The sequence below is a fragment of the Phalacrocorax aristotelis genome, chromosome 7 (genome assembly GCF_949628215.1).
Source record: "Phalacrocorax aristotelis chromosome 7, bGulAri2.1, whole genome shotgun sequence".
In the NCBI taxonomy this organism is placed as follows: domain Eukaryota; kingdom Metazoa; phylum Chordata; class Aves; order Suliformes; family Phalacrocoracidae; genus Phalacrocorax; species Phalacrocorax aristotelis.
In genome coordinates, this window is record NC_134282.1 from 19,763,337 (window position 1) to 19,835,425 (window position 72,089).

Genomic DNA, 72,089 nt, shown 5'->3' on the forward strand with positions numbered 1-72,089 from the left:
TGGTGCGGGGCGCCGGGAAACTCCGTGAAGAAGCCGGCGGAGAGGGAGTCGCCGCGGCGGTGCCCGCTCCCCCGCCGGCCTGGGGCACGGGAGGGGGCCGCGCCGCCGGCCGCTGAGGCGCTGCCGAGTGGAATGAAGAGGAGGAGGAAGAGAGGATGTTCCTTCGGCACCCGGGCTGCCTCCCCTCCCGCCGCTGCCGGGCTGCGCCCTGCGTGGAAATGGCACTTTCTCTGCCTAACGAGATGGGACTGAATGGGGTCGCCAGCCTCCTCCACACGCACGAGCGGGAGAAGCAGCAGCAACCTCAGCGCTGATATTTGGGGAAACGGGGGGGGTTGTGTTGTGGGCGGCTTTTTTTTGTTTGTTTGTTTTCTCTTTTTTTTGGGGGGGGAGGGGGGGAGAGGGGGGAAAGCAGCGTGTATTTTTGGGTGCAAACCCCGGACTTTGCAAAACAGTCTCCGCCCCCAAGAGGATATTTAATCTGCAACAGAAATCGCTACTCGCGGAGGCAAACTTGAGACGGGGAAGGGGTGCGGGGAGCGGAGGAAGGGGACCCCCCCTCGCTCCCGGCCCCACGGAGCCCGACCCCTGCGAGGGAAGATGCGTTTCTCTTTCCCGGCGGCTGCTCTTGGGACGAGACTTTCGTCTGGACCGATCGGGACTGGACTTCTTAAGGACGCGCTTACCCATCTAAGAGCGATTTGGGCATAAACAGCAACGCAAACTCTGATTTGGTGCTGGAAGCTGCCTCTGCCACTGAACAGCTGCTCTCGCCCTGCTTCTGTCCCTCCCCCGTCCCGTTCTCAAAAGAGGATCCTGAGCTATTTTGCTTCTTTTTTATTTTTCAATTGTTTTTGCATGAATTTTATTTTAGGTGGTTGTCTTTTCTGGCTGGCTTGGCTGTTTTGGGGTCTTGCAGACTGCTAGCTGCAGTAACAGCTCCACCGCCTCTCATCATGGCTAGCCCCACAGATAATAATGAGGGCTTCTTCTCAGATGTCAGAAAGGTGGGTTACTTGCGCAAACCCAAGAGCATGCATAAACGCTTTTTCGTGCTGAGGGCAGCCAGCGAGTCTGGACCCGCCCGGCTGGAGTATTATGAGAATGAGAAGAAATGGAGACACAAGTCAGGGGCCCCCAAGCGCTCCATCCCACTAGAAAGCTGCTTCAACATCAACAAACGGGCTGACTCCAAGAACAAGCACCTGGTGGCCCTCTACACCAAGGACGAGCACTTTGCCATTGCAGCTGACAGCGAGCCTGAACAGGAGAGCTGGTACCAAGCCCTGCTGCAGTTGCACAACAGGGTCAAGGGCCACCACCACCTCCATCACCATCACCACCACCACCACAGCGACGTCACCTTTGGTGGCAGCAATGCAGGACTGGGGGAAGCAGGTGAGGACAGCTATGGTGAGGTAGCCCCTGGCCCGGCTTTTAAGGAAGTTTGGCAAGTAATTCTAAAGCCTAAGGGCCTAGGCCAGACAAAGAACCTGATTGGCATCTACCGCCTGTGCCTGACTAACAAGACCATCAGCTTTGTGAAGCTGAATTCAGATGCTGCTGCTGTGGTGCTGCAGCTGCTCAATATCCGCCGCTGCGGTCACTCCGAGAACTTCTTCTTCATTGAGGTGGGGCGCTCGGCTGTCACTGGGCCTGGTGAGTTCTGGATGCAGGTGGATGACTCTGTGGTGGCACAGAACATGCATGAAACCATCCTGGAGGCCATGCGAGCCATGAGTGAGGAATTCCGGCCCCGCAGCAAGAGCCAGTCCTCTTCAAACTGTTCCAACCCCATCTCTGTGCCCCTTCGCAGCAGGCACCACGTCAACAACCCTCCACCTAGCCAAGTGGGGCTCAGTCGCCGGTCCAGGACTGAGAGCGTCACAGCCACCTCTCCTGCTGGTGGCGGGGGTGGAGGTACAGGTGGCAAACCCAGCTCTTTCCGGGTTCGAGCATCGAGCGACGGGGAAGGCACGATGTCAAGGCCTGCCTCTGTGGATGGTAGCCCAGTTAGTCCCAGTGCCAACCGGACCCATTCGCATAGGCACCGTGGCAACTCCAGGCTCCATCCTCCACTCAACCACAGCCGGTCCATCCCAATGCCTTCCTCACGCTGCTCTCCTTCAGCCACCAGTCCAGTCAGCCTGTCATCCAGCAGCACCAGCGGCCACGGCTCCACCTCAGACTGCCTGTTTCCACGAAGGTCTAGTGCTTCGGTTTCCGGCTCTCCTAGCGATGGTGGATTTATTTCTTCTGATGAATATGGTTCCAGCCCGTGTGACTTCCGTAGCTCTTTTCGCAGTGTGACCCCAGATTCGTTGGGACACACCCCACCGGCTCGGGGCGATGAAGAGCTCAACTACATCTGCATGGGGGGGAAGGCCACCTCCTCTTGCTGCAGCCTGGCAGCCCCTAATGGCCACTTTATCACACGCAGCTGCCACCCGCAGCACCAGCCCCGCTACCCTAGTACACCGTGCTGTCCTCGAGGTGGTAGCGAGGAGGTTGCCGACTTGGAGAAGGCGTTCAGGAAGCGGACTCACTCTGCAGGCACCTCGCCCACCATCTCCCACCAGAAGACACCCTCACAGTCTTCGGTGGCCTCCATTGAGGAGTACACAGAGATGCTGCCTTCTTACCCCTGTGGTGGCAGCCGGCTGCCCTCCTACCGGCACTCAGCCTTTGTGCCCACTCACTCCTACCCAGAGGAGTGTCTGGAGATGCACCACCTGGACAGTGGCCATCATCGGACCAACTCTGCCCCGCACACGGATGATGGCTACATGCCCATGTCACCCGGCGTAGCCCCTGTGCCCAGCGGCGGGGGGCCCCCCAAGGGTGGTGACTACATGCCCATGAGTCCTAAGAGTGTGTCGGCCCCACAGCAGATCGTCAACCCTGGCAGGGGGGGCCGCCACCCTCCAGCCACGGTGGACTCCAACGGCTACATGATGATGTCCCCCAGCGGCAGCTACTCCCCTGACAGCGGCTCTGCGGGCTATGGCAAGATCTGGACGAATGGTGCCAGCCACCACCCGAAACTCTCGGTGGAGAGCAACGAAGGGAAGCTCCCCTGCGGCGGCAGCGACTACATCAACATGTCCCCAGCCAGTGGCTCCACCACCAGCACCCCGCCTGACTGCTACTTCGGGGGCGCGGGGCAGCCGGGCGTTGAGGATGCCGCCACGGCGGCCCACCACAAACCCATCTACTCCTACTTCTCGCTGCCGCGCTCATTCAAGCACGTGCACCGGCGGGGTGGCGGCGGGCCGGCGGCGGCGGGCGAGGAGGGCAGCCCCCAGCCCCGCATCGCTCTCGGCTCCGGCCGCCTCCTGTACGCCGCCGAGGACTCCTCCTCCTCCACCAGCAGCGACAGCCTGGGCGGCGGCGGCGGCGGCACCGAGGGCGTCCCCCCGCCGCAAGCGCAGCCCCCGCGCAAGGTGGACACGGCCGTGCAGACCAAGGGCCGCCTGGCGCGACCGACGCGCCTGTCGCTGGGCGGCCCCAAGGCCAGCACCCTGCCGCGGGCCCGGGAGCAGCCGCCGCTCCTCCTGCCCCCGGAGCCCAAGAGCCCCGGCGAGTACGTCAACATCGAGTTCATCGCCGGCGAGAAGCCGGCCTTCCCCTTGGCCGCCCTCGGGCTGAGCTTGCCGCCGCCGCCGGGCAACGAGGGCGCCGAGGAGTACATGAACATGGAGCTGGGGCCGCCGCGGGGCCCCGGCTTCGCCGCCGGGCGGGCTGCCCCCGCGGCCCGTCCCGTCCGAGGCGCGGCCCCCGGCGGCCGGGACTACGTGACGATGCAGGTGGGGAGCGCCGTCGCCGGGGGCTCCTGCTCGGACTGCGCCGACAGCCCTTCCCCCTGCTCGCCCGCCCTCCTGCTCAGCTACGCCGACGTGCGGGCGGGCCGCTCCGCCGCCGAGAAGCCCCCGCCGGCGGCGGCGGCGACAGCGGCGGCGGCTTCCCCGGAGCTGCCGCGGCCGGCGGCTGAGCTGTCGGCGGCGCCGCCGCGCTCCTCCTCCCTGCTCGGGGGCCCCGGCGCGGGCAGCGCCTTCACCCGCGTCAGCCTCAGCCCCGGCCGCAACCAGAGCGCCAAGGTGATCCGAGCCGACCCGCAGGGCGGCCGGCGGCGACACAGCTCCGAGACCTTCTCGTCCACGCCAAGCGCCGCCCGCGGAGCGGCGGCGTGCGGCGGCGGGGGCCTCGGGGCGCCCTTCCCCTGCGGCGGCGCGGGGGGCGCCGAGGACGTGAAGCGCCACAGCTCGGCCTCTTTCGAGAACGTCTGGCTGCGGCCCGCCGCGGGGGAGGCGGCCGGCGCCCCCGCCGCCCGCCGGGAGCCAGGGGCCGCCCCCGCCCTGGAGAACGGGCTCAACTACATCGACCTGGACTTGGTGAAGGACTTCAGCCACCGCCGCCACCACCACCTCCACCCCGCCGCCGAGGGCGCCGCTCTGCCGGGGGGGAAGCCGCCGCCGCCGCAGCCCTCGGGCCAGCCTCGCGGGAGCGGCCACGCCAGCGACGACTTAAGCGCGTACGCCAGCATCAGCTTCCAGAAGCGGGAGGAGATGTAGGAGCCGGGCGGCCGCCGAGGAAGGTGAGCCGGGGGAGGGGCGGGGCGGGACGGGACGGGGGGTTGAACGGCCCCGGGCCCCTCTGTGAGGGCAGAGGGCCGAGGCTGCTTCTTGTGATTTCTTCGGGGGACCGGCAGCTCGCAGAGCCCGGTGCAGCAGGGCCTGGGGCATCCTCCTCCGGGAGGCTTTGGGAGATGCCGCAGCCCGAGCAGCCGCGGCTGTGACGCTTGGGGTTAGTTTCTTTGCCTGTTTTGGCTTTAATATCTGCAGCCGGTTTTGGTGGCAAAAGCACCCGGGAGGACAGCATCCCTTGCGGGTGTCCCCGCCGCTGGCTCCCACCTGCACGGGCCGGTGGGTTGTCGCCGAAGCACGCTGGGAGCTCCTGCTGAGGCCCCGGTGCAGTGCAGTGCTTGCTGTGTTGCCATATCTCTTTACTTTTCAGAATCGGGTGTGTTTCAGCAGTATGTATGGGGGGGGGGGGAGGGGAGGAGTGAATTAGCTGTAGCATAGGGCCAGAGACAGGAAACTCCCGTTGTAACGCCAGGTTGTTCAGTGATCACTCTTGTGGCCAAGGGTGAAGCCAGGTGCGTGGCTGCTTTCCCGTGTCCAAAACACAGCTAACGGCATCTACCCCACAGGGCTGTGATGAGTGTTAATTCAGCTTTGTTTGGAAGGTATTCTGAACTTGAAAAAGGCTTCAGAGCGCTCTGTCACTGGTGTTTCAAGTGATACTCAGCTCGGTTGTTCCACGCTTACAGCATGCTTACAGCAGCGTTACAAACTGCATAAGAAACGGGCCATGTGAACTGTGTGTCTTTGGCATCAACTGATGCGTTCTCTATTTCCTTGAAACTTTTCATTTTTAATACCGGAAGAACTTCCACCAGGCTGTTGCACGTTGATTACAGGCGTGTAAGATGAGTAGGAGCATTGTTGCAAGCAACGTGAAGCGACATGGGAACTTCTTGTAGCACTTAACAAATGTATCTTGTCTAGAGCTCAGGTCCTACAGTGCACCTGTGTGAGTCCTCTCATGAAAGGGGAAGGCCGTTTTGGTGCAGACAAGCACTAGTAGGTAGCTGTCCAGTTAATGTTGTTGAGACACTTGATTTTAGCAGTTCTCTACATCCTTGAGCTGCAGCAATCACAGTAGTTTAAGTAGTTGTTACGAATGTGTGCAATGACATTAGGGTATGAATCTCATACCACTGTTTACATTTTAAGTGTAATAAGCTTACTATTTGTATTGCTTGTTTGCTCAGCTCAAGGGGACACTGAGGGCTGGTCTTGGATATGATGCCTGGGATCTTATGTTCACCATTTTTGTATGTTTTCCATCCTTATAACCTCAACAAAAGCAAAACAATGTCTTTGCATTTGCTACGTAGCACTTGCTGCTGTTGCCTGTTCGAGCAATGCAGTATTAGGTGTTAGTCTTACGTGACCTTTGAATACCAGGTTAATTTCAAAGTTTGAGGTAAGGTTTAAGATCAGTGCAGATATTGCTGGTCTGGTTCAGATGGTAACTGGTAGAAAACGGTTAGTTTTGTGGACATCTGAAAGGAGCATGCTGGCTGTCACAACGCGCTGTCTGTGACCAGACTTACACTGCCACGCCCTTTCTCTCTTCGGGGATGTGCTTGCAAGAGCCTTTCTAGACTGTCTTCGAGATGCCTCCCCTTACCCTGGGAATCTGTATCTGCCTAGGGCAGCGTTGGTGTTACAAGCTCTTCAGGAGGGGACTTTTACCAGAGGATGCAGCAACTTGTGCTATAAGTCACATTGCTAGGAGCATCACCTTTTTTTCCCCTCTGTTGCGCGCTAAGATTGGGGGAGCAAGTGTGAGAGAAAATCCTCTGTCGGCATGTGGATAAATAATAAACATGTGCAGGAGTATGAGAATGCAGGTCTGGGGGGGAAGCAGTGTCATAACTGCTTACTTACACAGTTTTTTTCCAAATGCACTCTTCAGTTTTGCTGTAGACAACTTATTTAATTGCTCCTGTCTGTCATCTTTAACATAAAAGCTGTGGCAATGTTCTCCATCATGGTTTAGGTAGTTACCTGCTGTGATGATGCTGTTCAGTGGAGGATCAGGATGTGGAAGGCCTGATATAATAGCATGCTGAAAAATATTATACAGATGTTTTTCAGAGCAGCGTTGTGAAAGGTAGTGTTTAATAAAGTAATTGCTGTTTGAAGTTGGTTCTTATTTCCCCAAATTAGGATTGGACTGAGCAAGCACAGCTTCTTCTGGCAGGCAGGGCAAGAGTCAGGCTATAATTATACGGGGAGTCTGTAGCCATGGCTGTTCCCTTTCCCTTCCCACTATAAAGCTGTGTTAGTTGCTTGTAGCTGTCTCAGACATTAACCCTTCGGACTCTTATTTCCCAGGATAGATTTTTTGCCATCAGCTGAAACTTGCCTCGCAAAATTCAGCCTGACTAGCTCATCTGTTGTCGAGTGTGTTAAGAAAAAAACCCCAGCAATGTTTTGTCCATGTTAAACCATTCTTACAGCTGTTTTTTTGACAAGTCCTCATACCTTTTTTGCTTTGGAAGTGGAACTTAGGTTTGGCAGGGGAATCGGCCCACGTAGGTTATACCTTATGCCGTTCCTGAGAAAACCTGCTTGGAGGTGAGTGATTTACAGGCCTGTAAACAGTGTGTTTGCACATGCCTGAAAAAGTTGTTGAGCACCTTCAGCTAAACTGTTCTCCTGAAAACTCTATGTGCAGTGAGGGTGTTCCAGTCCCTGGAAGCTTTGCATGCCCTTTCCAACGAGCAGCCAAGTGGGCTGTGGTGCCTCAGCCTTGGCCAGCTTCCCCCTGTGCTCCTCCTGGCAGGTGAAGCTGCTCAGGCTGAGAGCGGGGAGGCTGTGGTTGTTGTTTCTCCCATTGGTGTCTGAGCAATACAAAAGCGGAAGGGAAAGCTACTGGGTATCTTTGCAGGTATGGCAGAGAGATCATCTGGACCTGGGAAGGGAGAGGTGAAACTGCAGGTATCAGAACAAGAGATGGGGAAGGCTGCATTAAGTAATCTTTCTTTGCTCTCCATGTCTTTCATGGGTTGTTGTTTACACTTTTAATCTCAGAAGTGGCAAAGGGACTGCACGTGCTTCCCCTCCCCCCCCGCCTCCCTGAGCAGCCTTCCACCCCAAAGGCAAAAACTATCTGGATAACTTTTGTTTTATCCATTCTGGAATTTTGTGTTTTTCCAGACTGCAAGACAAGGACTCCAAATGTTGGCCATTCACCTCCTAATGGGTAAAATGATTGTTGCGGCTTTGCTGCAAGCTAGCTAACTCCTCTCTTCTTCCCTGCTCCCCTCTCCGCCCTCCAGCCACCCCCAAGTTGCTCAGGCATTACATTCTGAAGTATTTTTAACGTCTTTCAAGTGTATTTATTTCTCCTAACATTAAAGATACTGGCTGAAATAATCACATTGTTTTCCAAATGTAATTAAAAAACATTTCTCTCGCACCCACAGCATTCCTCTGCACTCTCCCATCCCATTGCCTTCCCTGTCATATATTCTTGGCTGTTCCCTAACAGCTGACCCTGCCCTAGCCTTCCTAGCTCTCTTCTCTCATCCTGTTAAAAAGTGCAGCAATTTCAACGCAGCCCCACATGCTTCCCTGCCCAAACGCTTCCCTCTGCTTCAGAGAATTGGGTAGTGGTGCGTGTGCCTAGCCTAGCCTGTGACTCTTTGGTGCTTGGGTCCTCTGATAAGTGGACTGTTGTACTGTAGCTGGAAGGCCACATTGCTGCAGCAGCCAAATCATGCTGGGAAACACCAGCCTATGACATGGAGAAAGTGAGGGGAGAGCGGTGTTGCTGTAAGGCAAAGTTTTCTTCCTGCTTACGGTTTTGCATGCGTAGATGAGCAGATATTGTGGATATGCTGTGGATCCTGCTTTTGGGATTTCTGTGAGAAGAGAAGGCTCCTAGCATGAGGAGGGGTTTTGAAGATGAACCGCTGATAGCTTGTGTTCTGAGTATATAGTAAAAAAAATATTCCAAAAAGGAAACCATTAGATGTTGGCTCCGGAGAAACAGGAAAGGCTGTAGTAGGATAGTAGCATGCATCCAGGTATGTGGCTTTGATCTCTGGAGCTTCAAAGCAAAGCTATTATTCCCCTCATTTCCATTTTGCTGATGAGTCTGAGAACTAGGGAAAGCGAGTGCTAATAACACCAAATAGAGTGTGTAGTGTGAGCAAGTGGTAACTTGGCTCACTCGCCGCTTTACTGACGCCTGTTTTACCCAGTGCATGGGTGGTTTGGGGTTTTTTGGTGATGTAAGGAAATGGAATACAGTAAAATGGGGATACAGTACAATGACATCTATACGGTTGTCATGCCTTTTTTCTGGGTCCAGTTAAAGCAGAGCCCTGCTGAGGAGAAGAGCTAAACATTTGTTTGGGTCTCATGAGGATACACATGATGGTAAACAGAAAATTACCCATACTCGGATTTTTTTGTTGGGACACTGCTTGCTTTTTAATTTTATTTCTTTAATAGTTCTCAATAGCTGGTTTTGTTTCCTCAAGTTAAAAACTTACGGTGGAAGGACTGAAACACAGCAAATGCCAAAACGAGATGTGTACAATTAAAATAAGATTTTTTTAGGGGAAGTTGTTTCCAGAACTGAAAGAACAGACATTTTTGTAGTTTTGGGTCAGCACCAAGGTAAATACCAGTAAGTTATGAAAGTTTTCCATGCTTTATGGGTGTTACTGTAGACAAAACAGTGTGTTTCTTACTGTATGCACACACCGGTTTTTCCCCATACCTAATTATTTGCCAAAATTGAACCTGTGTCTCCACATACTTGCATATTTGCAGTTCTCTTGTTTAACAAGACCACAAGCTTATAATTAATGTTTGAGGGTTTCGGCTTTTTTGGGGGTTTGGTTTTGTGTTGGGTTTTTTTTTTTTTGTAATTTAGACAGTAGATCGGTTCCTTTAATCTAGCTACATTAAATTGTAGCACTGATAATTTCCCCGCCTCCACCTTCATTTTAATGACAAGTTTCTTGGGGCTTTTTTGATTTCCTGGATTAAAAATTGGAAATGTCTTATTTATAAACCAATTCAGTCGATTATGAAGTACTATCTGGACTTCTTTAGCTCATAGGTTTCATATTTAGTCAATGTTTAAACTGGTTTCTGAATGTGGTTTAAATTTGAAAATGAAACAGGACATTGCAGGGCAAGGATGATGCTCATTTTTAACTAGCAACTGTGGAGAGAGATGTTTCCTTAGATAACACTTGTAAATGGAGATTTACAACTCTTAAATAAAATGCGGCAAGCAGCTGTGGAGTAGGAATGTTACTTGACCAATATCTTCAGTAGGTTGCGTTGTTTCAGGAGTGCTTTATAATACATGAAATTTTGATAGTCATTGGGACTGTACAGTTTTCATAACTTCATAAATACATAAATGCAAGCACTGAAAGTAAAATGTACTTGAATATTCTTTTGAACAAGTTGCAGTAACTGTATAATAGCTTGCTTGTGAAGAAAGTGGGGTGGGTTTTTTGCAGTTTATTGAAGATCCGAAAGTGGATCTGTTTTGAACTGATTATCGTGCAAATAAAGTCACTAGTGAACATAAACTTTGAAAAAAAAATCATGGTGTCAAGTGATACAGAAGAGAAATAGATATTATTTTCCAAAACTAATTTGAGACTAGATTTAATTGCTGTGCCAAGTCTCATTGAAAACTAATTATTACGTTTCATTGACAGAGTTATGAAACACAGTACTCTTAAGGGATAGGAGGGAAAAGGGGGGAAATGCTGTTGATGGGACCCTTGCTGTGGCTAAAAGAGAGACTATGGGATGCTGACAGAAGCTAATGGGGAGTTAGAGGTACAGGCTGGGGCATAGTCAGAGAAACTGGTATGGGAGGGAGATGGAACTGAGACATAGAAATTACTTAGGGGACACAGGAGCTGTGATATGATGACATGGGTGGAGGGAATTGCAGGGCGTTCATGATCTGAAGGCAGTTGGGATGGTGGTACGTGAAAGTGTGAGGATGAGTACAGAGCAGTGCAGAGAGCCTGGATATGTACAGAGAGCTTATTCTAGAGGTGCTCATTTTGCATGGTACTACAGTTTTCTGAAGTTATTTTTACTTCTGTATTTTTCTTTTGATCTTTATTACTGGGATAGATACTGTTTAGAAAGCACGTGTGTTCCTTATTTGTGATCAGATTTATTTTTTTTATTAATATTACTTGGATATTCTGCTGACCTTAACAGGATGATGTGCATGGTAAGGTAAGCAGAATTTGACTCCAGCTCTTCTTTCCTGAATTGTTTTTCTTCTAGCATCCCTGTCACAACCATAGCTGTAAAAGGTAGGAATTTGAGTTAAGTACAATATAAGTAAGAATGCCTGAATTTTAACATTACGAAACCTTGTTTTTATAAAAAACATATAATGAAAGGAGAACTATATTCACACAGGTTTTTTTAACTGCAGTATTTTGTTCTTTACACTCTACTACTTGGACAGTTACACATTTGATTAAAAATGAGGTTCATTAGTTTCATAATTTGACTTATGGTTAGTAAGTATAGATTCCCATAAAATAGTTTAAAGATTATCTTGTATAAGAAAATCTGAAATGGCAAAATTATTGTGGCTTGTTACAGCAGATCTTGTGTTTTTCATTTTGTTGTAAGAGCTGCAACACAAATATATTTACATTAACAAATGCATCTGAATTCCCTATTTGTCAGAATGCTAAAAGCTGGCTTTTGGTCATGTGTACGTAATCTTGTGTGTTAGAGGATCTATTAATAAAAGTGAATAGCATTATTCTATTTTTACATCATTCTGGGTTTTTGATAAACTATAATCGTGATGATTATTAGTCTGAATACATGAGACAGAGGTAGTAAAGGAGAGGTGGCAGTAACTTAAAAGATTTCCAAGTTTAACAGCTTTACTCTCTGCTTACAGAAATGATGGGAAATACAACAAAAGCCAAGGTGTGAACAGATAAAGGAGATTTAAATAAGCCTGGCACTCTTAACTAACTAAAAGATGTCTTGATATATATCTCTCTGATCATGTTTGACATATCTAGGTCATGTTCTCTGAAGACTATTATTAGAGATTTAACCTTGGGTAATTGCAAAGTGTATTTTCTTCAGAGTAGTTTTTGATCAGGTAGGTGAGACAGTGAAAGTTTGTGTGTGTTCAACTGCTTGTAATAATTTGGGAGTCTAGTTAAAAGAACTGGTGTCAGCCCCTGAGCTGTAAGGTGAAATGTACCATTTTCGTGGCGTATCACAGAGGATTTGCCTGTGTACATTTTGTCAAGTGTTGTAAAATTCCTTTTTTTTTGAAATCAGAGGATGTGGAAGAAATGACCTGTTAAATTTTCAAATAAGATACGCCTCAGGAAGAATGGAGTCACGTTGTACACTTTACAGCTAGTAGAGCTGTGGAAGTTTTCGTGCACGTTTGAATTGTCTGATGATACATGTTATAAAACGCAGGAAGGTAGTAGCCTGAGAGAATCCACAACCTTAATTTACTGTGTTTCTTCTTCCCTACCCAGCCCTCAGCTCCCTGCCGCCCCAGTCTGTGTAGGTTGGGTATTTGTAACCCACTAGGGCACCTAGGCATTGGCCAAGCTTTCTTTGAAATACAGAATCTGTGTGAATAGAAAAAAATATGAATTATCTGTAAGCCTTGGTTCTGGTCCAGTTTCAGCTGTCTGGATTTCAGTGTGGTGCACAAATATTTGTTAAGACATAACTATGGGGCAGTAACTCTATAAGCTGGCTTTGCCAGTCAATAAAGTACATAACTAGCCTGTGAACAGGAGCTTTCCTTCAGTGGAACCAGTTCCCTGAGGGAGTAAAAAGCTCAAACATGTGGAGTGGGGGAGACTAAGCCAGTGGTTGCATGGGTTCCTTCTGCCCTTACTTCACTGAATTGTAGACTTTAAAAAATCCCAAACCCAACTGAAAGCTGCTCTTCATTCTCCTTGCAAGATCCTGGATGTCTTTACCTCACTAGTAACATCTACGTCTAAGCGCTGTGCCCAGAGTTGTGGAGAAGACATGTGTCTTGGTTGAAAGAATCAAAGAACCCCAGGAAGTGTCGGGTGGATGCAGAAGACTCAGTTCGTTGCTCCTCTTATGGCATCTCTCAGCTGGGGTCTTGCTGTTTATCAGTTTTTTAAGTGACCGTAGAGGAGTGGAAGGGAGGTGGGAAGCTTGAAAGGCTGTGGCTGAAGCTGTGATTTGCTTGTTTCAGTTCTGACTTGAGCTTCCCGTGCCCTGTGCTGCGTACGAGAGATGCAAAAAGACATCTAGACTGACAGCTGATGTGTATCGGTGAGGGAACCTTTTAGATTAAAACAGCGGATGGTAATTAATCTTCACCATACCTGGCCCTCATTTTGAAGAAAAGATTGCTGTGTTAGAAAACAAAATTTTAATCCCTAGAGAACAGGGAACAAGCAACAGGGGAGACATCTTGGCTTCACAGACCAGTTCAGAAGGCCTCTGTATGCACTGCACACCAGGCGAGTGCTGGTGCCCGAGCCTAAGTAACATTCAGTTATTTTGCTGAAATACCTTGAAAATTACTAGAGTGAGGAGACTATGGTCTTCCAGTAACTTCTCAGTGGAGTTTGGTGATTTCTATGTATGTGATTGACAAGGTGTTTGGGAGTCAGCGTCAACAGGGATGAATGTGGTATGCAAGAGCCTTCATACTGGTATTAAAAAAAGGGGAGGGAAAAAAAAGTCTTCTCTTTCCGAGAGAAGATACAGGTGCAACAGAATGTCTTTTGCTGTGCCTGCGCCTCCCATGACATAGGGCTGGTAACATCTGCTGCCTTCCCTGGCAAGATACAGTGTGCTTTTTCATGGCACCCATGAAATGATACCCAGAGAAATAAAGTTTGGGCACTTCTGCAGAAATGATGGCTGTTGGTCCATTTCTGAGTCTTGCAGGCACTGTAGGTAAATGATGGAGAAAGATAGGATTAATTTTCATTTCCTCAGAAAAGTTTGTGCTGTAATAATTACTGATTTCTCTCCTGTAACTCCTGATCACAAATTCTGAATTACCTGTTACATCAAAATAGCAAAATGTAGCATTTATGGAATAGAATGTTCTGGAATAACAAGGAAATAAACAAGTTGTTTAGTCAGTTGAGGCTAAGACAACATTCTCTTGCTTTTTTTTTTTTTTCTTTCTACTGTGGTATATATCCATGAGGATTTTCCTTTCATAGTACCGTTGTATTTCATGGAAGTGACCAACAGCAGGTATCCCAGCTGCCACAGTCCTTGAAAGAGGTAGGGCAGCTTGGCTTGCCCAGAGGATTTGAAATGACTCGTAGATGTCAGTAAGGTAATGCATTACTTGTTTTGTTTGGAACAAAGATCCGTACGGTGGCTGCAGGAAGGGAAAAATGAGCAGTTCTCGCCTTTTTGCAGTGATCCAAACTGAACCATTTTCATCTGGTGAAAATGAAAGCAACTAATTGAAATCCTTAGGAGGACGACAATATACGTTGGACAGGTAGGCTTTGTTAAAAGCGAAAAAATTGCTTCTTTTTCACATGCAACGTTTACCCTATTTCTCTTTTTTACTTCTCTGCTTGCAAAGCACAGGCACGGTATACCATCCCTTCATGCTTTGCCGTGTTATGGTATTTTTAGCACTTGATCCACTTTTAAATTTCTGTATTGCAGAACAAAGCTGTGGGTTTTTTGGTTGTGGGGTTTTTTTGTTGTTGTTTTTTTTTTAACTGGTGGCAACTAAACTGCAGAATAACAAATATTTGTTGCCCTTGGAAAACAAAGGGAAGTGCACAAGTACTAAATGGTTAATTGCTTGATATGTAAAATGAAATACAGGTAAGGAAACCCTAGCATTTCTAAAGCTTAGGTGTACTGAATACGATTACAAACAAAGGGAACTTGCTGTCTACTGTGTGTCGTTCAGGAATCTCAAAAAGCAGGCTGGCTGGCACATCTAGGGTGTGGTCCTGCAAGATGTTTGGGCAGATTTAAGCAGCTTGCTTGGCTGAAAAGGGTGGCCTCACCTCAGCTACCTTTACTCTCATCTGTGCTCCCACTGTTTCTCTCTGCTGGTTCCATACAAGTAAATGGCAACTACAGTTAGGCTGACATATTATTTACTAACTGTTTATATTTCCTCATTTTGCACATAATGGCATTCAGATTTCTGAGGAACAGCAAAATAAAATGTATAAAGAGGAATTTAGTTTGTTTAGGAAGCTGTAGGTTGAAAACGGTAAATATTTTTCTCATTAAAAGTTAATATTTGTTCTAGTGTCAGTATTTTGGAAATAATCTTGTATTTTGTTGACTTTATCATCATCTGGTGAACATGATGCAGAATGTTCTTGAATTCCTTGGATATCTTGATATGGGTGGATAGCCATGTGTGATTTACATCTATCTTACCAGTTTGAGATGAAAACAGAGGCAGATGAAACTAAATAGAAGAGCAGTGATGGAAACCAAACAGCTCCAAATCATCTCTCTTCCTTTTACAACTGTTGTGCGCACTCCTTCCTCCCACGGCTGCTTCTTGGGAGCAGAAGTTAAAGAACTGGTATCTGCTAGCATCAGTGTGCTGTGTATGAATATTGTAGTTTAAACATGTTAATGGTGAAATGTTATTCTTACTTGGATTAACGTAGCTGATCAATTTATATGCAAGATACTCTTGAATACTTTAAACAGTTTAAGGGTTCTTAAAAATGAAACAAAACTCTCAAATACATTTAATTCTTTTCTGTATGAAACTTCTTTCCCTAGCAAACTGATACAAGGGAAAAGCCCTTCTGAAGGTGTGCAGGCATGTAGCTAGGGCATGTTTTTTCAAGCCTTTGAACTAGGTTAGGAATGTGTCTCAAGATGGAAGAATGAATAGTTACTTGGTGCTTTTAGCCTCCGGGCTTGAAACTCGCAAGAGGAATGTTATTGTGTCTTCAAAGCCTGTTTCACACAAGCCTTTGTTGAGCAGGAACTTGGAGAGTCTTTGTATTACCATGCACAAAACAAAAACAGCCAGCCACCCAATTTGATCTAATTGGGTGGTGGTGGTGAGATGCTTCCTCAGTAGGAAGGCTCTGGAAAATGGGGCGCATATTTTTAATTAGGAAATACCCTTTAGAGCAAAGGGATTACCTACACAGACATTTACCAGCTTGATAAAACTCTAATGATACTGATGCAATTCCCCATATGCACATCCTCTCTTTTCCCCTTTTCTCTATGTAGTGCTTTCCCAGGAAGAGAGCAAATATTTACATTTCTTCTAAATTCTGTTTTGACCCTGAGGTGGTGGTAGCACATCCCTGGAGAAGGCAAGCTGAGGTTGAGAAAGTGGGGTGGTTCAGGTTGAAGTAATTTTTCCAATGCTTTCTCAAAAATAAATCTGTATTCAGGACTAAATGTGCTGTAATACACTAATATTACCTAAATTAAGACAAACCTTTCAATCAACATAACTACCAAGTGTTTAGAGGAAATAAAACCATTGCTCTAGTGAACATGATTGGTGAAGTATCCAGAATCGGGGTTTGAAGTGATAAAAACTAATTTTTGAGAACAGCAGTTGCTTCAGTAGATATCCAGATAAATCTATTTTCGTTTTGGTGTATGACTAGCCTAATTACATGAGTAGTTTATTCAAAGTTGAGTAAGATCGACTGAGGCTGAAAAGACAGGAAAATTGATTTCCTTTCTCCAGTTTTTAGTTTTAAAAAAAGTAATGAACTCCACTAAATCTCGGAAATTTGAAGCCTGTAGTAGCCAAGCCTACTCAATTTCACCTACTAAATAAAGAGGAGGCTTAAAAAAACAAAAGGAATTGTCTCTAAATGCAAGGTTTATTTTGTTAAGCAACTTCCTTATGTGTTCAGGATATTTTGTTACTTTTTTGGTTAGCTGGTAACTAAATACAGAGCATACTATTGCACAGTTTCATCCTGATTTTCATTCAAACAGTGATTGAAAAGTCATAAATATAAAATTTAACCAAGTAGTAAATAGTGACCGGTATTGGTCATTAATTTCATGTGAAGAATCTGCAGAAATGCACAGTAACAGTTTTGTCTAACTAGGGACTATACCAAATGCTAAATTAAAAGGTTATATTGCAGATCAGCATGATTTAGTGGTTATCACTCTTTGAGAATGAGAATGACGATTAAGAACATAAAAAGATAAGTTTCCTCATTTGCTAATCTAAATTTGATTATTTTAATGACTTTAATTTGAATTAATTCACCGTGAAGCCAAGTGTCAGTATATACATGATAATTAAATATATTTGAACTGGTGTGATCGTGCAGAAATAAAATGTAGGCATGGAAAAGACCTGGTTACAGGACATCATTTGATACAGAGGAGGAGGAGCAGACAATACGTGAAATTGTAGGAGGTTGGGAGGGAGAGAGGAGAGGACAAAACCACAAGTAAAGAGAAATATGGTGGTTAAATGTATTGAAGGATGAGTGACAGGCAGGCTGTGTAAATTGGCTGGCCAGTTAGTTGGTCTTCTGTAAGAGGTTAGAGAAGGCAAAGGTGTGTAGGAAGGGGTAGAGGGGCTGGGCAAGCAGATGGAGAAATTGGAATAATGCTGGGAAGCTCAGATTTAAGTTGATGTAATTGGGCTTTAATGGCTTGAATGATTCATGATCTCTTAGCTTGATAGGCTGTTAAAAAATTTTAAACATAGGTATGAAAGAAGTGACTTACACTGATAACATTGTGGAATTGCAATAGTGGAAAGCGTTGATGTGCCACAAATTGTTAGAGGAAAAGAATTGTATAAGATGTTGGTAACATTTGTGTAAACATACTTTGGAGGAAGGTTGAATGATATTCCTTCTGCATGAGTGTGCTATGAAGTATTCCTCGTCTTGGCAGGGAAGGGGAGGATGTAAATTGTTGTACCTACTTAAGTCTATGGGACCAGCGCAGCATGCCTCATTATAGAAAATGTCCCTTTAACTTTTTTCTTTCTTTTTCTTCTGTAAGCTGTTACTACACTATTCTGTTTGAATTAATAGCAAGTCGCCATTAATTTTAATTAACTATAGTAATGAGTTAGTTCTAAAGTGCTACAAAATGATCTGTAATTCAATGTGTAATTTACCTCCTACCTTGGGTATTTCATCTTTCCCAAAAATTCTTCTCATGGCGATCGGTGAGCCGTTTGATCTGTCTTGATTCAAGCTTGTTTACTTCTATGTTTGTTAGAGTAGCTCATCGGCTTTTATTCCTTTATCAAATAACTCCTGTGATGTTAATTGTGCTTTATGGATTTGGGTCACATTTCAGCATTTGCATTTAGGTTGAAGGAATGGGTAAAGGCAAGAGACTATTAGCAGGAGTTCTATATGCTTAGAATAAACAGGATTGCAGAACACTTAATGATAGCCTTAGCATTATAGGACTCCTATTGTTTCTAGACCTTTGCAACCTGTTTGGTTTTTAACTGATACACTCTTATAGTAGCTTCTTACTGATCTTCACTGTAACTTTTTGAAGGTTTTTGTTTTGATTTTGTGAAGTCAGGAGTGATACAAATCACTATCTGGAACCCGCTATCACATCTCTGGATGTGAGGACTATATCCTATAGTCATCCTTACAACTACCGTTGTTACAACTTTCCCTGTTCTGAGTCTTTAGGCTTGGTTCATCCAGGCAAGAAGGCTCATTTAAGGCCAGAAAGAGCTGTGGTAAGTATGGGCAATCATTCCACTTTAGAACCAGAATGCAGGGTGCAGTTTTGCCACCAGCTTAGAGTAATTGAAGGCCACCGTGCTGTTGCTGTCTCCTTGAACACATATTCCTTTGGAGAGTTCTTTTGGCATCTCCTGTGGTCACTCACAGGTGATAGTGCAGGGGAGCACTTGGAAATGTATTTAGGAGGGAATGCCAGACCATTTCTCTAGGCAGTGGCTTGCTCTTAGTTTGGTTAAAACCAACTGTGAAACCTCTTCTGCAGTAGCCTTTCAGACAGCATTTAAACTTCTTTTTCCCCTCTATTCTGGACTTGGGTTATTTAAAAGTTCAAGTAGAACACAGTATGTGATTAGTGCCTTATACTCTCCTTGAAACCACAGTTGTCTTGGCCTACACTATTGCTGCTTCTAGCCTGCATTTTCCTTTTGCCAACTGCAAAAACCGTTTGAAATTGCCTGCCTGCACAGTTGCTGTGAAACTGTGACTAGTGAGGTATGATCCTGACCAGCTGTGAGTTGTCCAGAACCAGGTGTACCATCAGTCCCTCAGCCCCAGAAGCCTTCGCAGGTGTGCTGGGTTAGAATCAGAGCGGTTTTAATGAAATGGGTTTGCTTCTTTACTGGCCCTGGAGGTACTACTTTTAAGTGTGAATGCAGTATAGGTGTATTTATACTGTTGAAAAAAACCCACTTCTCCATTATGGCTTGTTTCAGTTCAGGTAAAAAATAGTAAGCTGTATTAAGAAAAGGCATCTTTTACTGGCAAACCTGCACCTGCTGCTTTAGTATTTATACTATTTAGCTGTCTATGTTAGTCATCTTCTCAAAGAAACCTTTACCACCGAAACCAAAATCCACACTGACAAATTAGCCTTTCTAGTTTAGATAAGGTTATATGTATGTATGTGGAAAACATCTTCAGGTAAAAATGAAGGAGATACGTAATGGCTTCAGACAGCTGTCTTTCAGACCTTCTGATATAGTTACTTAGGATGTCATATGAGAAACAGGCACGGTTCCCACCTTTCTGCCCCCGATTCTCATCAAATTTAGTGATTATATGAGGATTCAATAAGTAACTGACTCTGATAGAAGGGAACATCAGCCTCCCTGAAACATTTCCTACTGATCTTGTAGCAATTCGGATGAGTCTGGGGAAGAAAATTTTTGTTCTTCTATTAAAAAAATCTTTTGCATGTTGTCCTCTGTGGTGTGATACGAAACTGAATGCGTTTTGTCCTGCAGATGTGTGATTCGGGGTGGGGGGAAGGAAAAAACCCAACTTGCTGTTAACTATTTGTTGGACTTCTAACATTATGATCTATGTTAGGAAGTAACCTCTTAAAGACAGCTCTGCCGTTCTGCTGCTGTGTGCAGTGTTTCCAGATGTATGTGAGTATAGCTGGAGGATGAAAATGCTCCAAGAACTATTACAGTCATCTGTAGCTTAGCATTTTTTTTTTTGCCTCAGTTTTCTGTAGCTTTCTGTTTTAAACTGTATTTATTAAGAAGTGTTATTACATTCTGTTTGTTTTTTCAAACTACCGTGTCACTTATTTGGCAGGAGGGGGAGAAGGTTAAAGTTCCTCCTTACCTCCTCCTCCCCCTCTCTCCAGTGAAATTTTTGATTGTTCTGTTTAATGAGTCATTTTCTCTACAGCTGAAGTTAATTTAGTGGCTCATCCAAACAATGAGTATTTTCTGAGCAAGGAAGTGAGGGAATGTTAGTTCTTTTCCCCTGATCCCACCCACCCCCCCTTTTTTTCTTTTTCAATGTAAAGGTGTGTCTTGGGTGTTTCAAAAAAAAAACATGGAAGAGAACACAGATGTAGGTTTCTTTCTTCTTTGAAAAAAGAACCTTACATTTCTGTTGCATGAGCTTGACTTACTGTGTTCAGGTTATGTTCCTCCTTTTCATAGACTCACGGAAATCCACCAAACCAGATGGGTGAGTAGTTTCCTCCACCTTAAGTAGCTCTGGCAGAGGAAATATTTGGCATCTTCTAGTGGATGTGTTTGTCTGTCAATGACAGGATTCCCTCAAGTTCATTCTGCTTCAGCAACTAAAGGTCACACAACACACTCTTTTCAGTTGCCATCTGGCAGTTTATTATTAGCAATGGTATGGAAACCAGAAATAAGAAAATCTGGACCAAAACATTTGACATATTGTTTCTGATGTTCAGTGCAAGCTCAGTTCACCTGTGCTGTGTGGCGACATCTCCTTTACAAGAGCCATCCAGCCCAGCCATTTAGCATTTGAAGCAGCTACACCTTCTGCTCGAGACACATCTCCCCAGGGTTTCTTCCTTGCATCGCCTTTGGATCCGTTTGCAGTTTGAATTGCAGTGCCTTAGAAAAATAGGCTTAGTTTTGATTTCTCTGTACCACAGTTAAATTTTTAAGCCAGGTAGTCCTTTGTACCATTATGCTGAAGGCAGCAGGAAGAGGTGACTCTGCTAACAGAGGTTGGAGGTATTTTATCATTTAAGATTTGGTGACAAAATGTCCACTGACTTCAATGGAGCAGAGTTTTCTCAGTAGTATAGACAGAGTAGAGGGAAGTAGGTAGAATTTGCAGTGCTGTAGTGCTGCTCTGTGTTCAGAAATGCTCTTTTCCAAGGGTTCTTTATCAGTATTTAAAAGCTGATAGTGAACGCTATTGAACTGTTATTTTCTCCAGTTCTTTCTTTCCTGAGGAAGTGTATGCGTGCATTAGAGTGAGAGTTGTGTGCTTTGTGCTGTTTAAGCCAATCTGCCCAAGAACATTGTTTTCCAGAGTTAAAGGGTAATCAAAGATTTGAAATGAAAATCACTTGTGAAATATTTCTGATGTGTATGTCATAGATTTGTAAAATCTGTTTGATACTTCTGTTGGTTGAACATAGGGTGTTTTGATTTGGCTGAATAATACCAAGTTATTGTGTGTCAGTGTCCTCACACACAAGGCTTTGATTAAGCAACAAAAAAATGCTACAGTATTAAAGACTGGCCTATGTGCAAACTTGCACAGAGAAACAAAAAGTGTGAATTAAGAAAGTTATCATTTTAATACAAGTGTTTTAATACCATGCATAATAATGACTCGTCTGGGCAAACAAAAATGATGGCATAAAGTGAAACATTCATTTAGACCTTTGGGGAAGACACAGAAACATTTCATCACAGATCAGGGTGGGTTGTTGGGGTTTTTTTGTTTGGTTGTTTTTTTTTAACAACTGAGTTTAATTTTAATCAGGGTAAGTTCAGTGACTTCATTTACTTGCGTGGACTGCAGGTATGATCAGCTATTCAGGGTTCAGTCATCAACTCATATTCCCTCTGACTAAACCAGATTCCCCCCCGCCCCGCAGAAGCCCTTTATGGTTTTGATCACAGCGTATGCCATTATATTCCTGTGTTGAATCAGGCTGCTGAGCTGAACATGCTGTCTGATTTGGACCTCTTTCCCAGGAAGAAGGAAGGGTTACTGGAGTAGGTGCAGTTACAGACCTGTCTCTGAACAGCCTCTGGACAAGGGAGAGTTTGTGCCCTATCAGTTCAGAGCATGGATGGGACTTGTACCTGTGCGAGGCTTTGGGCATGCTTGTACACCATCTTTTCACTGCTACTTTTTAGGCTGTCATTTCAAAGTATTCTTACACCTGCTCCCATGCTGCCACCTCCTTCATCTGAGTACAAGCATTCCTGTAGCTGTGCAGGCAGCTACATCAGGGACCTCATCCAGGTTAAAAGTAACCTGGCTTGGGGAGGGGAGAAATCAATTTTTAATTCAGGTCCTATTTATCATGCTGCTACGCAGTCCCTTGTGCCTGGGCAAAGGAGGGGATGCTGTGTGTAGTGGGGCTACGTAAAGTAGGTGGGAACACTTAAAGCAACACCAGCACAGGCTTGTAATGGCTTCAAGTAGACATGAAACTGTGATTATCTTCTCCTTACGATGTTTTAATTAATTTTTCAGAGTGTCTTTCATAACTGTGACGGTAACTGTGCCTTGAGGTATTATACTGATGGTGTGAAGCAGAAGAGGCTTGGTCTTTTCCTGCTTTAGGATCATAGGAGCTTTCTAAGTCTAATGGCTGGAAGTGAGCCTTACGCACAAAGGTTCTTTTGTTTTATTTTTGTATAAACCCATTTGATGTTAAGCAGCCAAATCTCATCCTTTATGGTTAGTCTAGTGCATTTTTTAGAAGCTCCTGGGCTTCCTGTTTAACTTTCAGCCCCTGCTCTGTAAGGGTATGCATCTCCTTACATGGTCCTGTCTCATCCCTGCTAGGTCAGGGATACCGAAATGGCACTGGGCACCTCTGCTTAGGAACCTGAATTTCTGCTTAGCAGTATTAATTACTCTAGTGATTTTTCTGTCTTTCAGCTATGGAGAGTTTTGTGGATTGACGGTTGTTTTTTTTAAAGAGGAATTCCAGTTATTAATAGAAATGGGAGTGATTGTGCTGAATTATGTAGTGAGATAGGGGGTCTGTTGATTTGGTTTGTTTTCTCTTGAATAGCTATCCTGAAAGGATATCTGTCTTCTCTCTCTGTGCTTGCGGAAGCATACAATCCCTTGCTCCTTGGGAAATGTGTCACGCTAAACTCTGTGTAACAGACAGCTAGTAGAACAAATACAATGTTTGAGGCTTAGTCTGTAAGCCTGTCATTATCAACAACAGATGAACTGGTAGTTTACCTTGCCCAACGTATGACTTTGATACGCAGGGAATAGATCAGTAACTTACTTTGCTGTTAATCACTAGAAGGGGGCATGCTTTTTTGTGCCACAAGGCAGATTCTAGGTTTTATTTCTCAGATCTACAAGCAAATGTTTTGATTTGGACTTTTTACCACCTTACTGCTTAAGAGTTGGGATCAGATGTGTGCTTGTTTTTGTAACAAGGATTAAATGACTAAAACTCAAGACATTCTTTCAAAGAAGGAGAAATAAAGATTTTTCCTCATGTTTCAGTGCTGGAAAGATAGAGGAAGGGAATAGTAGTGAACTCCAAAGAAAAGCCTGCTGGATCCTTTCAGGAAATGCCAAATAAAGAGCAGGTCCCAAAGACCAAAATTAGTTAATGAAGTTTTTACTTAAAAAAGAGAAACCTAGAAATTCACATGTGGGATACCTGATGGATGACCTCTGCAGCGGGCTCGGTGGGCTGATTTTGGAAGCAATAACCACATCATCTAAGGCCTCTGGCCATGAAGGAATTAATAGAAGCCATGCCACTGTAACCCATTGCTCATCTTCTGACCATCCAAATGCTAATCTGGTGCATCATAATAGTGAGGATGTATTTCTAAAGCTTTAGGTGATGGTCACTTTAAAGAGAAGTGGGGGAATTGAAAACACCCAAGCCCAACTCCAAGCATTCTCTCTTTTAATGTTGTATGTCCTGCACTAGTCTGCTAAGCATAGTTAAAGGTAAGAAGCCTTGCTGTTCAGATGGGTGTAGGAAGGATGTTGAATAGTTAAGCAATTGCAGCTGTATGTTCATTAATTAATGAGAAATAGCTCTGGCTGTGGCCTTTGGTAAGTCATATATGCGGCTTATGATGTGTTGAGAAATATTATGCTGTTATTTCCCTGTGCTCTGATGTATCGTGTCTCTTTTTTCTTTCCCTGTAGGTCTGCTGGGGCAGGGACTGTTATTTTATTTTGTTTGTTCAGCGGCAGGTAAAGTGAGGCCTTCAACTGTGGCTGAGGCTTCTGTATGTGGTTGCAGTGCAAACAATAGGAATAATCATTGTCACTGGTTATCACTTCAGCTCCTGTGCAGCACTGGCTGGGCCTTGTCCAAATACGTAACAGTCTGCCGCCGCCGAGGTTCAAAGTGTTCATAAATCCCAAATCAACGCGCCTCACCTTGTTCACAAAACTCGAGTTGTCAAGCTTTCTCCCCCTCCTCCATCTTGGCAGATGTTTCTGCCAAAACTTGTCCAAAAGTGCTGGCACTGGGTTTTTTTTCAAGCCTGCAACATAAAGGTTGTAACCAGGAATATGATGCGTATACCAGCTTCCTTTCCTCTGTATTTAACTGAATTACACATGTGATCGCTTTCATTGCCCTGTAATCTGTCTTGCTGTCTTTACTTGCTGATTGGTATTTAAGAATAACAGCAATCTTCTTAAAAAGCACATCTTTCATTATTTAATAAGAATTGGATCCTTTTTAACATCAAGTGATATTTTGTTAAAAAGCAACTGACAGATAATCTGTCTTTTTTTTTTTTTCCCCTCCCCACAATCGTTACGCGGCTTGTGGAGTATGCTCCATATATCTTGTGGGAGCTACACGTGCTGCAGCTTCTCAGTGCAGCAGAGCTGAGACAGATGTGGTCAATCCCCCCAAAACAACCTGGAACTGTAGCATTTTGAAGAGGGAGGAAAGCTTCTAACTCTTTAATTTTATTATCCCAGTCATCTAAATTTAAATCTTTGGTGATTTCAGGGATGGTGAAACCAGGCAGCTTGGGAGGTTCCTCTTTTGGGGCACCTGGGAGAAAGCACAAGCCAGACAACTGGTACAGACAAGCAAAAGGCATTGAAACGCACAGCGCGATCACTTGAGCCCTGCAGGAGGGAGAGCTATATTTAACAGATACAAGTGCTAATAATGAGACTTCAAAGAAAGCACACCCTTTCCTTCCACAGCTGTGCTCAGCCGCGCAAAAGAGGCAGGGTAGTTTTCCAGTGGAAGTTTGCTTCGTGTCTTTGCCTTGGGGAAGAAGTTCAGAGTGCTCTGAAATTAGCTTAGGATTTCAGAAAGGGAAAAGGGAAAGAAGATACAAGGGTAATTATGAATTTTGATACCAAACCCATCATTCTGAAACTGAAGATTTTTTTATTCCATATTGTATTTCAGGGGATTAAAAGGTTTTGGGCATTTTTCCTCCCCTCTGTTTCTTGCTGAAAGTTGTTTGTGTAGCTTTATTGAAGCACAAATAGAAGTTAGGCTGTCTTTTTGGACAAAATATTCACAGTCTTTCTATAACCGAAGACCCTTCCATGATGTAGGGTATAGCTGTGATTGGGTTTATTTTTGAGTGGTTTTTGCCCTCACCTATGAAGCTATAAACTGTAAAGGGAACTTGATATGCTTGTACTGTATTTGCAATTTAGATTGTAGAGTGTTTTGGAGTGCACATGTTTGGCTGCCAATGAAACCACTGGCTGTGAGTCAGAAGGCATCAAACGTTGTTTTCAAAAGTGTCCTTAAGGATGAGGTCACGTAAACGATGGAAAAATATTTCATAGTGTTCTGAGAAGCGGTAGACGTGTATTTCGTATCTTGTGAGTAGGTGACCTGGGGGCTGGAGGGTACATGTCCGCTTTCCTAGCCTATATCAGCCTGATAGATTCCTTCTTAGTTCCTTTAAAATGGTTTGTTATGCATGTGTAGGGGAATTTAAGGCTGGGAATTAATGGAGTCTGTTTTCTGTGCAGCTTTCCTTTTTCTTTCACTTCAGCTGTATTCCCATTTCTTGCCTTTCTAAGTTTAATTTAAAAATATTTCTGATTCAACCTTTTAACTTTTTTTTTTGTTGTGGTATAGAAATAATCAAATATTTACTTTTAGATATATTTTGTTGTTGTGGTGTTAGACACCTTTAAATGCCTCAAGTCAAGAAGTGTAGTGTTACATACACCATAGGAAACACAGGAAGGCTGTTAAATGAGGTTTATTTGCTGCCCAGCTTTGCTTTTCCTTCATGGCTATGTTTAACGAAGGACTAAGGTGGCTTGCTGAGAAAAAAAAACACCTCTTTTTGGTGCTACCTACTCTGCTGGTTTGGATCGTAAGCTGGAAACGTGTCACTTACAAGCGTCAAATGTGAAGAAAATACCTTGTGGACTGTGAGTGCCAGGACTGTTTTGTTCCAGTCCCTCTCCCAAAGCTGCAGTATGTGAACACAGTAAATGGGGCAAAGTTCAGTCCCTCGCCCTGAGCTTGCTGGTGCTCGCTGCGTCTGCTTCCTCCCGCCAAATGCAATCCAGCTGCCGCCTCAGCTGAGCTGGATTGCGATTTCTGCTCCTAAACCTCTTTATTAAGGTGTATGCTGTTAATATTCTAGGTTGTTATTATTTTTAAAACATTTTTACACACTAAAGCTGGCTGCCAGGACAACTGACAGCTTTGTTTTTGCTACTGCTGGAAAGGCCAGAAAGAGTTTTGAGCAATTAGGAGGAATCAGCTGTTGGAGAAAAACCTGTTCCATGGATAAATGGGGGACTACATTCTCCTGAGTCAGCAGAGATTTGAGTGAGCACAGTGCTCAAGCACTAAATTAACTTTTCTTTTTAAAAGTGCATGTGCAATATTTTTAAATTATCACTGGCAATATATATACTGTTTCTTTTGCAACTTGGCAATTTGTTTTACATTGCAATTCTTTTTTTCTTCAGACTTTTAAATTAGTACTAGAATTCCTATCCCATGCTACAAAATGCCACTTTATTAGACCATCAAATCTTGTATTTGTTTTGTGCAAATCGCAGGGCTTATATTTCACTAGAGCAAGTGACAGGGTTATCTGTAGTAGAAACCTGAAGTGCTCAGCCTCTGTGAGCATAATCTATGACAGGATCTGTGCCACTTGTGTGCGTAGTCCAAGCTATGCCTGTAATGCCAAGGGTTTGTATTGTTTCAGTTGCAGAAGCATCTTTTCGGCAACATGTACTGGCCCATCTCTATTATGCAGCCTCCCTGAATGTTTTATAGGTTTCATGAGGCTTGGTAACTAGGATGTTCTGAAACAAGCAGCAAAAACCATAACCATTTACATAAGAGAGACTCTTAAAGGATTGACGGAGTGGTGTAGTTTGATCTTGCTAAAAATTCTTGGATGAAATTTTTTGAAGTTTACTCCTCTATACTGTGTCCGTTACCTTGTAGTCAAGCATGACCAATTCATAAAAAGTGTAGGATAACAGATAATCATCTTAGATGTGCTAACCTGTCATCGTCATGTGCCCTATCTCCCAAAATAACTTAATGCCTTAATAGATGAAAGTCCCAGTCCAGGGAACCTCGAATTAATAATTGGCTCAAATGGAATAGAACAGACAGAAGAGAGAACACTATAGTCAACTGAGGGTAACTGCATCTTCCATTCTGACGTTGAGTCTGTGATTTGAGACTAGGCTGACCACTAAAAAGTGACCTCTGAAGATGGGCAGGATGGACTGTGTTCAGCTCAAACATTCCTGGGGCAGCCTTTCAGAGCCTTTAAAATGACTGTGAATGTTTCTTTGCCATTGTGGATAGAGATATAAAACAAGAAGCACGGAAGTTACAAGCACAGCTTTAAGGCAGTATCTTAATCTCATTTGTCAGCTACTCAGTTTTCTCTTACTAAGTACTATGCTTTAAAGGGAGTTTAAAGTTTTTGAATAGCAAATGCAGATTAGAGAAACCAAAAGATTTGATCTAATGAATAGAGCAGAGAATTGGAAAGAGGAGAGAGATGAGCTATAATGTTTGACACATAGCCTTTGCCTGTCTTAAACAGATTATAAATGATGTTATTTAGTGCCTCTGACTTAAGTGGGGCAGATTGCTTTTTAGGGAAGGACTAGATATACATGCCAAGGTAAAAGTGATAGTAGTAGTCTTTTTCTGCTTTATTAAGTTAAACAAACTTGGGGTGTGCAGGGTAAAGAACCAAAAACCTGATTTTAGCATGTGCTGGTATCACAAATGTGTGTATACTGACAACTTACTCGTTAACAAGTTGTTGTTTCATGTACAGGTTTCAAAATGTTTTGAAAATAGATTCTTCATACAGAGGTGGTAAGGAAAATAAAACTTGAGGAGCTGAAATAGAAGCTATGTTAAGGTTTCAAAGTAAGAGACTTGTCTCTTAAGACTTAAACTGTTCACAAGGAAAAGACAGCAGACATAATGTGAAGTTAGCAGTGGAATTTCAGTGTCTTCTCAGTTTATGAAATTGCATCTAAGGTTTTCTGATGTCAATGTGACCGAAGTGCATAGAACACCTAGAGTTGGACAAGGTAGGAAAGAATTTGTGGGATGAAAGAAATGGTGTTTGAAAATGGCTTAATTTTAATTAACTACTTGCAGCTTTTCTTTAAAAATGGAAACAGACTTATTCTGAGTGCAAAGCTTATTTAAATTGTACGGAAAGTGGAAGGTAGAAGCTTATATAGGTAGGAATGTTTGGGTTTTTTCCCAAGCAAACCGTATCCTTTAATAATGTTAAAAATTGTTTTTACTTAAATGTTGAGGCAAACACTATTCCCTGTTCAGAAAACCCCAACACACGCAGTAGAGGGAGAACAGAGAAAGTAGATTTCAAACTGAAATATGTTGGAATCAGAAATTCATTTGCATTCTGGAATCTGGAAGTTAGTGGGGTTCTTTGTGGGGGTGGGGTTAGGGCATTTTTTCAGTAAGTATGGTATATGCTAATTGTTACGTGCAATGTATAAGCATCTTGAAGATGAAAAATACAAAATGAATGTGATACTTGTATTTGTTAAGAAGCAGTCTGTGCCAACAAACCTGAAACAGACTCCCAGGTCTACTAGGTATGCCTAAAAAACATAGCTTTGTCTTGTGAAATCACTGTCAAGTCAACAGAATCTGATGAAACTAATTTTTGAAACGAAGGAATTTTTTTGTCTGAAATAATTTGATTCTTGAGAGAACAACCATAAAATTGTCTTTGATTCCTTTGACTGAGAAAAGTGGGAATTAATTTTTGGTAGTTAAATTAAATTTTGACTCTGAATAAAGGTGGTGTGTGGGTTGGGTTTTTGTGATTTTGTTTGGGGTTTTTTTTCTTCCTTTTCTTTCACAATGCAAACTGCAGTCGTATCCAGAAGTGGAAATTACCAGGTCTGGGTTTTTTTTAACTTCAGATCTGCTACTTTTAACACATGAATAGCCCCTGGCGATGCCGCACATGATAGATGATGATTCCTATGGTGGTATAACAGTGCTGAGGATGCAGCTGAGCCAAAATTCTTGTTTTCTTAAGAGCTCACATTAATTACAGAAGTTCTTAAGGCTCTTGTTTACAGTTGCTGGTTAATTTTCTTGTGTGATATGCTGTTGTAGCCCTCTAATTTGAGTAAGTTTTTGTTTAATTTCCGTTGGTATTGTGGTGATTCAGCTTTGCCCAAATACAGAATTCTTTGGCAGAAGAATCATGCTTCAATCTTCAATATGATTTTTAATTAGAATAAATTTTTTCCTCCAAAGTTACTTGCAATTTTACATTAATTTTTATAATGTAGTTTTGAAGATCTTGACAGTCATTTTTCTTTGTAAGGTAGAAGTGAGGACTGATAGCTGAGAGATACAAAATTACATTATGAACCCTCCTGTCTGGTTGGCATGCTAGAGGATCACCGGAGTTGGTGTTGCAAGACATCTGATTTCCTCCATAATAGTGGTTAAGCGTGAACAGTCTACAATTCTATGAACAGTCCATTGCAGGTTTTGTACTATTCTCCATCATCAGTCATGGAGGTGTGATGTGTGTGTGGGTTTTCTAGTTCAGGTTAAATTTTGCACCTGATTTCTGTCCTGCTTAATAAATCTCCTGTCTCGGGTAATTTTCCCACAATGATAAAACTAGCTCTAGTGGTCTTGATTGATCTGAGTTGCCTTCCCTGTGGCTTCTAGACATCACTCAAAACAACAGCTTAATTTATTAACTTGCACCAGCCTCAAAATAATTCTAGTTCTGATGAAAAACAGTATTACTGTTACTTTTGGGTAGTTAGATGCTGTGTCAGTGCTGAGGAATTCCAGAAGGCCATCACGTAACCAAGTGGGCAAAAAAGTGGTAGATGAATGTCAGCATAGGTAAATATAGGTTTTTAAACATAAGGGTTTTTTCCAGTAAGGAAAAAATTATACTAAACCATGCTTGTCTGATGCTGAACTCAGAACTGAGGGTTGCAACTTGGAAAAGAGGACTTGTGGTTGTCATTGACAGCTCTCCAGAATCATTGTCTACAATGTGGAGCAGCAGCAGCCTAAAAAAAAAAAAAAAGCCAGAAAACCATGGGCAGTGCCTTTTGGCATCACCAGAAAAAGGTACTGAGGGCAGGAAAAAGGTGTAATTTTGTTGGTATTTAAAACACTGGTGTGCCCACCACATTTTGAGCACTGGGCACACACTTGGTGCCCGCACCTTGAACACAGTTAGTACCCTTAGTTTAGGGAAAGTACAGAGATGGACAACCCTCAGTCCAAGGTGGTAGTATCACTGCGTTGCGTGGAGTTGTGTCATTTAAAAGGCTTGATTTAGAAGATGAGAAGCTGAGAGGGGCAATATGATCAATGTTAACAAAATCTTGAAGGCGGTGGGTGAGGTGAATGCAGAACTCTTGTTGACAGAAACCTTGCAATACCAGAATTACAGGACGCTTGAAACTGGTTGGGAATCAGTTTAAGACAGATTAAAGAAAGTATTTGTTTACACAACAGGTAGTCAGTTTATGCAACTTGCAGCCAGAGGATGTTTTGAAAACAGGCTGTGTAGGGCAGGTTCAAAGCAGGGTTAGAAGAGTTCATGGTCAGCAGGTTGAGTGTGAGGGGAGTGGACCATAGAACACGGTTTATGGGTTCTCTCTAAATAGCACCTTTTCTGCCCTGTTGGAGACATATTCTGGACTAGATGAACCATAGGTCTGACCCAGCCGGACATTTCTTATATTCCTGAGCTCTCAGGTTTAGTGGGATCCTTTTGTCATTCACTCAAAATTATGTTCTCATTCACGGCAGGGTTAGATGGGAGGCATAAAGCTTCTCTTTTTCATGTTCAGTAAGCTGCACCTGCAAGGGAGGCTCTTGATCTACTTGCTTAAATTTATCGGCGCTGCAAGCTGAGATGGCTATTGTTTCATAGTAAGCTGGAAAAAATTTCTTTCTTTCTAGCCAGGAAAAATATACTGGGAAGTCCATCTGGGAATGTGATTCATCTGGGTCACATGCATCATTTTCCTTTCAGATTACAAGGAGAAGTTAGGGATAGTGCTCAGCTGCTAGTGATAAGACTTTATTTAGACTTAGCTGCCTTCATTTTGTGGTGGTAAGCAGGTACACAGCTGTTCATGCAACAAGACTCCAAACACACATTTTATCACTTCACTGGTGTGACATATTCCTTTGTATTTGGTTATGTCCCACTGTGCTTTGAGAAATGTGAGTTCTTCATACCCTGCCTCATCTCAAAGTTACCAACGCTGCATATTGATGCAAATGAGTGGGTGGACCTTGCTTGTGAGTGAAGATAAAACCCACAGCTGGAAGGGATTGAATTATAATCTGGAGAATGTGAATAGTTCCTTTGTTAGAGTCTAGGATAGTATATGACACTATTTTCAAGTAAATGTGTTAGGTTTTTTTAAAATCCTCACAAAGTTAACTTCAGTATAGCAGTGGCTTGTAGGGTGGTAACCACTGGTAACTGGAGAGTGTGAGCCTAGTGCTGTTAGTGGTTTTCTTTGTTATATTTTTAGAATTAATTTGGGTGGAAATAATCTAAAAGACAGATTAATAGAGAGAACTTGGAGGTTTTGCATAATTTTAAGACTGGAGAGACTGCAGGGCTGAAAAATAGCAATTCGAACCAATGCTAAAAATGGCATAATAATAAGAATAGAAAAAATGGTGAGGGCATTCTTTTCAAAAGTGGTGTTTTTTTTGTTTTATTTTTAACTTCAATTTCTTACAACAGAGAAATAAATGTCCCATTTTTAATGTTATGTCCTACAATGTGTTTTATCCTGCAAGGACACTTCATTAATGAGAAGAGATAGGCTATATCTAAATCTGGACATAGTTGGGCCTCGTCTTAGTCTAGTGTCAAGCTGCTCTAGAATCCGTCACTAAGAAGGCTATGCTAGCAATAGTTATTAGTCATGTGGATATATCCATCTGAATTTTTCTTGCTGGGGCATGGTTGTCTTGGAAGAACACTGAGTATGAGCCCTGTGAGAGCTTGTGCTGCTTTCTTCTTGCCTTCCCTGTCCCCTCTTTCTCTTTCCATAACACTGCAGTAAAATTGGCAGCTCAAAGTGTAAATTAATCTTAAGTTATATGAAGGTTGTTCCTTGAAAGAAACCATAAATCTCAGCAGTACACTTCTACTTAGAATACAGAAAAAAGAGCCTGTGTTTGGGGAAGGGGCAGGGATGGGTTGATTTTTGTTTTTTTTTTTTTTTTCTTTTTAAATACTGAACAGAAGTGTATAAAGTAAAGCTTGCTCAATAACTTCAGAACCAACCAACCAAAAAAAAAAACCACCCCAAGAGAATACTTTCTTAGTAAATTATTAAATACTTACATTAAAAATGTCAATATTCACTATTCAGTGAAGTCTTTAGCATTTACTGTTTAAGCCAGCTCTGTACCTTTTTTCATTCATTTTTGAGTGTCTAGTGTTTCCACCCAATGCAATGAAAATACTCTTAAATGACAATACTGTATTTAGTAATCAAAATGATCTTTTAATTTAATTAAATGAGTTTGATGAGGTTATCTAAAAGCCATTCTTGGTGGGTGGAAAAAAATCACTAAAAGAATAGAGAGTGGTTGGTAAGATGATGAGCATGACGCTGGAGGTCTGAGCTCAGAAGTGTTAGAATTTTGGTTGGTTTGGTTCCAGTCACGGCATGCAACAGGGAGAAACAAATATATGGAGAAAACCTCCTTTGCTTTTTCTCCCTTTCTAGGATACACCTGCCTGAGCAACTGGAAAACTTGAGTTTCAGCACTCTCTTACCATATTAATTGCTCTAGTGATGGGAAAGGAGGAAGATGGTGGTATAGATTGTTTTGTGACTTATTTTTGCTCCCTAGAAATTACCAGCTATAAGGAGTGAAGGAAGTGGGCAAGAATGAAGCCTTCTTCAAATCTGTTTGGTTTTTTAATGAAGACCACAATGTAAAGCTCCTTAGATTGCTTTGCTGCTCCATTGGTAGCCCTACCACTCCCTGAAATACTATATTGCTACAGTTTGGTCTACACAGGGACAGGGTCCTGGTGACAGCTGACCGACTTCTGAGGGTAACGTGGCCTCCACCTGTGTAGCACAGAGAAGTGTGCGGAGGCCCACCTGATCCTATGGATTGCATATGAGTACTGAGTGTCAACATCTTTTGATCAAGAGGAGCTGAGAGTACATGTGTGAGTATGCTTTTGATGGAGAGAGCATTTAACAAATGCAGCATAGAGGAGGTGCAAGATGCTGAGATTCTCTCTGTGGCTAAGTAAAGCTGTAAACTGCATACCAGCAGTGATGAATTCAGTGCTCTCAATATCCACTCAAGTGGCCTTGCTACTTAAAGCATAGGTATTAACTCTTCTGCAGATGGATCCTTATAGATAACGTTACAGCCTGATCACTAAAAGCAGAGAGTTAGAGCTCACAGCTTAGAAAACTGTAGCAACTTTGTTCAGTTTCTCTGTTTCTATGGAAGTTGGCTTTTTTCCAACTGTATTTCTAGAGCAGAAACCGAAATCCAATCCAACTTCCTAATATATATGTATTCCTATTGGCAGTTGGATTTGAAGCTTTGCTTGGTTATTTAGCTTTGAGAGGTTGGCAAAAGCTGTCTGAAATATTCTTCTCTAATAATGATGTAATTGACCATAATGTAGCATGTCGGGAAGGCTTCTTGGGCAGCTGCATCCTACAAGCAGCTAGAGGCATAGGAGAGGCAGTGGAAAACATGCAGCTCTAAACTGGCCAGAAAGAGGGGATATACAGATCTACTGTCCCCAGCTGCTGCTGCAGGCTGCAGTACACAACCACGAAGAGAAAAGATGCAGCTTGGTTGTATCAAATGTAAAAGGAGCCTGTTTGAAAGGGAGAAAACAATCTGATAAACTGTCAAATAAGCTGCATTCTGAGTCCTGACTAGTGCCGGGATGGCAGCCTATCTGTTGCATTTGAGATTAGAGTGGAGGAATTATTTTAATAAAAGGATGAAGTGCTGAAGGCTACAAGCCTCTGTCTCCATGGTGGATCCCTGTCTTCTCCCTGTCACAGGTTACTGGTGCTGCAGAACATCAAACGTTGCAGGGTTCCCATTGCAGCGTCGCTAATCCAGTTGCTACATCTAGGAGTGACTGTAGCCTGGTCCATGCAGAGATTATTGAAGCTACTAGCTGAAGTCTTGCCAGTGATATTTTGCACAGTCAGGTTCTCATCCCTGAGGTTTTGTGAGCAGAAAATTCCTGCTGTAACTGGTGGAGAAATACGTGAAGTATCCACATAATCTCTTCAGCCTCTCTGTTCCCACTAATCATGGGATGCTTTGATGGGCATGGTTGATTTTCCTGGGTGTTCTGCAATATTGTATTTATTATGGGAAGGCTGAAGTCTTATTGTATAGTTTCAAATTTAACTTTAACACCTCCTTGGAAGTTATCTCAACCTGTGAGATTTGTGGCTTTTTATATTTAGCTCAAATTGTCTGGTATAATTGGCATTTAGTCTAGTTATAGAAGGGTAGCTGGCTCCCCATGAAATGCGCTTGGATTTCATGTTACTTAAAAACACACGTCTGTCTTTTTGTCCTCTCAAAATCTGCTTTGCAGGGTAAGATTATTGACATAACTCTTTATTTTCTTTATTTCCTTACTTGAGTAAGTAAGAATGAGATCAGGCTCCCCCTGCATCTTCTTACTTGGCTACACACTTGTCTTGACACCCCACTCCCCCCATGGTGCTCAGCTTGGCTTCTAACTTTAGTTTCACATAAACAGCCAGCAGTGAAACCTAGAGGTATTGGTTTTCATTGAAGCAGATAGGGAAAGGCCAGCAAACATCGAAGCTCTGCTGAAAGACGCACAGCTGTGTCACAGAGTACACCCTTACGCTGTGCTGTGGCAGCCTGTTGACTTGATATAGTCTTTTCCACAACATCCTATCTTCTAATTATAGAAGAAAGCAATATAACTACATAGCTCCTTGACTTTGACTTTTTAGAAAAACAACAATATGAAAATATCAGTATGGCCATGATGATTTGTATTGATAGTTGTTCCCAACGCCTTGCTTAGGGCCTTTGGGTGATATGGAAAGAAAAGTTAAGTTGATGATTCCTTCAAAATATTCTGTGAATGGTGTGAAAACAAAATACAGTGAAAGTCAAAAGTTTATGTCTTCCCCCCCCCCCCCCCCCCCCAATGTTTTTTATTAACTTGCAGTTCAGTTGCAGTATCTCAAGGTTAGGTGTAGTCTTTCCAAAATTACAAATATAGATATATCTGGAATGATCATTCCCAACTGATGTGCAGGGACATGCAGAAGGGCCAGCAGGCTGTTAGATGTGCTTTCAAATCTGAAGCAATTATAGCAGTCTCTCTGAAGTGTTGCATTCAGTTTATACACACACTGGGTATATCATGGAACAGTTAATGAACAGTTAAGGGATGGAGGAAAATGCTGGGAAGAAGCACTGCTCAGGAAAGTTAAGATACATGGGTGTCAGGTACTCATCTTATTTGATGCTTTGTTTTGTAGTGACATGAATTCAAGTTGTTTTTTCTTAGTATAACTTAAGAGCTCTTACTTCTTGCAAATGTTTGTGTGTGGTAACTGGAAAAATTACAGCATAATGGTTATATTACTGGTATGTATGATACTCTTGCTTGTTGTTTCTTATATGTGGTTCCTATAAATATCTTGCTGTACATTAAACACAACTAACACCATATTTTCACTTTTAAAAAAATCTCCCTCGTTTGATGATTATGCACTGTATTAGAAAACCTGATGTTATACGTTTCTAATATTAATGTAGTCCTTCCTTTGGCAGAGCTATCTGGCCTTGTTACACTCCGTTTATATGATCTTTGTTCAGTTGTAGTGTAGAAATAATTGTTAGTGCATACCAAAACATATAGGAGGTGCAGCAATGCTTCTGATTTTGATTTGCTGCAGCTGGTGTGCAGTGGTTAATATGTCCGGGTGTTAACCAGCTGCCGAAGCGTGCACATAGGCACATGCACACACGCACCCCGCTTTAACTTGGTATTGTAGGCTAGGGCTTAGTGCTTGTCTTGTGGTTTGAACCCGACTATCTGCTTTCTCCAAATGAAAAGTATACATGAAATGATGAAAGAAAAACGTGAAGCAGAGGACTTGTTAGAGTTGTTGTTCTGCATTGTGGATAGAATGTGTTCAGTAACGGCCTTTCAAAACTATACACAGTTTTTCACAAATGGTAATATAATTAAAAACTAAGTAATCCATTCCAATATTTTTGACTTCCCACCACCCAACTGATAAGTTTAAAAATAAAGTAGCTGCTGCACAAGGAGCTGCACGTTGTGGATCAGGGAGTAGAGTTAGTTTCCCGAGCTGGAAAGGGGCCAGCCAAATCCACAGAAGGTGAAGAGGGGCTGGTGGGGCCTCTCTGCTGTAACTTAATCCAAAGAACAGATAAATTCTTTTCAAAGTCAAAGCAAGTAATGAGTTCCCTCCTGGTATACCAGTGTTATACCGATTTATAAATGGCTGCTGTTTTCATGTAATCTTTACAGTCTGTAAGATGGAGTAGCTTATAGCTTTTTTTTTTCTCTCATGTGTAGGCACTAGATTAATTTTTTGTATTTTCTTTTATGTTGGCCTATAAGGGTACTAACACTTTATTTGATCTTCATGGAAACAATTGCCACCAATTGCAGAGAATGGCTTAAAACTACAGGAAGGCCAAATATTGTTCACATAGTTGGATTTTAGTACTGTGTATAGCAGGGCCTCTCTTGAACTTTTTTTCTGATAAAGGTTAAAATCACAGAAAGTAAAAGTCATTTTCTCACAAGAGAGCTGAGCCTCTACAGAAGCTATCTTTTTATTAAGTTAAAGTAAAAACTATACTGAGTAATTAAAATAAAAACTACTAGAAACATTGTTTGCAAGGGAGTTGCCAACTCAATTTGCTGCTAGCAGCTGCTTATTTTGTATGGTGGTAGCCAAGATATCATTGGCAAATTTTGGAATGCATGGGAAAGAAAATGATCGATTCCTGTTGACTTCAGATAAGTTTGCAAACAGTGAATTGATATTATTTATGAAATGTCTGAAATCCTAGCTGCAAGTTCTGTGTGGATTTATTTATGAGAGTCTGCAGACATACAGAAGATAATATCTGAGGGTTTGTAACCACACCTGTTTTCCCGTTCGGGGAAAACCTCGTTTCTTGCCTAACCTAGCTTCTTTTGGATACTGCTATAGTGCAGGTTACCGAATTATATTTGAACACTGTTTTGTGACATATGAAAGCAAAAGGTGAACTAGCTCAAAGTACTTAATATATTTTTGAAGCACTGTTTGTCACACAAAGACTGTTAAGTGATTTTAGTATTTCTGTTTTATCTCTCAAAAGGCTGGGTTGTAAGATGCTTCAGGACAAAAGTGATGAGAGCTTTTGAAGCTTCTGGATTATCTGTTTTGTGTGCATTATTTTCTAATTATTGATAAATCTGTGCACATAATTTTTACCTGTAGTTGGTACTGACATGCAAGGTGGCACGTACTGTAGACATTTGAAGGAAAGGCTGAAATAAATCTTGCTTTATGATAACTTACGTCAACAAAGTAAGAGTGCTTGGATATGTTGAGTTGTGTGTGCATATATACGTACTTATATGTATCAGTCTGTGTGTGTGTACATACCTTTGTGTGGACAGAGAGAGGGGGAGAGAGATAAAAACTGCTTTGGCAAATAAAGGCAAAAAGTGGGCTAGCTCACATAAAAACACACATAGATAAATTATTGCAATATTAAGGTTGCTTGGGTGGTGGTATGGGTAATCTGTGCAGCAGTGAAGCATGCCTTTTTCTCCCTGCCGCCTGATAACAGTAGCCTTTCTAGTTGCTATACCCTTTGAAGTACCCCATCTACTAAGACTGCAGATTGAAGTTTAATTTGCATAATATTGCAGGAAATGCAGTGTTTTAAAACTGCTGCAGTTGTTGTTTTGTCCTTCATTCAGGCACAACATGCTTTGATTTGTATGGAGAATATTTTAAAGAGCAGATGCTTTAGAAATATAAACAATTGGAAAAGGAAAATGCAGCTGTTTTCTATTACTGTTTAATATCACGCTCATTGGTGGCCTCTAACGAGTATTTGTTTACATATTACAAAATATGGACTATAATTTTATAAACATACTGATTATAGTTGCATATTGGTTTCCTAAACGAAAGAAAAGCAATATTGGCTTATAGAAGTACTTGCACTAACACAGTCATTGAAGTCAAAAGAAGCAGCCGCTATACAAGGATGGGAGCGGGAGGAGGCTGTGCTTTATGGACTGACCTTCCCATAGCTCAGGTACCGGCTCTCTTTATGGTCAAATAGGTTACTACTAATGACTTTTGCTTACTAAATTTAGGGTTTGTTGTAAATGAAGACTGCAGCATTGTTCTCCTGTAACTGAATCTGATTTGTAAACCCTTAAGTGAGGGGGAAAGTCTTCTTTAAACCTTTTGAAGCAAAATGCCAGTAGACGTGTGTTCTTCCCTGGTTTAATCACTACATCTAAATTGCAACTGTGGGAATTTTCCAAAACCGTGTCTTCTTTCTTATATTTCTGTTACCTTTGTTATCTCACTTTCAGTGTAGCACGGTTTTGTTTAGTGAAGTGGGTTAATATTTTCTATATTTCATATATATCATATAACTGAAGTAGCCAGTTCAACATTTAAAATACACAGCTTTCAGATCTTACATGTCTGAATATGTTATTACTTTTTGTTGCCACAAGATCACTCTGACTGAAAGAACAGTGCAAAAAAATTTGGTTTAAGCTGTGAAATAATATAGCAGCAGCAAGGAGGCATCTGAGCACAGAAAAGAAAATAGGAGTATGGAAGCATGTGTGGACGTATATTAAGCCCATCTGGAAGACACTTGACAAATAAAAATAGTAGCAAAAGAGGGGGTTCTGTGTTTTGTTTTGTTGGGGTTTTTTAAATAAAAAGCTGTGTTCACAATTATGCAAAGATTGTGCTGTCAAAAATCTGATGGTCTAAGATGAACTAGCTTTAAAATAATCATTATGTTGTGCCCTCTAAGAAAGTTTAGGGTATTTTAGCTGAGTTGCTTATTCTCTTGAAAATATATATTATGAGAAGATACTCATTTAAGTCATGTGGATGTCTGTATTGTCTATATTTTGGATGGTAGAATAGCAGAACATCTAATTGGCTCATATTTTTGACAACTTCCAGTGCCTGAGGCTGAAATTTTCCATGTTTGTTACCAGTCCCCTCCAGTTGAAATTCATTGGAAAGCTTTATCTAAAAGAATTTAACCATCCTCAGTGAGATGAGAAGACTATTCCTTTTTCATCCCTTCCAACCAATATGGACAGCTCTGATGTTTTGCAGATCTTGAGGTGACCTTGAAGTTTGGAAGGAAGTAATCGCTACATTTCTCATGTTGTATTTGTTTGAAAGCCATGCTTTGTTATGTCAATACTCTTAACTAACTGAAAAATGCCAAGTTGCATTTACAACAGAACTTGCTTCACCTTTCAGTTATTATTTCTAGATGCTGTGGCTCCCACTGTGCGTGCCGCCAGACTCTGATGCATCTTCTCCTAGCAACTAGGACTTTTAGCTAGAAGAGAATCACAGACAAAAAGGAAAGTTTGAAAGGTTGTTTTACCTTGCTGAAATACCAGGACTCTGACTTACAGAAGAAACAGGGTTCTGCGTATTTCATCATATTGTCTCTGTAGAACAAGATGCCTACAGATGCTGCAGAAACTCTGACTTCTAATTTTCCTGATTCTTAATTAAAATTGAACATTGCCTTAAGCATTATGCATAGTTGGTAACTAGAAACGAAGTAAGTTTGAAAAGTTGAAAGGGCTGTTTTTAAAGAGATATAAATATGCAATTATTGAGACTGGAGAAAATGTAGTAGAAAAAAAACATTACCAATATAGTATGTATTTATCCGTAGAAAATAAGTGTTCTTTGTTTCTCTCTTCTCCTCCTTCCAAGATGATTCTTGTTTCTAAGAGTCTTCGGAATTTGGACTGGGAATTGTAAATTGTGTCTGACAATATGGGGGTTTGGGCGTGGGTGGGTGTTTGGTTTTGTTTTTTAAATGAGGCAGGGAGCTGTCCTGGTTTTGGATTTTTTGATTTTTTTCCAGCAATGCAATTGAACTTTTTTTCTTTCTTCATGCTACTATAGCCTACTTTAGCTCCTTTTGGTATGTATGCATACTTAAAGGCAGTGGTTGTTATACTCTTGTACGATGCATACAATAAGTAGAAAACTCATGCTGCAGGAAAGTGTGATAAGCAATCTACCTTCTGATAAAAATCTGAACAGCAAGATATTTTCAATATGACAACATAGTTGCAAAGTTGTTTTCTTTTGTTCCTTATGTTATTTAAAATTATGAAATGTCCCTTCAGAAAACTTTTTAATAATATGAAAAATCTGCTGTTATTGGAAAACAGATGGACAAAATAACATAGACTGAGATCTCTTTGATTGCTGTGCTATGTATGGGTTCCCCCCCAAAAGCCATGCCAATTAAAGTTCTGTAACAAAAATACTAGCTTTATCTTAATAAAAGCCTTAATTTAAGAGAACTGGACCTAAAATTAGACTTAGAGTATTTTTGGCTCTGGCATAAAGATACAGATGGAAAGTAGAAGTCAAGATACTTTCTGCCATTCTTCATGTGTTCTCCTTACTGTAGCAAGGACACTCAAGAGTCCCTACCACTGGAGCTGCAGGGAGTTTCCAGACATATACAAGAACTTAAAAAAAATGCAATATTCTCTTGGATAAGGGGAGGGGTACAGGGAGAATTTCGTAAAGATAGCTTCTGAAAGCGGAAGAGGTTTTAAAAGGCCCTGTGCTGTGAAACTTCCTTACTGCGGAGCATTGGCTTTAGAAGTAACTAGTACGAGGTATCATCAGTGGCATAGCTGCTTGCTTGCAGTCTTAGTGTGGTTTGGGTTACCTTTATAATAAAGATCAGAGTGATGAGAGCTTTATTGAAAATTGCACTGTTGCTTGTCACAACCACTAATGGTTTGTTTGGTTTTTTTGGTTTTTTTTTTTTTTTTTTTAATTTTATTTTATTATTTCCCTCTGCTTTTCAATCCACCTTCTCCCATCTCAGGCATATATTTGATCTGCACTTGCTCCTTGAAGCATAATGCAGGCTTCTGATTTTTAAATTCTATCTGTAAGGCTGAATGGAACATTACCCTCCTTGTTTGACCTCCCACATGTGATACACAATCCATTAGATCTCGTGTAATATTTAAGAATTTAATACATTCTTTGCATGGCATAACAGTAATAGTACTGGCAAAACACCGCTCCAAGCAAAACTGCTTATATAAACAGATGATCTGTGTGCAGCAGAACTAACGAAGCCCTGTTTCCTATAGATTTGTCTTACATATATTAACTGGCCTTTTGTGGCTGCAGTACTGCCGCTGCCACTTCTCCTCTGCAGTGTCTGCCAGGCAGTGCTGGGGCTGTTGGGGAGATGGGTGTGAGGGGCTGATGGTGGGTGTTGACCAGCCCGTGCTCCGCTCTTTGTGGGACATGCGGGTTAAAACTGTGCCTCAGAAAAGGAATCCTTAGCCATGGATTTTTGCAAAGCGTACAGCACCTTAGCATATCTGAAATTTAATGCCTTTGCCAAAGTTAAACTGAATTTTATGTTCCGTTTAGAAGGTCTGCTCTTTGTTCTACCAATTACATAAGCTTCATTTCTTCAGGACATCAGACCAAAGAAACCAGTGCAAACTAAGGTTTCTTAAGTATGGCACGACATACTGTGTCGTCTTGGTGACCGTGTTACTTGTGCTGTCCCTACCCTCCTTTCCTCTCCCATCACTTCATTGTCGTTGGGTTTGCAGCAGATGAACGTTTTTGCCCCTTGACTGGCTTATGTTTAGCTGCCAGTTGGGCAATCCACTGAGCAGTCACTCTGAAGGAAGAGAAAATATTTCTGTGCCTAGAATAGTTATTTTCAGGATATTTTAGTCAATGGCTTTTCTGTAGTATGGCTGGACTATAATATAGGCTTAAGTAGTGGGATACACAGTTGTTAGAAGACCTGGTGGTGAAAGGAAGCACAAGGTAATGTCCAACTCAATAATTTGTCTTGAGGACCTTTACTTCTGTATGCGAAAGTTCATGCTTTTTCCTAATCTTTCTTGCTTCTAGAACGTTTTAGTTTTTGAACTGGTAAACGCCGAAAGTATGCCTAGTTTTGGACATCAAGCAAACTATGTTCCATCGCCAGTACTAATTTAAACAGTACTACAGTCAGTAAGACTAGCAGTTTCAATAACTACTTGTCAAATACAATTTTGTTAAACCATTTTAAAAACTGTTATGGGTGCTTAAGTAGTATAATATTAAACTTCTTTGTGTTTCGGGAAGAGACCTTGGCCTGTGTAATCTGTGTTTTGAGTAACTTTTTGATTTAAGTTAGTATTAAAGGATGATTAATATAATTTATGTTGGGGAGAGGTTTAAATGTAGCAAATATAGCATCAATTACTTTTGAAATTACTGAGATAATCAGCAGTCCAAGATATTTAAAAATTACTCTCTTGGTTAAGAAAAGTGGGTGGCCAATGGTCCAAGTTCATGTCGTAGGTTATAAGAACATGGAGACCTTTCCATTTTATGAGAATATATAGTGTGGTCATATGGTGTAATAAGGCTGAATTTTTATATATGTTGTCAAGGTTAATGTTTAGCGGATGTTTTCAATCACTGATTAACCGAGACATCTTAATGAGATGTGATACCGTGTACAGATCCTTTTGTGTGCATGCTAAGCCTTTAATCTGTATTACTATATGCTTTTAATTTTCAGTTGGCTTATACTAATAGCTTCTAAAGGGTTATCCTTAATACTAGATTTGACAACTGATAGAAGATTTGTGTGTCACAATAACACAGTATCTATCATCTAGTGAGATTCTCACTGATGCTGTTGTGAACAATTTCATTATATAGGAAAAATTTCTACATGGCATGGTTTTTTTTAAAAGAATTTAAGGGAGAATTATTGAATTAAAATGTCTGACTGCAAATTCTGAGATGAGAAAAACTTCTACTTAGTTTGACTTTTGCTTGTCTAATTATACAGTTTCATAATGCTAGATAGGAGTTAAAATTATATCAGGTAATTAATATGACTGTTGATTAGTTTCCCATTTGAAATCATGGCAACTAAAGAAGTTAATATTACTCTGTTTAAGCTGTTAGTAACTTTAATGTATATTAGCAGTCATTTGGGCTTTTAGAATTTCACTGAATGAAACTCTAAAGAATCAGGAGTAAAAGACTTGGTTTGTCTGACTGGTCTTTATAATTTGGATTTAATTCACAGCTGTATCCAAATAGGGCTCCCCCCTCCCCGAGAGCCTGCCAGGTGCTGCTTCCTCTGTCTGTCTATGAAACTTGACATAGCTCCGTTGTTTTGAATCAGAATTGCATTTCCTTTGTGCCCTTTCATCACCCCATACTTAGTGTTTTCTTGCTACTATGGTTTCTGGAAATAAATTGGATGAGAATTGTTTTGAAAACCTAATCTATATACAAACAGGTATCTCAGTGTTTAAATGGTACAATGAATAGTTGAGCCATGAACTACCTTGGAGCTCATTAAAGTGCTCAGCATTGTTTTTGAGGTTAATCCCATCACAGTGCAGAGTATCTCGATTGCTAAACCAGTGGGAATAGAAGGTTAGAGCTCTTGCTCTACCAGTAAAGGCCTATTTTCTTATGTTAGAATTTTATTTCTTTTTCCAGCTAAAAATTCTGTTTGCATTGCATGTAGAGTTTACCGAATTTTCTAAATCTGTTTTAATGTGGAATAATGCTTGGCAATATATACAGTCACAAAATTTTCAAATGTTATTTAATTTCTTAAGCATTGATATTTTTGCCCCCACCTGCATGCATATGCGTTCTCGTAGTTTAAAACCATGTAGTAAGAAACTAATATTTCCCATATATAAAGTATTCTTCTTCAGTTTGTAAGCAGTTCAGGGAATGAAGCATTTTTTCAGTTCTTTTTATTCTCATCAGCTTGTGGCTGGCCCAATGTTTTATTTATAGCACCTTGTCCAGATGCTGCCCTGCATCTGTCGTCCTGTGGGCACTGTTAAGACACTTACCATCCTGCTGTCTGGCCCTTGGCACAGTCTGAATCCTTCTGTCAGGTAGCAGTTCTCATCTCACAGTCCAAGACGCTGAGGAACAGGAAGATGAAGGCGCAAACCTAATTCCCTAGATGTTATAGTGAGTGTGTGTGTTTGAGACATTGTGGCTTCCTCTTCCTTGCAAGAAAATTTCATGTGAAAAACAGATGGGATAGATGTTTTATCTGATTTACATGAGACTAAGACAAAGTAACTTGAGTGAAACTATATAGCAAATCCAACCATGAAGCAGAATTAGATTTCAGGTCTTTCTGCATCCAGTTGTGTGCTTGTGCACCTGCCTCTGGGATGGATACCCTGACCACAGCACTTTATTGTTGAACAGCTTTTGAGCAGGGCTGATACTCTGGATTTCAGTTGTCATCTTAAGTGTCAAAGGATTCTGAACATCAGGTTTGAAGTGCTGGGAAGAGGAAAATGCTGTATGACTCCACCTAGAGAAGTTTTGTGATTTATTGCAGAGAGAGAGAAGGTGAAAATTAGGTCAGGTCAAATGAGTGCACATCACTAGAAACTAGAAGTAGATTGTGAATGCATGTGGATGTACATGAAAATACATTCTTAGTGAAACAAATTTATGTCAGATGTCATAGACTTACAAGATTTGTTGTCATCTTGGTCTATGAAGGAGAAAACAATGGGTCAGAGCAGTTAATGTAATTCATTTGGTGTCAGACTGATGGTGGTATCTTGGTGAAAAGCTAAATCTGTGGTTAAATAATTGCTTCTAGTCCAGCTTCAAGTTGTAACAAACTTCACTGTTGCATTTTGTGTTTTATCAAAGGCCTTCCCCTTTTACTTTATTAAAGCACTCCCTCTAATTTGTTCTCAACTGTTATTTCTGCTGTATGGTACAGTTTTTGTATTAAGCCATAGCAAACAGTGTCAAAATAATGGATGCTTTGCTTCCACCTTGGCTTTTCAAAGTGTGTTAAAATTTTCTCAACTTCATGACATTTCATTTGTTCTTATCCCCTCTTCTGTTTTCTCGGCGTGTTTTGCAGAATGTGTTTTCCAGCTCTTCGTTACTATCCCTTTTTGATATTTAATGCACTGTTGTTGGGAATTGAGGAAGTGTTTCATCCAAAATCACTGCAGAACTTCCTTCCTATGCTGCTGCCAGAAGTGCTGCAGACTAGCTACTTAATTTGCACTGGCAAAATTTCAAAGGGAAGGTCAGCTGGCCAGGTTATCCCCCTGCGGGGCTTCTGTATGTCTTCCTTTCAAATGCCATTTTTCTTCTGTCTGTTCTACTTTTTCCCCTTACTTGTCTATTGGGAGAAAAATGGCTCCAGCTAAGCCGAATGGTGTGAATCCTTGCTTTAAGGTGGAACTCTCACGATTCAGCATGTATCACAAGAATAGTTTCAAGGTAGTTGAGGTTATTTGTGTAGGGTTTTTTAACATATTGTCAGAGAAAAGTAAATCTGGCAGAAAATGAGCATTATAAGGTTAGGTCAGAAGAGCACAGGAGACAGTGGCAACATTTGGCTGCAGGAATGGGGAACCAGACCATAATGCCAGAAAGACTGAGATCTATTCTGATTAAGTGGTAGCTACACAGGGTGTTATGTGTTGCTGAGCTCTTCTGCTGATGTAATTTAGTTGATATAATAGGCGCACAGCTTCAGTGCACTCAAGTTTGGTCAAATTTAATCGTGTATGTGTAAATTGTTAACAAGCTGAGGGTGTGTGAGTGCATCTAAAGGCACACAGGTCATCTACTTCCCCATAGGGATAGCAGTTTCAATGATTCCCAGCATCAGTGAGTTTTGTTGAATTCCAAGCTACCATAAAAGTAATTAAAAAAATTGTGCTAAGAAAACTCCTCTGAGAAAAAAATTGCATAATGAAGTTGTGTTTCTGGTTTCCCCTTTATTAATATGGTTGATATATAGTTTAATAAACACTGAGCAGTGTTTTCCTCTTTCAGGGGTACAGCCGTACAATGTGCACTTCGCTGTTGCTTTCTTGAACTGGGAGTGGGTTATTGGGTTGTCAGGGGAAGAGTGAATACCCCAAATTCTTCAGGGTTAGACTCTGAAACCTGGGTGGACTGAACAGTACAAATTCCAAAATAATGAATGACCCCAGTCATTGAATTTGCAAGTTTCTTTGAAACATAAAAACAGAAGTAATGTTGTCCTGTGAAAGGTGAAGCTATTAACTAGAGGATACACATTTAGGTTTTGATATCCCTTCTTATTATTGCAGTCTGGGGAGAGGAAAAGACCCTGGGGCAGCAGTGGGTTTATCTGAGGGACATCAAACATAAACAATGCTGCCAAGAGTATTAGAGAAGCATTATGAGAAGATTTGGCTTCATAGAAACATAATTATTTTGAGTCCTGAAACAAAGGGAATTTCTCTTCATGTAAGCTAGACTCAACCTTTAGCTGATTACTCAGCTGGGCTATTAGTAGAGGAAGGGGAAAGATCCAGACCTTCAGTCCTTACAAAATTGGAATAAACAAACATGAGAATCCCAGTTATAATGCAGCACTTTTAATGAGAGATATTCTTTCTGTGTTTTCTATTTCATAAAAAACAAACAAGGAAAAACCTACAGGCTGCATCTTGTCTTTTTGTAACTTGCAACTGTTGGACAGTTCTGTTTTATCGCTTAGCTGTATCGCCGCAAGAAGAGTTGCAGAATTTCTTTACAAAACAGGCTATTGAATTTAAGCTCTTTCTTTCTAGACTTAGTCATATGTTGTTTCCTTTAGTCTTCAAGAAAAAGAAAAACTCAGTAACTTTTTCTCCAAAATTGAAAAGATTAAATCAGGGAATCAGTATTTGGGTCAAGTCAGTTTTGTTCAAACCCCTGACTGCTGCTGATTTTGTGTAATAGAGCAGGAGATCCCTTAAATTATTTTTCTACATAGAAACCTGATGAATTCCTTTTTCCAGTATCTTTATGTACCTGTGCCAAAAGCCAGCTCGTTTCTTCCTCTTTGCAGGTAGAAACAGGCAAATCTGACCTCCAGCAGCGTCACTCTCCTATGCTAGTGCCTGGGGCAGGCAGTCCTTGGCTTCATGTCTGTGGCAGCAGCCTTTCTTGCTGACCTCAGTGATGGGTTTAGTTTTGTCTTCGGTGAGTTTAAATCAGGTTGACACCGTGTGAAGTTGAAATCAAACATATGAATTCTTTGCTGGGCAGAAGCTCATCCAAAGAATGCGTGTGGTTTAGTTTGTGTTTCCCCACTGCACTTACACCCCAGGAAATGGGTTCTTAAATGTAAGAACCTGGTTCTGCTCATCATCTTATTTTAAAAGTCTCCGAGTTTTGTGTTTTGGGGTTTGGTTTTTTTCCCCACCTTATCTTTCTGGGGAAAAGAGGAAAATCTTCCTCTGTGGCGAGGATGACTTTTTTTCGGTGCTATACATGAAGGGAGTCAATTTTGTCTGAATGCATAGCAGAAAGACTCTACCATCTATTACTGGTCCTTAGGTTCCTCCATTAGTGAATTATTACCTATATGAAGAAGAAAAAGGGGGTGCAAACACCAACTCTAGTTACTCAGCCTGATAGGAAAGGACTTGGTGAAACAGAATTGTCCGTAATTCCCCACTTAGGACATTCACAAGAGATCTGAAATAGGCATTTTGGGGTACAATGAAGAAAAGCTTATCTAGGCTTATTAAATGTAGATTATAGCCTGTCAAGTTAAATAGCAATGTTGTAATTACCTTGTTTAGTTCTATTTTGAATTCCTTTTGTTAGTACTCAGGCTGCAATTAACATACTAGAGCAACCATTGTTTCTTCTTGCATTCCTTTACTCTTTCAACGGTCCACGTGAGATTGGGGAAACTGTACAATGTATTTGAATCTCTTTGAAAAGAAGTTGTCTGAGCTGGTTAAAATTTTGGTTCGTGTTTTTAATTTATCCAAATGGGATACTTCCCATATCTGTGCGCACCTTAGTAATGCCAAGAAAAATATAAACAGACACTACTTACGATCATCAGTATGGTGAACACAGAACCATGTAGGTAATCAATTCAGCTCTTAAGCAGGTGTGTGCACCATTGCATTATGATTAGGTGATGACTCATGCAAATGTCACCAAGACAAGAGCTGTAAATGAGCTTTCCAGGACTACTTAATGTGTTTACATTGTGTCGGGTTTCTAAAGATACTTGGTTATACCTGCCCAGACAAAGGGTGCCCAGGATGCACGCAGACCTCGGCTTGCGAGATTCTACACGAGTTCTACGAGTCCGCTGGTGTATTTTCATAATGGCTATCTTGAGCTTTTGTTCCTGAGCTTTTTATTTTTGACTAGGTAGATGTGTTCATTATGCAGTAAACCACACTTTAATCTACAGAGAATAGGATACTCTCTGATCCTAAAGTAAACAAGAAATGCATTTACTTTTAAAACCTTTTATTTATAACTAGTAACTTTGATAGGGAGTCTTCAACTAGTCCTTGTTGTTCATTGTTTCAAATGAGATGCCTGTGGGGTAGGTACAGTATTGGAGAATACCTTTGGTTTAGCAAAGTTGATGGCAGAGCTGGGAAACAATCCTTCTTTGGTAGATTTAGAAAAAACTGCAGTTTCTTTAGTCAGGAGTCGTCCTTTCGTTGACCTGGCTCTGTTACCTGTAGAGTTGTTTCCTAAACAGATGTCCAGCTAACACTGGAAAGGTGTCACAGTGCACTAAGTAGGTCTGATGTTTGGGAGCTGCATTTTGCCCTGGTGTATTAATCAGTGACAAAGGAGTTGCATTTATTTGCTGAAACAATCGTGGAGCTTCAACAGCAGCTCCGCATTACTTAACTTGTTTTGAAATGAAACAACTCTTTGGAAGGGCATTTCTGTTGGTGTTTTAGGGTCAAGACACATTATTGGCCCTTAATAGAAAAAAAAAAAGTTTAAATTGGTGACTGAAAATGTCCTTTGCTTGAAGATCGCTGGAGTTTCCACTTCCACTTCTTTTGATATATTTGTTCCTCCTTGGTTACTTTTCAAAAAGAATGAATTGTAAGGAAGGGGTAGGGATTACACTTTAGGTGTGTTTTAACAACACATCTATTTTATGTACGAAAATTCTGTTAACTTTAGGAAAGATATATTATTAAATTGTCTAGACACTCTGCTCTTAGAGCTCAAATTCTAAGTACTCCTCTCCTTCTCCAGCTCTCCAGTAATGGAAATAAAATGAAGTATCAACTTACTTTTAGTTACTGGATTTAAGAATGGGACTTCAGCTGTAGTAGGAGCTACAGCTAGCTGTGTCGTATCCAGCCTGGACTAATAGATCTGAGAAGAAAGCGTTGCCAGCTGGAACATGCCTGAGTGTTATCTGCATGTGTGTTGTAACAGATGTTGAGCAGAGACTACTTGTCAAAGGTACCTTGTAGTAACTTTTAAAAATGCTTGTTTGTTTCGGTACATTTTTCTTGCATCACTAATTTTTTCCATAAAGTCAACCACAAACTGCATTATTGGGGACTCCAGCTGAAACTTGTGGTGAATAGGAAATAGATTAAACACAGGTTTTCCCTTTTCTCTGGTTGCCAACAGTGATGTCAGTAGTTTTAATGACCCTTACCTCAGCTCGCTGCAGACCTAGCGCTCTCTATTAAAACACTTGTCTTCTGCACTGTTTTTATATGTTGTTAAGGAAATGCTGATGGCTGTTGATAAGAAACAATGAGGTGTCCAGCCAATGACTTCAATTTCAAATAAGGTACATCCGCCTTGAAACATACTGTAATAGTTCACTGAGGAGAGAGGAGATTCAGATTGTTTTGTCAAAAATTTAAGAAATATTCTTTTAAGTCCAGTGAAGAGCATTTGTATGCTAAAATTGAGGATGGGGCTTCTGGCTCTAAGTTAAGCAGAAACAAGAATTCCCTGGATCCAAGACCTTATAGGTTGACTGTATTTCCAGTGACCTTGGAGGAGCAGCTTTGCTCTCAGAATGGCTGTTTTCTAGGCATCTTTGTGCATTCGGACAGAACAGGCACTGCTGTCCTGTAATAGTAGCACGGGTTGTTATTCTCAGTTACACAATTTTTGTTTTGTGGAAAGAGATTTGTCAGGGGAATTGGGGAGGTGAAAACAAATAATTGCAGTCAATCATTTCAGATGGTCTGTAACAAAGAATCTAAATTTTTTTTCTCCACAAAATTAGAAGAAAACAAAAGCTACCAATGTATTACTATCAAAGGGTGATAGATTTTCACGTTGCACTGCTGAAGATCCTTGAGGTGTAAATACAAGCGTGAAACTGCTCCATGCCCCTGCGTCCTGTCATACCTGCAGCTGAAGTTTGTATGAAACACAGACTGTACCAGTTCGTGTCCTACATGATTCTGGCTCTTCGTCCCAAGTCTTAAGCTCTTAGATATTTCAGCCTGCTGTGGTTTTTCACTCTTTTAACACATGCGCAGGACTTTAATATGTGAGCATCTGTGTTTCTGTAACTGTGGGTTTTCTCAGTAGTATTTTCTTAGTTAATTCCTCTAGGAAATGTTTTGTTTTTCGAGTAGACTTGTTACTCTTTCTTCCTTTGCTCTTCTGACTCCTGAGCAGTAGCGGTTGCGATGACTTCTTGGCCATATTGGTTGAATTGGTGAGGAATTGGATTGGACAGGCCATTTTGTTCAATACATGATATATTTCAGTTTAGATGACCTGTATACTAGCGAACAGGCGTAATACTTGGCCCCGAGACTGCAAATTATTATTTACGTACTCTAAATCTCTTAGCAGAATAAGGTCTAGCAATGTAGAAAAGCTGTTACTTGCTTTTCTTCTGCTTGCCCTGTTCGTGCAGGGCAGGTTGGGGTGTGGGGCCCTGCTGGTGGGCACCCAGCTGTTCCTCTGGCCCTGCTGGATGGGAGCTGGGTGTGAAACACCTGCCTCAGATTTGCAGTACACAAATCACACACACTTTGCTCTTCCACTTAAATGAAGCCATTTCTCCTTTGTCGCTCATCTTTATTGATAAAGTATGGCATTACTGGCTAATTTTAGGTCCGACATAGTTGAAAGCTGCAAAGCTATGTGAAGCTGTATATAGATATTTGGGTAGGAACATTCCAGTAGATTGCAATGTGAGTGCAGAGGAAAGTTGAAAGTAAATAAGAGATCTGTGAGATAATTCTCCAGGGAGTTTTCACAGCATACCACACATCATTTGCAGGGATAGGCTTTCCTTTCACTTGAAGGACCACACAAAGTAAATTCTGTTTCTTAGGCAATTAAAGAATATAGGACAGGAGGTCTTTTCAGTTTTTTTTACTTCAACATGTCTATGGGAAGCCTTTATTTGTACTGAGGAAAATGCACTGTTTACCTATCTTTTAAGGAGCATAGTTAATATCGAATATAGAAATAGACACACTTTCATGTAAAATCTGATGAAGTCTTGCTTCATCATGATTTTAGGCAAAATTCCTGAAATGTAAATGATGGTAGTCCTCTAACCCCAGTTAAAACAAAAATAGTATTCATTTCACTGCTGTGTTGTTCAGTCCCCAGTGGGTATGGCTGCATGCGACTGGAGCATGAAGAGAGGAGGATGGAGCTGTGGTCTCCGGCAGCTCGGAGATCTCATGCTTTCATGGCCACCCCGCCAGCAGCGGGGCTGACACTGGCAGCTGGCGGGAGGCGTGCACTGTGCGTGCGTGCAGCCAGCCATTGCAGCAGGGCCTTGGGTGCAGTGGGGAGGCACCCCACGGCACCCCAGTGTGCAACCACAACCCTGCATCTCCAGCAGGGACACCACTCCCCACTGGGAGCTGAAGCGTCTGCCATGGGATTGCTGGCAGGACATGAGGCAGATCAGCACCGAGAGCGCCCCACTGTGCACTACGTCGCTTGTGATCAGAGCCCTTGTACTGATGACCTGCCTGGGTAAAATCAACTGAAAAACAGAGTTGAGAGGACTTGTCGGCAGAGACAGTTGTGCCTGTGCTGGGTCGGGGGGCTGGAGCCAAGAGATGAGGAGGACTAGTGGGGCAGGGTCAAAGGCAGCTTCTGACGTTCTTTCCCCAGTAAACCTGAGCTGTGCACTATTAGGTTTGCAGGGCCTTGTTATTTACCCAGTCCTCTTTCAGATAAGCAGAATGTAGATAAATTTGTGGACTTTAGTGGGATTTTCTGATACAGGGTTTTTTTGTAACTTGTCAGTAGGGAATGGTAATGCTGCACCCCTAATGCTCCATTCCTTGGTCATCCTTTTTATGCAAGCCATGGCATTTGCAGGTGGCCAGGAAGCCCTACAAGGAGGTCTGATATCTAATGAATCTTTCTTGTAGTGGATAAAAATGCCAACAGCAGGCAAATGGTTTGAGCTTTTCTTTTCCTTGTCACAGGAGCTTGTCAGAGTTAATCAGTATGGACACTTAAATTGTTTCTGCTTAGGTGAATCTCTTGCAAGTTTTAAATGTATTTCTGACTGCTTTGAATTTTATTGCCAACATCTGTTTTAAATGCTTTTGGGATTCAGATGCTTGAGTACAGTTCAACTGTGTATGCCATAATTTTTCAAGCTGCTAACATTTTCAGTTTGGATGATAACTCTTTCAAAGGAAAAAAAAAAAAAAAGGGAGGGGGGTGGAAATAATTACAGAAAAGCTTTTAAAGTGCCCATGATGCTCATTTTCTTTCTCTCTTCAATTTCAGAACGATGACCTATACAACCTCAGCAAATCCTTCTTTTAACTCATGGGTATCAAGACTATAAATGTTTCATGCTATCACAACTAGGACCTCACCTCCTCCTCCTCGTCCTCCTCCTCTTCCTCTGTAAATGGGTACGATGCATCCAGTTCAGTTTGTTTACTTTACACAAACCTCAGGAGTTAGTTGACTGAGCTGCACATCCTGTGTTGTGCCAAGCAGAAGCACTGTGACACCTGGACAATGAGTCTCTCTTACTTCATCCTCTACCATAAGGACTTAGCTGGCCACAATGAACAGATGTGCCCACCACTATGTCATGGTGAGAATGGGTATTTTTACTAGCACATTTACACAACTTCATTTGCTGCTGAAAACCTGTATGACAAATCATCATTGTAAATTATTACATACAAAACTTAATGTTGGTTGAAGAGTATTAAATATTTAACATAGGTTTTGATTTATACATGTACTTTTTTAATTAAAATGTAACTTTTCCTACAGCACATCTTTTTTGATGTGGAACTGAGGTATACTATATTCTGTTGTAAACAGAGTGGGAAACCTGCTTAAAACAAGGCTTCTAAGAATAGAGTAGGGTACTATTCTTGTTTTAAGATTGTAATTCAGAAAATAATATAATATGAGTCATTGGTCCCTGGGCCTTGATTGTACAGTCATATTTACTGATACTATCAGTTGTAAGATAACCCTGATGTTGAGTTCTTTCCAAAAGAAAAATAATTTTGTACTCCTTGTAAAATAATAGTCTGTATTAACTACAATGAAGACAAACATTACTGTACATGGTATTTACAAGTGTCAACTTGAATTCATCAATTGCACAGGAACTGACAAAAAAATATTAGAAAAAAAGAAATCAAAGTCTTCCATTGTATATATTGTAAAGAAAAAAACCAACCATCAGAAAACCACAAAACAAAATGAAAACAAAAAAGGGTGAACTTTTCAAATTGACTCTTTCCCTGGAATGAAAATGTGGGTGTTTGTAAATTCTGGAAATCTCTTTCTATATGTAATAAACTAGATACTGTTTTATCTGCTCTAGTGTTTTTGGGGTGTTTTGTTTTCTTGGTAAGCTGTCTCAAATATCTTAAATTGTCCCACCAGGTTTCTTTGATGTTTCCATTGTGTGTAATTGAGAATGGCTGTGGATCACCATAGCCTAAGAATAAAGTCAAGTGTAATTAGGTGTGGTAGGGGGTATGCTTCCTTTAATTATTTCACTAAAGCTCTTGTTTCAGTTTTCTGGAGAACCTTCAGGATACAGCCCTCCTTTCACTTAAGGTGGTGGAAGAGTTCACAGCAAGTGAAATTACTGGAAGCCACAGCAAGACTTCAACATAAAATAGCCCAGATGATTGTCTGGAAATCAGTAGAAGAGGAAGGATGAGGAAGAATTCTTCTGCGGCTCTCCTGTGCTCCACTCTGGTTCTATGCAGATGGAAATTTTTTTGTGCATACCATTTGCAGGGCCTTAATTCTTTTTGGGACTGGAAAAATACTGAGATCATTGATTTCCGAGTAAAATGTTGTTAAAGTGATAATTGAACTTGAAGCCATGTCAGGTCCCTGTTGGTCCCTCCTCCTGCGTCTGCGAAGCAGCTCCATGGACCAGTGCACGTTCAACAGGATTCTTGTTATCAGTAAAAGGCAGGCACTGAAAACACCACCTCTCCCCCCCAAGGAAGGCTGTCTCAAAGAAGGGGTTGCTTTCCCCTGAGATGTTTACGATGTCTCGGGTTCGGCTGTGTTTAATGCAACGTCCTCTTCTGACTGCAGTATAGATGAAGGGGCTATTGCACAGCTATTTTTCACCTCTCCTTTTGCTGGAGGCTTACCATACCCTTAGATCTGCTGGTATTATTGCACATATATAACCACTTTGACCCTGTCAAGTCAAAATATTCACTTAAGAAAGGACTTGCAGTTTAAGAATACTTAAATCATTCCAGATCACTGGGAGCAATTGCATGAGAGGTGATGCTGGCAGATTTGAGGATGTTGCTGCATGATGAGGCTGCAGCCTGAGAAGGACCTGTGGCTGCCCAGGGTGCTGCCTTTGGAAATCTTGGCCTTTGCTGACAGAACAGTCTCCTCCCAGAGAGGCTGACACCAGTCAGTAGAAGACACGAGGCTTTGCTGCTTATTTATGTAGGAAGGGGCAAATCAGTCTGCAGTAGCTTGCTTATTACTCTTGATAAGCATTGGTGTGTATTTTTCCAAAGAACCATTAATATCTAAGAAGGCAGCACTTGCTTTCAAATGAAAGCCACATGTACCAGACCACTATTTAAAGTTACCCATTCTCATTTTATCTTAAGATCCTTTTTTTTTTTTTTTAAAAAGGGTTTAGTTGCAATGAAAACCTACGTATGTTCTGAAGTAAAAATATAAAAACAACTCACCCCCAATCCCTTTGCCCACAGCCTTCTCCACATTAATGAATTAACATAAATGTTAACTGTGCTGATTTGGTTGCTAAATATTAGCCTGTGTTGATGTTGAAGTGCCTTAGATAGGACAGTATTTTATGGCCATTGTGCTTTGCATTGTTTCAGATAATTTGCATGCTCCAGCAACTACTGAAATAATATGTGTATAGGTACTGGAAGCTACCGTTACAATTTAAAAGGCGTTAGTGAGCACATTTAATCCTGGTAGAAGATAGACCTATGAGTGAATTTTGTTCATAAAATACAAATTTTTAAAAATTGTAGGAATTGACATGACAGAAGGGAAGGGCGTGGGGAGGGTAGTGCTGATCTGGTGGGTTTCCATTCATGTTAAAAGTAACATACGGGCAGAGAAACAGTGTGTTAGTGATGTTAATACTCACTGTTTTTATGTAAATCATTATTTTTCTCCTAGGAAAATTAAACATGCCTGTTTAGCAAATGTTTTTAAAAGGCTTTTGAAGCAAAATGCATTCATAACCAAACCTGAAACTCTTGATTCTTTTCTTGCATAGATTTTTATTCCTATAAATTGCAAACTTAAATAAATAGACCATTATGAATTGAACACTTCTAAATTAAAGCATAAAAGCCTCAAAAATATGGTACTGTACTATCTAATCCTTTTATGAATTCTTTTGTTCTATCTGCTACAGAACAGATTATAATTTCTTCGAGTTTGAAAATCAGCAAATGGGATCACTCCTGTATCAGCTAGTGAAACTCGAATGCTCAGTAGTTTATTTTGCTTTGAATTTTTTTCAAGTGGAAGTTTCTGGTTATTGCTTGAGTTTCTTTCTGGCTCCATTACTGGGACAGCTTCAGTTTTCAAAAACTCTGTACTGAATGCATTTATTAGTGCTATTGTTTGAAAATGAATGGGGTTGGAAAAACCATTTGAAGCAGTCTCCAGGAGCACAAGCAACACTTACACACTTGGGTTTTTGCAAAGATTGCTGTGTTCAAGCTCAATTTGATGCTGAGTTGGCATGTATGTTGTGGAACTCTAAATAAATTTTTGTCCTTCTAGTCTTTGATATTAATCTCTTTAATTAGTATTTTAAATGTCATACGTCTCCTGTGGTGTTTATTAGGGTTTTTTTTTTTTCCAGCCAAAGTACTAATTCAGAGAGCAAAAAGGAAACGCAAGCCCTGTTTATAAGCATATTCTAGTGTTGTAGCCGTACTTTCTGCATATTTAAGAATTAAGCATCCGTGTCCATCTTGCTAGCAGCTGACTTTTAGCTGAAGCTGCTATTCATGCCCTCTATTACATTCAAGGGCTGCGTAATGAGTAGTATGTGCTTAAATGGGTCCTATCAACTTAGCCTGTGCCATATTTCAGTTACGTAACTCTATGCTGCAGCAACAGAGTAACGCAGCAGTATGAACAGCCTTCACATTTGCTTTTGAAATGATGAGCTGAAGCTAGTACTTGGTAGCAGCTTAAGTACAGCATGTTAACTGTTAATTGAATCAATCTGGAGAGCTGTTTGAGTGCTTTGTTCTGCAACTTAATTCACCTAAGCTAGATTAATTTGAAGAAGCAACACTGAAAATAATGAAGTTAGGGTGACTCTTTTGCCCATCTCTTGTGTGGCCTTCAACCCATCTTTGGGTGCAGCCGATGTTGTTTTGGTTTTTGGGGGGTTTTTCAGGCTGCAAGGCTTGAGGCTAGTTCACTGGTGTAAAATGACAGCATCCACCCTTGTCCAGTTGACCTTGTATTTATCTGCCTATTAGTAACTTTATTAAGCTGTGACTTTGAAGATGCCAAAAATAAGTTATAAACTTATCAGATGCCTGTATGAAATTCTTCAGGCTGTAAGATGGAGGATGGAAAAGAGTGGAAGTGGAAAAAAATCAGGACTTTCAGCTTGTAGAAAAGCTCTTCCTTTTTTGTCTTTGTACCTCTAAGGAGATGCTATTCTCAAAAAGATGAAATAAGGAATCTGGGATGGGAAGACCCATGATCTGTCATGCTTCTTTCCAAATGTATGGTCCGAAAGAATGTTTATATGTAATAGGAAAAGGTGGAGGCTAATCAATGACTACTTGAAAAAGCAGGTGTTATTCTAACTTCTATATTTAAATACTTTCAGGTTGGAAGTTTTGTACTCTACATTTGGGCTAGCAGTAATGGGATAATCAAATGTTAATGTATGACTGCAGTGAGTAGGCTCAGACGTTACAGGAAACGACCCAAGATCTCTATACTGTAAGACAGAGTAAAGATGGGTGTAAGGCCTCTTGGAGGGAGGGGGAACTCAACAGCTTGTGCCTCGCAAAGCTCACTGGGAATGTGTTTTCTGTAAAAGGTTCTGTGCCAATCTGAACTGATCTGAATTGGTAGATGGTTTAAAAACGGGTACTTTGCATTACACAAGGACCATGGAAAAGTAACTTCTGAGAAATCCCCCTAACGCTGCACAAGCTATAGAAAGGCTCTGTTTGCTGGGTATCCCTCTGGCTGCAAGGATCCCCAAAACTCCCATTTCTGCTGTATTAGGATACTTGACAGATTTGGAGGTGGACAGTAAGAGAATAAAATAAAACTTATGTGCCTTCTGCAGATTAAACCAATTGAATACATCTCAGAGAAATCAAGTTATCTGTAGGCAGATAAACTAAACTATATTGAATCAGAACAACAGGAAGAGGAGTTATTCTCTGTTATGGTTTGAAAAAATGGTTGTACTTTTTCAACTACTCTTAGACCCTGCTTCTATCTATAGAAATTGAAGCGCTGATTATGTGGAGGAGAGAGACCTGGCTGGAGAACTCACCTACTATGTTTACAGAGTGTACAGTGTCACAAGCAAAACCATGAAAACAGCAATGCTGCTACAGATTTGATAAAAAATTAAAAATACCAGATAATGTCTGTGGTATTTTTGCCAGTAATTTTTGAAAAGTTCTCCCTTACAGCTCTGATCCTGTCTTCCAAAGACTTGTGGCATTACAGTGTACTGTATGCGGCAGTTCACAGTCTGCCTCTCTTGTATACTTTTATTTTTTAATTTCAAAATTATGGTTTGTCTGTTTGATGTCGTGATTGACCCTTCCTGGTATGGAAGCAGGGCTGAAAGTCCCTCCTGCTGTGCATAGCTGTGCTGTACAGGCCCTGGGGGCGGCAGCGGGGAGACTCTTCTCTGGGGCCTTCCAACTAGGAAGTGATAGCTCCTGTCGCTTGTTCTCTTGTTTGTTTGGGTTTTTGTTTTAATAACTAATTATTAATTAGAGTGAATAAAATTTCAGTTATGCCATGAATTATTTATTGTCAATAAAATACAATAAAACTGAAATGTCAGGAGGTTTCTCCTCAGTTTATTGTGGTCAGTCGTGCTGCCCTGTTAGGTTTCCTCACCACAGTGGTAGTGCTCTGTTTTTCCACTTTTTTGAACATTAACTGAAAGAAGAAATTATAATTTTAACCATTTATCAATTTACTGCTTCACCTCCAGCTGGTGAATTTAGAACAGCATTTCATTTTTCTTTAAACTGTTGTTTGGAACGTTGATTAAGGCAGGAGGTGAGAACAACAATAAAATTTCTCACGTACCCTGATTCTCTCTGCAGTCAGCTGAGCTGGGGGCAAGGCAGAGTTGTCATTGTGTTTTTTCCTCAGGCAATATTTTCTGGAATCAACAACAGGTCGTTGGCTTGTCTTTTTAAAAAGCTGATGGAAATAAGGTGAGTGTCCAGTTCCTGCGGTTGCAGTCTCAATCCAAAACATGGATTGAGCCCATGAAGTACCAAAAAGTGGTTGTCTTTTAAATATGGATATGACTAATTTCAGAGAAAAAAAGGGTATCCTCTAACAACCTTTAGATACTTCTGCAATTTGAGTAACTAGAATATTATAATCTTTCCTCCAGGGTAGCCTGAAGGCCCTGTGCGCTGGATCTGCATGCTTTTAGCTCGTCAGAGGAGGAAGTCGCTGCTGTCCTGCCCAGCCTGCCATTTTACCACATCTGGCTTTCCTCAGCTGCATGGCAGAGTACTCTAGCTCATACTGTCAGTGTGCCTTTATCAGTAGCATGTTTTGCATTAATTTCAGCTTCTTCACAGTGTGTCTGACTGCCGTAATGCAGTGTGCTGGTGGAGTTCTTGCCAGCTTCCCTTAGTCATGCAGTCCATCTCCTTCATTCACACTGTTGGTGCCACCTTGGTAGAGATCCCACAGGAAGAGGTAAGCTGAAATTCTCTTTCCTAAATCTGCCAGGAAACAATTTGCCTGGGCTGCTTCCTTTTCAGGCTTTCTCTGTGGGAAGTGGCCACATAATCTGTTGGCTCATCACCAGACTCCCAGTCATGTGGCTAGTCCTGAGGGTTGTCATCTGACGTGAAAGATAAGGAGAAGGGTCTGAACATGACATATCTATGTGAAAGATCAAGAGACTTCTGCCTCCTGTGTTATTTTTAAAATTAGAGCTAACAATGAGACATGAGTGAGCTGTTCTTGCCTTTTCCAAAACATTGTATGAATGTGGATTAATAATTTAATATTATTGCCTTAGTTTGTGTATGCAAAATGAAAATTATTTTTATCTTCTTCACTGAGATTTTTAGGAGGATTAAGTAAATAAGTAGTCAACTCCTGCAATGTTGGGCAACGTAGGAATTCTTGAAAAGAAAATACGTAAGCTTTGTTGTTGCAGAACAGTAGTACTGTCCAGCCCTTCTTACCTCTCCAGATTTCAGCATCCGCTTCAATGCTTCCTCTCCTTTTTTTAATATCATCTTGCTCAGTCAGAAAACGGTTGCTGGAAGGTTTCATTCTGCGTTTAGTCCAGCAGTCCCTTCCATGCTTGACTTCCATTATAACTGTTGCACAGTCAAGGTGTTCTCACCAGAAGATAAGCGTTTTTAAGCCAGGGCTGCAGTTCTCAGAAAACCGTCTTTGTAATCTATTAATGGAAGTTGCACTTCACCCTGACTCAGGAGACCACTGCTATTCAGGAAGACCAGTGCAATGCCTGCTGAAGAGTCAGCAAAGTGATCTTTGCTAAACAAAGCCTGTAGACTAAATACAGAAGCTTAAAGCAAGTGTATTCTTAAATTAAGAATAGCTCTATACACATATATAAATTCTTTGGGGTGTCTGTGTTTGTTTTTCCAGGAGTTCTCCAGCATGAAAGAAAGAAGGTTCTCTCCAGCATGAGAATTAGGAGGTCTATGAAATGAAGATCTTCAGAGCTTCCTTGAAGATATGATGTTCTTTTCCACTAATGCCTTGACTTTGTGCCCTGTCAAAACAGAAGCCTCTCTTAGTCACAGTGAACTAGTCGTCTTCCTCCTCTTAATACTTCTTCCCATGGAAGCTTATTGGTGGTGAGGTCCTCATCTCTTCACCTTACTGGTGAGCTCCTTGTGCCTTCCTGAAATTACTCTTCTTTGCTTTCCTCTTTTCTGTGAAGCACTTTTAGCACCAGAATGTTCTTTGGCTGCCGAGTTTGGGGACAACACTGGCTTAGTGAAACCTTAACCTCTACACAGCTGCTGCTGCTGAACTACCACAATATAACAGGAAAACTTTCTGGAGACATGCTGTGGTCAGTATCACTGAAATTACTTGGACTTAAGTGACCCAAGGATAGGGGAAAGTGTGAAATCCTTAACTTGAAATTGCCACTGAAGGCATTGGATCCCAAAACTACAGCCTCTCCAATTTTACTGTGAGTAGAGGGACTTGTAGCTTTATATTTTTGGGGACTGGTTTTCCACATTAAAGAATTATTTTGGTTTTAATGATTTCACTTGAAGTAAGACTTCCAAAATAAAAAGTGAGGTCATTTTAAAAAAAAAAAATTAATAAATTTAACTTAGCACATGATTACGCAGGTCACAACCCTACTCAAAAGGCAGAACCTTCCAGCATGAGACATAGCAACCAATTCAACTTTTTCTGGCTTTAGAAGAGAAGCGAGAAACTAGAAGACTAACAGCTCAGAGAACATGCTACTTTATTTTTTGAGGAGATCCAAAATGAACTTAGTGTTTGGATCAGAGTCTCTTTCGCACAATGTGTTTGTTACACGCCTTGCTCGCTGGCAGTGCAATGAAATTGTTTCCTAATGAATCTTCCATCGCTGTAAAATAATCGCATATCCTTGCTAAGCAAATAGCATTGTCATAAGTGTGATGTGGATTTGTCAGACCATTTTCTTAACAGTGTTGTTATTTAAGCAGGATGTTTTTCATATATAGCAGAAATATAAATTGATGCAGAATAGATTTGATCTTTTAAGGAGAGCTGTGATCAACATGTCTATGAATTTAATGCCTTTTTGGGGTGTGTTTTGTTTGTTTGCTTGGGGTTTTTTTTTGCTGCTTTTTACGTCTGTGTGCATTCAGAGTAGAAACCACTTTCAGAAGCTTGTCAGTGAAGAATCAATGATTGATCACTTTCAATAGACATTCATATAGGTGCTCTCTAATAAATTTATATTTGATCTTTGTGCAGACACTTCAAGTGTTGCTTTCCAGCAGTCAGCAGCTCTTCTAGCACCATTGATCACTAGAAGTTATTTTGGGAAATTACAGGAAGTACATGCTTAGTCTGAAAATAGTTAAGGCCAAGTCTTAAAAAGAGTAGTTAAGCCACAAATGACTTACAATTCACATAGATAACTGTCATTATATTATAATACTTCCCAAACAATATTTCAATAGCTATAATGAGAGGGAAGCAAGAAGTGAAATTCAAAGGAAATAAATTACAAGTCCAATGTGCTCAAATTCTCCCTTTGTCACAGTTGCACATTTTGTTGTTTTCAGTAACTCTGCATATTCTTTTTCGAAGCAAACTTGACCCAGCAATCAAGAGTCAGATTTCTCATGCCTATCATTTTCATTCCTTGGTTTCTCCTCTGTTGTTTTCTAAGGTTGACAAAGATAAATTTAGATTGACTTTCTTTGATTTAACTGCCATAGAGTTCTAGTCTAATTCCACCTTCAGTCTACCTATTTGGTGCTATTGTGGTACTGCAGTGCTGCCTCTCTAAGTGTAACACTGCATACATTTTCATTTATTGTGAAAGAAATAATTCAAAAACAGAATTGTAAGAACTCTTAAGGCCATGCCCTCAGAAACAGGTTTTACCTCCTGTGCTCCCTCACAGGAAATGAAAGGTCAGGAGAGCTAAAACAGGAGTGCTGATTTTGCTGCACTAAAATACAATGCTTCTGTATGATCACATTTTTAAGTTAGTTCTCCAACTTTGTCACTGCCAAAATTAATCAGGGTAATGTATGGCAGAGTGAACTGAAATACACAAACACAATAAGGTATCCTGACTTCCTAAGACAGGAAAACAAAGCATTCATTTCTGAGAGGAAGCTGAATTAACAGAAACTAACTCTCTACCATACGAAGTAGTCCATAAGACATTAGTGCAGGTTTGTGTTGTGTTTTGTTTAAATAGTAGGGCTTAAAATGAGGCTGCTTAAAAGAAAAGGGAATTCAGTGTCATAAGGTTTCTTTGTTTTGGGGTGAGGGGAAAAAGTCGTGGTTCCCTGCCAGTTTTTTAATATGATAATGAGAACTGTACATGGGTTGCTGTGGGAGTATGCTGTGCACAGGCTTCCATAAACCAATGTCATAAGGCACACAGCAAATAAAGACTTTCCAGATTATAATTATCGTTTAGTCAATCTCCTGTTTTAGAGCCAGTTTAGAGAGCAGAGACTAGAGGTAGCCCTTCCTCGCACCAGCAAAATTCGAAGGAGCTGAAAGCTAGGCAATAGGCTTGAGCTTGGACACGTGTTTACTCAGGGAAGCAGTAGGTAAAAAAATGTAGCCAACAAAGATTGGGAAAAGCCTAACAAAATCCACAACTGTGATCTTTGCCCATGGAAACGGTGTGATCAAAGTGGAGCTTCGATGATGAACTGAAGTCCACTCACACCAGAGGGATGATCCTCTCCCGACAGGCCTTATCTGATCTCAGCAGAAGTGACCTTGGGAGCAAGGTGCACCATGTCATTGGAGAGCTCAGCCAGCAGTCACTGCTCTCTCTCCCCCTGCTGTTGGCCCTCCCTATGGAGCATGCGTGCTTGCAAGGGCGACGTGACAGGTCTGCTGCCCAGGCCAGGCAGTAGCTGCACCCAGCCCTGCTCTAGTGGGAAACGGTCCAAGTGTTATTAATCACTCATCCCTGAGACGTGGAGTTACGGGCCACTGTTCAGGTGTACAGTGGTAATGTACCTGGATGAAGCAAATGGGAATTTGGCTGCAAGCTCCTGAATGCCTGCCTTGGTCGCCCTAGCAGGCAGAACATGTCATGACTAAGTAAATTCCTGCAGCCCACACAGTCAAAGTGGTCCTTTTCCGGTTTTATAGTTTATGAATATGTTGCTGGGAATAAACATAGGGCTGGTGTGCTCCAGGCAGCGTTTAAAGCCCTATCTTGCCCTTGTTTCACTATGTAACAAAATCCCCATCACAGATGGTAGCCAGGCCAGAGACAAACCTTATAATGGATTGGTGTTAATACTTTTTTTTAACACATACAGTTAGATTTTTGTAAACAGTTCTTTGTTCGTACTTTCTCATGTATAGAATATCCCCATGTCCTCTGCACCTGTGTGGAATATCTGCCACTGCTCCTAGAGTGATGTGACCTAGATTTTAAAACAAAAACTGAACCCAAGAGGTTTTCAACTGTAGGCTTACATTTTCACTGGAACTGAACTTTCCCAAAAGTACATTGGCCTTGATCAAGGTCTGGAACGGGTGAGCTGAGAAGGGAATTCTTGCAGCTCAACCCTGACTTTCAGATCCAGCTAGCATAATTATAGTTTAGCTACTGGCCAGTAGTACTGCTCTGGATAGCATCAAAGCATTCTTGTAAAACATTTTGAACTACTCCCAGTGACCACTTCTGTGGTCGGTATATAGTAACTTCCGAGCACATATTCAACTGTGCCTTTCCAAAGAGTTATACAGTTTCTATATACAGACAGCAGCACAGTTCCGTGTGAATTACCCATCTACCAAGAAGCTCTGTTGTGAAGACAGATAATTTGACTACCCAGGCATTGTGGCATTCATTGCATAACTGTACTTCAAACGCTGTCTGCAGTCCGTGGCAGCTTCCCAGACGGGATCTGTCATATCGGCTAATGCATCCGGAATGGGCTGTATCAAAAGCTTTAGCAAATCAATGCCTACAGAAATGTAATTTGACTTTAATAGATTTTATTGTTAGAGTAACAGAGGAAAACATAGATAAAAGGTTTAAGAGTACAGAGAGGAAAAATTTAATTTGTAGGAAGCTAATTAATTTGTTTTTAAGATGCATTTTTTCAGTCCTTTGGTGGAGTGCAACTTGTTTAAAGAAATCGACTTGCTGGAACGAAAAGACAGGGTCCGTAGCAGTGGTGTTTCTCTATGCAGAAGTTGGTGTAAATTATTTGTATTTATTTTCTTCTTTCTCTAAGGACCTAAAATACACTAAGGTTATTCAAAAGAAAACAAAAAGAAGGACAAAAGGAACTAGGTGGAACTGTAGAAGATAAGGAAAGAGGAAACAGGAAAAGCATCAGCGTGACTATGTCTAACAAAGTGTGTGTGTGTGTTTGAATGTATGTGTGTAAAACCAACAAATGCTCCAACAGCACTGACTGCAAGCTAACCAAAAGTCACAAATCACTATTGAAAGCTCAGTTCTATTTTTATCCCACAACAGCCTTAACACCTGTATTTAGTAGACATTTATTCATTAGTGAATTATATGAAGACATGTATTTTGTATGGGGTTCAAGTTACAGTTTGCTGTATGTTGTCGTTGTGATGCACACCTATGGGATGTATTTAAAGATTAATAACTTTTGGAGGAAATGTTGAATTATTTGTGTTTCAGAGTATTTTAAATATTCACCCAGGACTCAATTTCAGTAATAGACGTGTTTCTGTGAGGTGGGGTACAGTACAGCAGTTTCTGTTGAACCAGAGTTGTTTTCCTGCAGGTGACAGTCATCCTGGATCTGTATCAGTGTAAAAGAGGTCAATATATGAGTCTAGCTTCTATAGCAGGCTGTTTAGTAAATTAGATAATCCTCTTGTATTGCTGTTTGATTTGAGGGCTATCTATTCTGTAAAAGACAATTACAGATAAATATACCTACCCATTTAGATGATATCTGAAGAACATCTATGAAATTGAGACCACATTTGGAGTACTGTGTCCAGTTTTAGCCCCCCCCCCAGTTTAAGAAGGATGTGGAACTCCTTGAGCAAGTCTAGCAGAGAGCTACCAAGATGATCAGGAGCTGGAGCATCTCCCATATGAGGAAAGGCTGAGAGGCTTGGGTTTGTTCAGCCTGGGGAAGAGAAGACTGAGGGGGGAATTTCATCAATACCTATAAATATCTAAAGGGCCAATGTCAGGAGGATGGGACTAAGCTCTTTTAATTAGTGCCCAATGACAGGACAAGGGGCAACGGGCACAAGTTGGAACACAGGCAGTTCCAGCTAAACATGAGAAAAACTTCTTTCCTGTGAGGGTGACGGAGCAGTGGCACAGGCTGCCCAGGGAGGGTGTGGAGTCGCCTTCCCTGGAGACATTCAAAACCCTCCTGGTTGCGTTCCTGTGCCCCTGCTCAAGCAGGGGGGTTGGACAAGATGATCCCCAGAGGTCCCTTCCAACCCCTGCCATTCTGTGATTCTGTGAAATTAAGAGGCCAAATATTTACATTTAACTGTAGTCATTGCATATTAATTCCTGTTCATATTTATAATACTATGTTCAATGAAAGAAATAAAATAATGAGATTTCCTATAGATGTAAGATTATCATAGCTGTCAGTCAGCCTATTCTGATAATACTGTGAATCTGAGCATTAATTTTCAAATGCTCTCCTTTTCCTAGTTTTCTATCAGTTTGCTGCTGCTATTCTTAACTCCTGAGCAATCAGCATTTGGGCTGGAGGAAAATTAAAAGTAGGTATTTCATGTCTGTGTTTCTTATTGAGGGCAGCTTAAAAGATGGAGCCGTGCATCTGAACATTTGTGGGAAAAACTATGTGAATACAAATCAGAACTAAGCACTATGAATTTTCTCTGTATTATTTTTAAAACAAGTGAGATTTTTATAAAGTAATTAGGAATTATTTTAATGTGACAGACATAGTATCTTAATTTTTTATTTCCAACTTTGACTTGACCCAATTTCCACAAGTGCAAGGTAATGACAGATGCTCTCTTTTACATTGGGCTGTGAGGTGAAGGCACATTTCTGATAACCAAGCCATTTGCTGCTACTTCTGCACTTCTGAAACTGACTATATTCAGGACTCTAAAGTTATTTATATCATTCCCAGATACTGTTAATTATTTGCAAAAAACTTGTATTTTCAGGAAAAAATATTGCAATTCTTACAGCACCATTACAGAGCAACAGACCTAAAAAAAAAATCATGTTTGTGTGAGCTATCATGCATAATTTGGGGATTTAAATATCTTCTTTTTATTTTATTATGATTTGCAGTGTTTTTTTTCTGTTTTGTTCTGTTGAAAGGAAATAGTGCTGATAAAGAAACAACTCTCTCCTCCTCTTGCTTGGTATGAACTCTTGCCTTTAAGTCAATCATCCACATATTTAAAAGTGTGTGTCTGTGCACATACATGTGCATGCACATAAATAATTTTTAATAAGAGAGGGGAATGCTGTGAGAATTGCCTCAATAACTTTATGAAGTTATTGAGTATTGAAGTTAAGTGCTGACTGCTCTTAAGAGTTATGATCCTTCTGTTCTACGGTGAGCAGTGCTGTAGGGTCATATTACTATTCTTTGTGCTGTGTATATTTCCTTGCCTTCTTGCGAGAAAAAGAACCCCTGCTTTTATTGTAAGCATTTCCAATTTGTAACAGATCAGCAAGCCAGTGTTGTTTCTTTGGCAGGGTGAGGCCATCAAGACCTATCCTTTATGGGGCTTTCCAGGTGATTTACTAGCTATGACCTTCCCTTCATATTACACTTGAAGTTTCATCAAAATAACCTGGAATGTACTGGGACCAAATAAAAGGCATAGGCTAAAGTATCTGTTTGCCAAGATAACCACACTAAAACTTGCCAAACCAAACATTATCATTAGAAACATGGCTTGACCATAATGCCTATCTCTGAACTGGAGTGGGAATGGTTTCATGGGAAAAAGTTTGCTCAACAATATTACGGGCTTATAGACCCTACATTTGGAGAAGAGACAGCATACCTAATTTAAGTAAGTTTAAACTGCAGCCAGTACTGTGGTTTGTGGCTGTTCTTTGTTACCTGCTGTCTTTTCAGATTCTACTTTTTTTTGTTTTTTAAATGTTATCTCAAGATAATTCCCCCTCCCCCCCTTTTTTTTCTTTTTTTTTTTTTTTTTAAACTTGTTTCCACCATTACTGTTTTTGAGGATTCCATCAAAGACTCTTCTTCCATTTTGCCTTTGAATTTTGTGACCATAGGATGCCTCACACAATATAGAGCTGATTCTTGGCCATGACAGTGTTTGGGGAGTTTAGCTCGAAGCATCATTGCAGCATTTGAAATTAGGAAAAAAATAAAGGTTACATGATGAGATTATTGGGAAAAAAGGGAGAAGAGATGGACTGGGTGTTGGGCTTATCAGCTTTGTGTTCAGTACCAGAGTCAGATTCCCAAATTTAGTAGCATCATCTAAGAACAGCTCATACCTTTCAAGTGGCTTAAAGGCTGAGGTTCTGAGAGGCAGTTTCCACACTTTTTTGTAATCTACCTGGAAACTTTGCTGTTCTTTCCCCTTGTTCTTTAGCAAGGCGAGCTATGATTAAACAGCAATGCTGAGATTGTTTCTCCCCTGTATGGAGTTTGTTCCAGAAGGTTCTGAAGTTGCAGAGGGGTTGTTGAAGCATTAGGCTGCCGTGCTTTCAGCTGGCCTTTCCTGTCCCTTTCACTTAAGCTTTTCTACCAAGGATCATCCAAATATATGCCATCTCGCCTCATGAATGCATCTAGTGTTTCATTTTGTCCTTGGTTCAAATTCTAAAGGGGTTTGTTTTTAATCTTTTTCCAAGCATCAATTCAGCTCATGTTTTGTTCTTTCCATAGTTTCCATCACACTTTGACAAATTTTGACTATCCTTTCACCAGCTTTATTGTCACTTGTCTCTGTATTACTGTTTCTCAGCTTGTCATTTAATAACTGAAATTCTAGGACATATAAGAACATGGGAAATGACATATATCACCCAGTTGTCATGTTTGGAATTGTAGCAGCTCTGTTGCACATGATACAGTTGTAAATTACAATTTTCCATTGACCTGGAGCTTAGAAGGGTATTCTCAGTACAGTATTTGCTTAGTCAGTTTTGCTGCTCATGATATATTTATATCTGGCGGGTTTTTTGTGTGTGGGTTTTTTTTTAAATATATATATATTCCTATTTCTTAATTCATTTTGCTATTCCTAGTAAAAATCCAATTCTCTGGCATAACCTTGCCTTTATGGGAGGTGACATTTGCAACCATTCTTGAAATTTGATGAAAGGTTTTGACTGTAAACTGATTGGAAAAAAGTATACAAAATCCTGCGGTTTTACCTACGCAGACAGTGATGACAGTTGACTTTTCTTAATATCAAAGGAGAAAGGAAAAAAGTATGTCTTTTAAAAATGACCGTATCTGATATAATTCAGGATAGGAAGGTTTTATGAGAGCTGTCTTTTTAATTCTGGGGTTGATGTATTTGTCTCTTTAAAATTGAACTACGGTGAAGAGAAAAAAAAGATTATGTCGTTTTGAGAATGTAATACAGAACTATTTTTAGTAACTAAAAAAGCTTGTCAAAAGCACCTGCTTTCCACCAGCACTAGCACACTGAAGCAAATATGGGATTTGAATCCAACCTGTTTTTGCGTTGTGACAGGCCCAAGACCTCTTTAAAAATTTTGAGATCTCAAACATTTTCTGATTTGCTTCAGACTTTACAGGTGATTTCTGCTTTGGCAGAATGTGAAATTTCAGACATGTTGGTATTACTTTGCTGAAGCTGAGACTGTATGTGTCAAAATCGGCTTTGAAGGGAAGGACTATTTCAGCCTTCACTACGGAGAGGCTATTGTCTCTTCAGAATAAAGTAATAGATATTTCAGAAGTGCTTTGAAGTTCTGCCAACCTCCTCACAGAGCTGTGAAATCCGATACCTCTGCTTTTAAGCTGTTTGTGAAAGTACAAAATGTAGTACTTGTGGAATTCATTCACTGACTTCCAAATTTCAGTCTGACCTGGGAATGGGAAGAAAGAGTTTAAGAAAAAGCGGGAGGGAGACTTCAGTAGTATGTGGCAGTTAACTGTCAACTTTGGCATCTTTTCAGATTTGTGGCTTCATGCTTTCTAGAGATAAACTGTGACTTTTCCCTAAGGATTGGAGGATTTTATTTTCTTTTCCACTGAAGCTCTTAGGATTGTATGACTGTAGGAGCTACGTGAAGTGCAGAATTACCAGCAAGAAGCCTACTATGCTCTTAGATAGTTAATTTAAGGTTGCAGAAGATTTCTTGCAACTTGTTCCTATTTACATTAGTTTCTCAATATTTTCCCTCTGTAAAACAGATAAATAGAATCCCTCTGTCCAAATTACCATGCTTTGTTGTGTTTCATCTGGGTTTGCCTGAAAGCTTTTTTCTCATTACCAGGTGAACTGAAGATTTTCTGTGGGCTCAGAGCATTCCTGCGCACTCTCTGTGACAGAGGATCTTGTGTAAAAGCAGAGAAGGAGCAACCCTGGGAGCAACCAAATCTTGAAAGAGTCAAGCTTTCTTATTCTTTTCATTCTCATTAGAGCTCAAACGTGAGTGGGCAGCGAGGCCTCTGTTTCTGCTGTGCAGCCTGTTGATTTTGTTTTCTTTCAACAGAGTTGAAGGAAAGTATCCACTTATGTCTCTTCATAGTGCTGTCTGGGTTTGTCTTGATTATGCAGTACGATTGAGTCATAACTTCAGTTTCACCCCAGCTCAAGTCTTGTCCAAATGCAGAAACCTTTAAGATGAGGATGGTGGTGTTTTTACTTGAACTGACTGGCTTGTCTGGTTACACAGGCTACAGCCTGAGTTAACGCAGTTTGTCAGCTGCTAACACAGTTATTCTATGCAGAAATCCAGCCTCTCTGTGCAATGCAAGTGTAGCTTGCAGTGCCACTAGTCTTGGCTAAAGATCCTAAAGAGAGGGAACGCAGGGAAAGAGGAGCATGGATTACTACATTAGGGGGAAAAAAAAAAAATGGAAAAGGTGCATTTCTACTTGCTGAGGACTGATATGAGAGATTTCATAGACATGTAGGGAAAAGTCAGAAAGTTCAGGCTAAAACTGAACTGCAACTGCCAAGGAATGAAGAATAGCAAGGAAATGCTTGAGTGATCAAGGTGGAAGAAAGTAGAAGTTTGTTACTTAATGTGGAAATGAGCAAATAATAGGTGATCTTTTTGATGTCTTTCTCCTTTCAACCACCACAGAAAAGGTGAATTATGTCCAGATGCTTAAACCAGTTAATTTTCATAAAAATAGGACTGAAAAGGAACAGGTCGGGTGTACTTGGTAGATAAGAGAGATTATGCAAGTCAGCACGACTTGATACGATATCCTATAATATGAAAAATTTGCAAATGCTAAGCTATCTGCCATTCTGTTTAAGAAATGTGTTAGCCTCCTGACGATGTCAAGAAGGCAAATGCGTTACCTATGTTTGAAAATTCAAGGGCAGCTGAGGGGAAGGAAGACATGGAGAATTTAGAGAAAGCTACTGCTTATTCAGTATTGAAAATGAATAATGGCAGAAATCATCTAATGATACTTCTAAAATCTTTCTTGTCCTTACAAGTATTATGTGCCGGTACATACTAGTGCTACTGGTCTAGTAAATTTGGTGGAACTTTTTTCCAAAGACAAGCTAGGACACAGTCCCCCACCACAATCTTGTAAGCACATTAGGCTAGTTTTATCTGTCGTAAAAATACGGTAAGGTGGGCACACAGGTGACTGAGACATTCTGGGACGAATGGGCAAATGGGGATTTAGAATTTCTAATCTGAAGACTTCCCAGAGAGGTCATGATGACTTTGCTGCTGGAGTCTTTTTAAAAACAGTGTAGATATATGGCACTTGATTGTGCCTCAGAGGTAGGATATGGACTAGATGATTTCCTGTGATTCCTTCTACTTCTTTGTTCCTGTGGCTCTGTGACGTAAGGCTAGCTGGGGAGATATTAACTCAAGTGCAAATAACTCAAGTTAACTGTGCACTGAAGACACAACCCTTGGCTTAATAGATGTCATTTTAAAACCTGGCTGGAAAAACATGGTTTCATATGTGGTGATAATGTCCCAGGAGGACAACCCAAGATGAACAGTAGATTCAAGAATGATGTGGAC

General features: G+C 41.2%; 1 protein-coding gene across 3 annotated transcripts; it reads left to right on the plus strand.

Moving 5' to 3' along the window:
• The first annotated feature begins 380 nt into the window (after positions 1–380).
• On the plus strand, positions 381–54,279 carry IRS1 (insulin receptor substrate 1). 3 transcript variants are annotated; one of them, XR_012661541.1, is made up of 3 exons: positions 381–4,594; positions 9,201–9,270; positions 53,216–54,279. XR_012661541.1 is itself a non-coding variant. In XM_075099200.1 (2 exons), exon 1 carries the CDS (start codon positions 957–959, stop codon positions 4,569–4,571), a length of 3,615 nt encoding a protein of 1,204 aa, XP_074955301.1. In that variant the 5' UTR covers positions 382–956; the 3' UTR covers positions 4,572–4,594; positions 53,216–54,279. The 3 variants fall into 3 exon arrangements, 1 of the variants encoding a protein (XP_074955301.1); XR_012661540.1 differs by having other exon boundaries at positions 9,201–9,260; XM_075099200.1 differs by lacking the exon at positions 9,201–9,270 and having other exon boundaries at positions 382–4,594.
• Positions 54,280–72,089: the final 17,810 nt, after the last annotated feature.

What these genes read in the sequence shown, in the direction of transcription:
- IRS1 (XM_075099200.1), top strand. Translation starts at nt 957, where the DNA reads ATGGCTAGCCCCACAGATAATAATGAGGGCTTCTTCTCAGATGTCAGA.